General features: G+C 44.4%; 1 protein-coding gene across 1 annotated transcript; it reads right to left on the bottom strand.

The window, feature by feature from the left end:
* Window positions 1-28,077: 28,077 nt before the first annotated feature.
* Window positions 28,078-60,345, bottom strand: LOC137355746 (PDZ domain-containing protein GIPC1-like). Its single transcript, XM_068021226.1, has 6 exons — window positions 60,005-60,345; window positions 52,491-52,676; window positions 48,165-48,345; window positions 43,975-44,087; window positions 38,560-38,641; window positions 28,078-34,096 (listed from the first exon to the last, which is right to left on the bottom strand). Exons 1-6 carry the CDS (start codon window positions 60,266-60,268, stop codon window positions 33,948-33,950), a joined length of 975 nt encoding a protein of 324 aa, XP_067877327.1. The 5' UTR covers window positions 60,269-60,345; the 3' UTR covers window positions 28,078-33,947.
* Between the last annotated feature and the right edge of the window lie 603 nt (window positions 60,346-60,948).

Below are 60,948 nucleotides of genomic sequence, written 5' to 3' on the forward strand. Positions count from 1 at the left end.
CTGCCACTTGAATGCATAATCTTCTGCCTCAGAGACACAGCTGACATTAAGTGATATATCATTGTTGTAACTAAGCAACTGGTTAGACCCAAACTTTTAGGCATCAGTCAACAACAACAACTTGCATTTATGTAGCACCTTTACCATCCTAAGGCTCTTCACAGGAGCATAATCAGACACAATTTGGCACTGAACCAATTGAGATTCAGGACAGTTGACTAAAAACTTCATCAAAAAGGTAGGTTTTAAGAAGCGGCTTAAAGGAGGAAAGAGGTAGTGAGCTGGAGATGTTTGAGGAGGAAATTCCAGAGTTTAGGGCCAAGGCAGCTGAAGGCACAGCCGCCAATGGTGGAGCAAAGGAAATAGGAACATAGGAGCAGGAGTAGGCCATTGAGCCCATCGAGCCTGCTCCACCATTGAATTAGATCATGACTGATCATCTACCTCAACGCCACATTCCCGCGCTATCGATCAACCTATAGGATGGAGGCTTCCAAGTGACAGTGAGGTGCTGAATCCTGCTGTGTGTAAAGTTGTTTTTCCTTTATTCTTGAATGCAAAACTATTGGGAAGCCCTAAAATGATATAACTTAAGATTAGAGATCCAAGAAAGATTCAACTGAGAGAGAGGGCCGTTGGAAGTCTGGGTTATGAAGGAATTGCCGAACAGACAATAAGATATTTCTTGCACTTTTTTTCAAGGGTGTGAGAGAACATAGGAATGGGAGTAGAACATTCAGTCCCTTGAGCTTTTTCAGACTTGGACCCAGTAATCAAGTCTTGAATGGGCATGGAATGTACGGAGAGTGAAAGGCTGCTGAGGTGAGGGAGAAAGAACCGGAGTGGGAACAAAGTTACATGGAGGTGGCTTCATTCTCCAGATGTATTGATCTATTCAGAGTGTCCACTGCACCATATTTACAACACGCTGCCTCATTTCTGTGGACGGTTGATCTGCTCAGTTCCTGCTGTAGTCATGGATCTTTCTTCCCCCGTCGCTTGGGTTGCTACCTCCAGTTGAATGTATTCCTGGAGGTTTCATCACATGATTTCTGGACTCCCGTGCTCTCGCCTTTGGTTGCCCGACACGTCCATCCATGTGGAGCCCCGCCTTCCCACAGTGAACAGGGAATCAAGCAGAAACTTCATTGCCCAACTGAATGATTCTTAACTGTCAGTCAAACACCCCTTTCCTCCAAATTCCATATTTTTATATCTAAGAAATGATTTCTTTTTTAAAAACAACAATGTTTTTTAACACCCCCCTATAATTTCTTTCCTGGGTTTGCTCGTTTCAATTCCTGAAAACTTCCTGCATGATCTCTGGCAGTCCCAGGGAAGCAATTCTTTATAATCCCTTACGTAATCATTGTTAAAGTACAGAATCTGGATCCATTTCAGGGTCCAAACCCTGTAGCACAATCTAAGTGCATCCGCCCATAAATCCAGTATCCATCAGTTGGGCACAAGAGATAGATTTTTTTCTCTCTCCATTTTAAAAGGTTTTAATGCCACTGGTGAACTGTTGTGGTTCCCGCAGAACACAGACAACTAACAGGATGTATTGTTCTCTGACAGTCACTGGTCAGCATGTCCTAGCTTTCTATGAAAATGCCTCTGTTTCTTTTTGTTCTTCTGGTACATTGTATTCTCATTTATTTGCAGTGCAGTGTCAGCTGTGACATTTTTTGAATTATTGGTTTTAATCTCCTGCATCGCTATGCCCACGCAGAGTCTATGCAGGTAAGGGCAGGAAATGCACACTTTAGCAATTCACACTACAGACCCGATGGTCAAAGCACTGGCCATGGGGCTAACGAAGCAACAAAGACAGATGGGAAAAGCCACTGTGATCCTGTCCCACACAACTGGACATCACAACATACAGACTCCCTCAGCCAGTATGATCTCCTGGGAGGGATGACAAACCAGCTTAAAAATCCCAGACCCAATTTGGGGAACTTGATGTTTTCTTGGAAAGACCATTAAGCAATATTACCTCCAGGCAGGCCGACACACCAAAGCCCCAACGGGTTCAGCAGAAGCTGATTGCCTTGTCACCTACCCTCTGCCCTTGGAACATGTGGCCTCGGATGGGGATCAGCTCCACCGCTCCATTGCCAAGTGGCCGTTATTTATGTGAGTCTTGACGTCAAACGTCGCCATGTTATTCACCTGCAGAGCATCACAGTCGAAACTGAACCTCCACTCAACATACAACATGCAACCACTTCCAGCGGCCCCATAGTGTCTGGGAGACTGAACAGTACACAGTGTTATACAGCATTGTATCCCAGTGCATAGGGCATGCTTAGAGACACAATTGTGTTGTCACTCTATTGCATTCCATGGTTATAACAAGGCTAAATGAGAGAGGATTTAGAAAGCATAGGGACGGGACCCAGAATGGCTGTGGTGGCCCATGACAGGAAAGGCTGAGCAATACTCACTTGAAGAATGGTCACTTGAGCAAATTACCCGTGGGTGACCAAACCCTCACACGACAGTGCCTTCAGGACTAGACAGGAGGAAACAAAGAGAAAGAACCAACACAATTAGCATTGAGAGGTATTTTACAAATAAACAAGGATAAAGATCAAAGGGGCAATTGCCATCTCTGTCTTGCTTTCTTTAATGAACGTGGAGATGGCTCTGGAGCACAAAGTAATTCGTCATTTCAAAATGGAGGTAGTATGGTAGTGTAGTGTTATGACTAGTACTCCAGAGGCCTGGACTAATGATCCAGAGACATGAGTTCAAATCCCACCACAGCAGCTGGGGAATTTAAATCCAATTAATTAAATAAATCTGCAATAAAAAAACTAATCTCATTAAGGGGGACTGTGAAATTACCAGATTATCGTAAAAACCCATCTGGTTCACTCATGCCCTTTAGGGAAGGAAATCTGCTGTCCTTACCTGGTCTGGCCTACATGTAACTCCAGACCCACAGCAATGTGGTTGACTCTTAACTGCCCTCTGAAATGGCCGAGCAAACCACTCAGTTTTATTCAACAAGGTGACTCACCACCGCCTTCTCAAGGGCAATTAGGGGATGGGCAGTAAATGCTGGCTTTGCCAGTGATGCCCACATCCTGTGAATGAATGAATTAATTTTTTTAAAAGGTTGACAAGGCTGCAAAGAGCCATGGTATCAACAAACATCTTGGCAAATGTCAATTGAGGATGAATTAACTTCTCACAGTCTCCTCTGGAATCCAGGCTTGTTATAGGTTGAGTGAGACGGATGGACATCTCTGCATCTTCTCCACCGGCTGGCTGATTGAGACGTTGGCTGATGTTTCTCAGAGAGATTGAAATCCTATAATCAGTATCAGACGCCATGCTTACCACTGGACATCCCATAGGGTTCATGAGTGAGAAGGCTTTTCAGTCTGTTCCTCGAGCTACTGCATACTTGTGAATTGTTTCCCAGGTAGTCCTTTGACAGTCTGGCTGCACCAAGCCAGGATAAGCAGAGTGAAATCTAAATTAGGCTTCAGTAGCACTGGATCAGATTCTACATAGAATTTACAGCACAGAAACAGACCATTCAGGCCACCTGGTCTATGCCAGTGTATATACTCCACACAAGCCCACTCCAAACTTAATTCATCTCAGCCCATCAACAAACCTTTCTATTCCTTTCGCCCTCATGTGCTTATCTAGCTTCCCCTTCAATGCATCTATGCTATTCACTTTAACTAATCCTTGTGGTAACGGATTCTATATTCTCACCACTCTCTGCAAAAGAAGTTTCTCCTGACTTCCCTATTGAACTTATTAGTGACTCTCTTATATTTATAGCCCATAGTTTTGGTCTCCCCCCACAAGTGGAAATGCCCTCTCCTTCTTCTTTTGGGCCTCCTTATCTCGAGAGACAATGGATACGCGCTTGGAGGTGGTCAGTGATTTGTGAAGCAGCGCCTGGAGTGGCTATAAAGGCCAATTCTGGAGTGACAGACTCTTCCACAGGTGCTGCAGAGAAATTTGTTTGTCGGGGCGGTTGCACAGTTGGCTCTCCCCTTGCGCCTCTGTCTTTTTTCCTGCCAACTACTAAGTCTCTTCGACTCGCCACAATTTAGCCCTGTCTTTATGGCTGCCCGCCAGCTCTGGCGAATGCTGGCAACTGACTCCCACGACTTGTGATCAATGTCACACAATTTCATGTCGCGTTTGCAGACGTCTTTATAGCGGAGACATGGACGGCCGGTGGGTCTGATACCAGTGGCGAGCTCGCTGTACAATGTGTCTTTGGGGATCCTGCCATCTTCCATGCGGCTCACATGGACAAGCCATCTCAAGCGCCGCTGACTCAGTAGTGTGTATAAGCTGGGGGTGTTGGCCGCTTCAAGGACTTCTGTGTTGGAGATATAGTCCTGCCACCTGATGCCAAGTATTCTCCGAAGGCAGCGAAGATGGAATGAATTGAGACGTCGCTCTTGGCTGGCATACGTTGTCCAGGCCTCGCTGCCGTAGAGCAAGGTACTGAGGACACAGGCTTGATACACTCGGACTTTTGTGTTCCGTGTCAGTGCGCCATTTTCCCACACTCTCTTGGCCAGTCTGGACATAGCAGTGGAAGCCTTTCCCATGCGCTTGTTGATTTCTGCATCTAGAGACAGGTTACTGGTGATAGTTGAGCCTAGGTAGGTGAACTCTTGAACCACTTCCAGAGCGTGGTCGCCAATATTGATGGATGGAGCATTTCTGACGTCCTGCCCCATGATGTTCGTTTTCTTGAGGCTGATGGTTAGGCCAAATTCATTGCAGGCAGCTGCAAACCTGTCGATGAGACTCTGCAGGCGCTCTTCAGTGTGAGATGTTAAAGCAGCATCGTCAGCAAAGAGGAGTTCTCTGATGAGGACTTTCCGTACTTTGGACTTCGCTCTTAGACGGGCAAGGTTGAACAACCTGCCCCCTGATCTTGTGTGGAGGAAAATTCCTTCTTCAGAGGATTTCCACATCCACATCCACCCTAACCACGTATCAAACCCTTTCATACTTTTAAAGACCTCTATCAAGTCATCCTTCACCCTTCTCTTTTCCATAGAAAAGACGCCTAACGTGTTCAATCTTTCCTGACAGTTATAACCTCAGGATCTCCAGTTTATTTCCAGCCCTTCAGTTATTCAATCAGACCTGATACCTGTAAACCTCTCATTTCCACTTTCTTTAAATTGCATTGGCAAAGGGAAATATTCAAAATTGGTCGCAACAGTCTCCCAGACATAATCAAACAGCACAACAGCTGTAGAGGTTGCAAGTACCTCCTGTACAGACAATTTATGTTGCTTTAGCAGATAGTTGATGGCCGGCGTGTTCTGTGCTGTATAACTCTATAGCAACTGGACCCTATAAAATATAATGGTGTTCACTTTTACACAGCCACTGCTGGAACTGAATTATAGGAGCTTTACTGGAGGACCCCGACTTGTACATTTCTAGAGTTAGCAACTATCATATTAGGATTGCATGAAGCCACTTTTAAGCCATCTAAGTATTTCTGCCTGAAAGTTCGCAGGTTTGCCAAATGATGCATGACAATTGGAATAACTCCCCAAACAATGCCACTGACAGATTTACTGAGATTCGATTCTTCTGAAAAATGATCCTACATCATGAACAGCATTAATCCTTCCAGTTCAGTCTCTAAATCTTCAGCCTGTGCTCAAATGTTAGTCAATTTGTGTCAGACTCTGAACCAGCCATTGGAAACCAAGGGTGCTTAGAGCCATACGAACACCCTCTCATTTCTCGATCATCCTGTGGTGAGCAGAGTGTCAGTTGTGGCTGATTCAGTAGGTTGTGGCCCCAGCCCCACTTCAGAGACTTGAGCCCAAAAATCTAGGCAGACAATCCCAGCAGCTGTACTGAGGGAGTGCTGCACTGTCAAAGGAACTTGGAAGAAACTTTTTCCCTGAGCGGAGGGGTCAAGAACCAGGGGGCATAGATTTAGGGTAAGGTGTAGGAGGTTTAGGGGGGATTTGAGGAAAAAAATTTTCACTCAGAGGGTGGTTGGAATCTGGAACGCACTGCCTGAAGGGGTGGTAGAGGCAGGAACCCTCACAACATTTAAGAAGTATTTAGATGAGCACCTGAAACGCCATAAAATACAAGGCTACGGGCCAAGTGCAGGAATATGGCATTAGAATAGTTGGGTGCTGGATGGCCGGCACGGACAAGATGGGCAGAAGGGCCTGTTTCTGTGCTGTATAACTCTATGACTCTATGAACTGTCTTTTGGACGAGACACTCAATCAAGGCCCCATCAACCCTCTCAGATGGACATAAAAGATTCCATGGCCACTATTTCAAAGAAATGCAGGGAGAATCGGCCAATATTTTTCCCTAAACCAACATCAGATTATCTGGTCTTTATCACATTGCTGTTTGTGGGAGCTTGCTGTGTGCAAATTGGCTGCTGTGTTTCCTACATTACAACAGTGACTGCGTTTCAAAAGTACTTCATTGGTGTAAAGCGCTTTGGAATGTCCTGAGATGGTGAAAGATGCTATATAAATGCAAGTCTTTTGTGTACAGATTTCACCTTGTATTAACAGTAACTACCTTCCTGATACTGAACCACTTATTTCAGATATCACCACCACTCCTAGATTTATATTAAGAGAGAGTGAAAATATTTCACAAATTAGTTCTCTGGAGTTCCTCAATTATGTTCATTATGAGTTTATATTCTGAGTATTGGATGGCCCGAAAGTAACTGTGTCAATCTCATGTCTAAGCAAGTTCCCAAAACTATTTCAACACTTGCCTTTTTACAGACATTTATTTACTAAACATTTCAACAGCCTCATTAAATAATATCAGCCACATGAGAGTACAGGAGATTGTACAAGAGGGAAGCACAGTGGCATAAGAGTGGCGCAGTGGTTACCACCGCAGCCTCACAGCTCCAGCAACCCGGGTTCAGTTCTGGGTACTGCCTGTGCGGAGTTTGCAAGTTCTCCCTGTGACTGCATGGGTTTCCGCCGAGTGCTCTGGTTTCCTCCCACAGCCAAAGACTTGCAGGTTGATAGGTAAATTGCCCCTAGTATAGATAGGTGGTAGGAGAATTGTGGGGAAGTGGTAGGGAATATGGGATTAATGTAGGTATAAAATGGGTGTTGATGTCGGCACAGACTCGGTGGGCTGAAGGGCCTGTTTCAGTGCTGTATCTCTAAATTAAATGGGGGATTGAGTGCAGCACTGGGTAGCAGGACAAATCTCTCAAGTTACTGCCCTTAATTACAGCCTACTCTGTCATCATGGTTCATTCCCATTAACTTGTAGTCTTCTCAATGCTGATTGCAATGTGTTCAGCTTAGTTTTCTAAGGAAAGAAAAGACTGGCATTTATATTGTGCAATTTTGTGATCTCTAGATGTCTCAAAATGCCAATGGAGCTGATAGATTGGGATGAGGTAGTGTAGGCAGAGATTCTATGGAGCATAAACCACTGGTATAGACTAGTTAGGCCGCACAGCCTGTTTCTGTGCTGTAAAGGAAGTTTTGGAGTGTAGTCAATGCCTTCAAGATGGCATCTTGTAAAGTAGAAAATGAGGCAGTCAATTTGTGCATAGCAAGCTCCCACAAGCAGCAATCATAGAATCATAACAGTATAGAAGGAGGCTATTCAGCCTGTCATGTCCATGTCTTTGCAACCACATGTGACCAGATAATCTGTTTTGTGATGTTGATTGAAGAATAAATATTGGCAAGGACATCGGGGGAATCTCCCCTACTCTTCTTCAGAATAGTGGCATGAACTGTTTTATATCCACCCGAGAGAGCAGATGGAGCCTCCGGTTAACATCTCATCCAAAAGAGAGCACCTTCAACAGTGCAGTACTCCCTCAGTACTTGCACTGTAGTGTTAGCCTAGAGCCTGTGCTCAACTCATTGGAATGGCACATGAACCCACAGCCCTTCTAACTCAGATATGTGAGTGCTACCAAGGGAGCCATGACTGACAACAGCTGCACGCTTCTATATTTGAGCTAATCAGCTGATTGTGTGCGGCACAGTGGTGCAGTGGTTAGCACCACAGCCTCACAGCTCCAGTGACCTGGGCCCAGTTCTGGGTACTGCCTGTGCGGAGTTTGCAAGTTCTCCCTGTGACCGTGTGGGTTTCCACCGGGTGCTCTGGTTTCCTTCCACAGCCAAAGATTTGCAGGTTGATAGGTAAATTGGCCATTGTAAATTGCTCCCAGTGTAGGTAGGTGGTAGGAAAATTGAGGGAAGGTGGAGATGTGGTAGGGAATATGGGATTAATGTAGGATTAGTTTAAATGGGTGGTTGATGGTCAGCACAGACTCGGTGGGCCGAAGGGCCTCTTTCAGTGTTGTATCTCTAAATAAATAAATTCCAGCATTAGTAAAATGGATCTTTCACATTCTTGCTTTTTTTTTTAGAACATTACAGCGCAGTACAGGCCCTTCGGCCCTCGATGTTGCGCCGACCTGTGAAACCATCTGACCTACACTATTCCATTTTCATCCATATGTCTATCCAATGACCACTTAAATTCCCTTAAAGTTGGCGAGTCCACTACTGTTGCAGGCAGGGCGTTCCACGCCCCTACTACTCTCTGAGTAAAGAAACTACCTCTAACATCTGTCCTATATCTATCACCCCCTCAACTTAAAGCTATGTCCCCTCGTGTTTGCCATCACCATCCGAGGAAAAAGACTCTCACTATCCACCCTATCTAACCCTCTGATTATCTTATATGTCTCTATTAAGTCACCTCTCCTCCTCCTTCTCTCTAACGAAAACAACCTCAAGTCCCTCAGCCTTTCCTCGTAAGACCTTCCCTCCATACCAGGCAACATCCTAGTAAATCTCCTCTGCACCCTTTCCAAAGCTTCCACATCCTTCCTATAATGCGGTGACCAGAACTGCACGCAATACTCCAGGTGCGGTCTCACCAGAGTTTTGTACAGCTGCAGCATGACCTCGTGGCTCCGAAACTCGACCCCCCTACTAATAAAAGCTAACACACCATATGCCTTCTTAACAGCCCTATTAACCTGGGTAGCAACCTTCAGGGATTTATGTACCTGGACACCAAGATCTCTCTGTTCATCTACACTACCAAGAATCTTCCCATTAGCCCAGTACTCTGCATTCCTGTTACTCCTTCCAAAGTGAATCACCTCGCACTTTTCCGCATTAAACTCCATTTGCCATCTCTCAGCCCAGCTCTGCAGCCTATCTATGTCCCTCTGTACCCTACAACATCCTTCGGCACTATCCACAACTCCACTGACCTTAGTGTCATCCGCAAATTTACTAACCCACCCTTCTACACCCTCTTCCAGGTCATTTATAAAAATGACAAACAGCAGTGGCCCCAAAACAGATCCTTGCGGTACACCACTAGTAACTAAACTCCAGGATGAACATTTGCCATCAACCACCATCCTCTGTCTTCTTTCAGCTAGCCAATTTCTGATCCAAAGCTCTAAATCACCTTCAACCCCATACTTCCGTATTTTCTGCAATAGCCTACCGTGGGGAACCTTATCAAACGCCTTACTGAAATCCATATACACCACATCCACTGCTTTACCCTCATCCACCTGTTTGGTCACCTTCTCGAAAAACTCAATAAGGTTTGTGAGGCACGACCTACCCTTCACAAAACCGTGCTGACTATCGCTAATGAACTTATTCTTTTCAAGATGATTATAAATCCTGTCTCTTATAACCTTTTCCAACATTTTGCCCACAACCGAAGTAAGGCTCACAGCTCTATAATTACCAGGGCTGTCTCTACTCCCCTTCTTGAACAAGGGGACAACATTTGCTATCCTCCAGTCTTCCGGCACTATTCCTGTCGACAATGACGACATAAAGATCAAGGACAAAGGCTCTGCAATCTCCTCCCTAGCTTTTAACTGCACTGAGGTGTCCCAGCAAAGCGAGATTTGAGTGCAGTGCTGAAGGAGAGCTACATTGCTCGTGATACTGTTTCTCAGGTGGGATCTTAGACGGAGGCTTCACCTGCTGGTTCAAGTGAAGAGTCCATGATCATTCTTTAAAGAGTATTTTCCTCTTTACCTCACCAGGGCATGTCCTCATCCAAGACCTCCAAAGCAGATTAACTGGTCATCCATCTCATTGGTGCCTGTGCTTGCTTACAGAACAAGAGTCACTGCATTTGTCATTTGCAACCCCCCCCCCCCACCCCGAAGACATTGACTCTTGGCAGGCATACGGCACGTAGTACATTCATTAGACAGATCCTATCTCAACATACCCATTTCAGCTGCTATGTTTCAGGTCAGTGTTAAACAACATCCATTTCACTTTAAGAGATAAAACATTAGCTGTGAAATGTTTGGGGATGCCTGAAGGATGTGACAAGGTGCTACACAAATGCAAGTTCTTCCATTTATTTAAAGAGGTTGACTAAAACGTGGAGGAATCTGTTTATTTTACCATTCCCCGGGAACCATGGGGGTGAGCGTACTGCTCCATTTGAGTGGAAAAGAATACAATCACACAAATTGATAGTCTTGTTTGCTTTGTGTCACTTGCAATGTATGCAGTGATTTCAGTTGTAAATTCAAATTATACAAACAGTCTGTTTTCATTTAGGTCAGACTGCACAAAGCGCAGCCCTTACAGTCTAAGAGCATCGAGTCAACTTCTGGGTAGGCTGCAGTAACATTTATTTCTACCATCTATTGAATGCCAACCAGACAGCAGAACACCAGGGAAGACAGAAAAACATTGCTGTTTAAATAGTTATGTCGCTTCTGCTATTGGCTTAGTTGGTAAGAGCAGCATCTGGATTCCTGTTCCTTTGAAGGAAGGAGTGTGTCTAATAATGTCAGCTGTGACTCAGTAGCACGTTTGCCATGAGTCAGAAGGTTGTGGGTTCCAGAGACTTGAGCACAAAATCCACACTGCTGCTCCTTGTGCAGTACTGAGGGAGTGCTGCACTGCTGGAGGTACCGCCTTTCAGATGAAACATTAAACCCAGGGACCATCTACCCTCTTAGGTGGACATGAAAGATCCCACAGCTTCTATTTTAAAGAAGAGCAGGGGGGTTACTTTCAGTGTCTTGGCCAATATTTAGCCCTTAATCGACATCACTAAAACAAATTATCTCAGTTTTTTTTATTCGTTGGGGGGATGTGGGTGTCACTGGATAGGCTAGCATTTATTGCCCATCCCTAATTGCCCTTGAGAAGGTGGTAGTGAACTGCCCTCTTGAACCGCTGCAGTCCACGTGGGGTAGGTACACCCACAGTGCTGTTAGGAAGGGAGTTCCAGGATTTTGACCCAGCGACAGTGAAGGAACGGTGATATAGTTCCAAGTCAGGATGGTGTGTGGCTTGGAGGGAAACTTGCAGGTGGTGATGTTCCCGTGCATATGCTGCCCTCGGCCTTCTAGGTGGTAGAAATCGCAGGTTTGAAGGTGCTGTCGAAGGAGCCTTGATGAGTTGCTGCAGTGCATATTGTAGATGGTACACACTGTTGCCACTGTGCATCAGTGGTGAAGGGAGTGAATGTTTAAGGTGGTGGATGGTGTGCCAATCAAGTGGGCTGCTTTGTCCTGTATGGTGCCGAGCTTCTTAAGTGTTGTTGCAGCTGCACCCATCCAGGCAAGCGGAGAGTATTCCATCACACTCCTGACTTGTGCTTTGTAGATGGTGGACAGGCTTTGGGGAGATAGGTGAGTTAGTCGCTGCAGAATTTTGCTGATATTGTTGTTTGTGGGATCTTGCTGTGCACAAATTGGCTGCTGTGTTTCCTACATTACAACAGTGACTATACTTCAAAAGTACTTCGTTGGCTGTAAAGCACTTTGGGATGCCCTGAGTTCACGAAAGGCGCTATAGAAATGCAAATCTTTCCTTCATTTTAAGCATTTGGGAACACTGCGAGAGTTAACACCGTGGAAAGTAAATCAGAGGGTGGGCCAGGTGTGATGATGGGGGGGAGGAAGTGCCACTCAAGGTTAAGATAGATGGGCCAGATTGGCATTGAGTGACATCACTCTAAAAAACTGGTGTCCGGTTGAAAGGTCAGCAAAACTTTCCACAGTTAATTTTAAAGTACAGAACAGTTCAGAATGTCTCTCTTGCGTGCCTCACCCAGTTCAGAATAGCTTGCTAGTTTTTATTAGTTCTGACTGAAAAAAAGTGAACAGATGCATTTAAAATATTTTCACCATATGTTAGGGTGAAAGAGGGGTTTTGAATACACTTACATACCAACTGTTTTGATCTCACATCTCGGCAAGTTCCCAAAACTGTTTGGCTTAACACAGGAGAAGAGGTAGATACTTACATTTCTTCAAGCACTTATTTAGAGATTTCAGTAATATACTTCAGAATTATCAGGCACTTGGGAGTAGATTGGAATTGTGAAATGGAAGTGCGATTGAGTTTAGAACAGCAGATTAGATCTTTCAAATTGCTGCCCTTAATTGCAGTTCATTTCATCCCCACTGTTCATTGCAATCTTGATAGTACTTACGAGGATTGTAATGTTCTCTCCTCTCCCCTCAATCTCTGCATTATTTTCATTTGAGGGAGAAGGCATCGGTTTAAAAGGGTAGTTATTAGGGTTGTTCTTAATCCTGCTGCTGAGGACACTCAGCACCAACATTATTAAATCTTTGTCCTTATTTTAACTGGACCGAGGCACCCCAGGAACCAATCCCCAGGTGGGGTACGACCATTTGCTAAGTGTTGCTCATTGAATACTTTGGGTTTGTACGCCTTGCCTCAAACTGGTGTTTCGACTAATTCTTCGTCCATGTCACATTTGCAATGTGATTCAATGTGAATCTTTGGAATACTCTACCCCCGAGAGCTGTGGATACTCAGTCATTGAGCAATACACTTATCCATGAACTTGATCTCAGCATTTCTTCACCTATCCACCTTCCCCTTTGGCTGAAGACTGGGGCTGGAGTTGGAAATTTTACCTGGGTCCAGATCCTGGGAATTTTCAACTGCTGTTGCTCAGCATCAGCTGGATTTCATGGCACCACCAATTAGAACATAGAACATTACAGCGCAGTACAGGCCCTTCAGCCCTCGATGTTGCGCCGACCTGTGAAACCATCTGACCTACACTATTCCATTTTCATCCATATGTCTATCCAATGACCACTTAAATGCCCTTAAAGTTGGCGAGTCCACTACTGTTGCAGGCAGGGCGTTCCACGCCCCTACTACTCTCTGTGTAAAGAAACTACCTTTGACATCTGTCCTATATCTATCACCCCTCAACCTAAAGCTATGTCCCCTCGTGTTTGCCATCACCATCCGAGGAAAAAGGCTCTCACTATCCACCCTGTCCAACCCTCTGATTATCTTATATGTCTCTATTAAGTCACCTCTCCTCCTCCTTCTCTCTAACGAAAACAACCTCAAGTCCCTCAGCCTTTCCTCGTAAGACCTTCCCTCCATACCAGGCAACATCCTAGTAAATCTCCTCTGCACCTTTTCCAAAGCTTCCACATCCTTCCTATAATGCGGTGACCAGAACTGCACGCAATACTCCAGGTGCGGTCTCACCAGAGTTTTGTACAGCTGCAGCATGACCTCGTGGCTCCGAAACTCGATCCCCCTACTAATAAAAGCTAACACACCATATGCCTTCTTAACAGCTCTATTAACCTGGGTGGCAACTTTCAGGGATTTATGTACCTGGACACCAAGATCTCTCTGTTCATCTACACTACCAAGAATCTTCCCATTAGCCCAGTATTCTGCAATCCTGTTACTCCTTCCGAAGTGAATCACCTCACACTTTTCCGCATTAAACTCCATTTGCCATCTCTCAGCCCAGCTCTGCAGCCTATCTATGTCCCTCTGTAACCTACAACATCCTTCGGCAGTATCCACAACTCCACTGACCTTCGTGTCATCCGCAAATTTACTAACCCACCCTTCTACACCCTCTTCCAGGTCATTTATAAAAATGACAAACAGCAGTGGCCCCAAAACAGATCCTTGCGGTACACCACTAGAAACTATACTCCAGGATGAACATTTACCATCAACCACCACCCTCTGTCTTCTTTCAGCTAGCCAATTTCTGATCCAAAGCACTAATTCACCTTCAATCCCATACTTCTGTATTTTCTGCAATAGCCTACCATGGGAAACTTTATCAAACGCCTTACTGAAGTCCATATAGACCACATCCACGGCTTTACCCTCATCCACCTGTTTGGTCACCTTCTCGAAAAACTCTAAGGTTTGTGAGGCACGACCTACCCTTCACAAAACCGTGCTGACTATCTCTAATGAACTTATTCTTTTCAAGATGATTATAAATCCTATCTCTTATAACCTTTTCCAACATTTTGCCCACAACCGAAGTAAGGCTCACAGGTCTATAATTACCAGGGCTGTCTCTACTCCCCTTCTTGAACAAGGGGACAACATTTGCTATCCTCCAGTCTTCCAGCACTATTCCTGTCGACAATGACGACATAAAAATCAAGGACAAAGGTTCTGCAATCTCCTCCCTGGCTTCCCAGAGAATCCTAGGATAAATCCCATCTGGCCCAGGGGACTTATCTATTTTCACACTTTCCAAAATTGCTAACACCTCCTCCTTGTGAACCTCAATCCCATCTAGCCTAGTAGTCTGTATCTCAGTATTCTCCTCAACAACATTTTCTTTCTCCACTGTAAATACTGACGAAAAATATTCATTTAACACTTCCCCTATCTCCTCCGATTCCACACACAACTTCCCACTACTATCCTTGATTGGCCCTAACCTATCTCTAGTCATTCTTTTATTCCTGATATACCTATAGAAAGCCTTAGGGTTTTCCTTGATCCTATCCGCCAATGACTTCTCGTGTCCTCTCCTTGCTCTTATCTCTCCCTTTAGATCCTTCCTGGCTAGCTTGTAACTCTCAAGCGCCCTAACTGAGCCTTCACGTCTCATCCTAACATAAGCCTTCTTCTTGCTCTTGACAAGCTCTTCCACTTCTTTAGTAAACCACGGCTCCCTCGCTCGACAACTTCCTCCCTGCCTGACAGGTACATACTTATCAAGGACACGCAGTAGCTGCTCCTTGAATAAGCTCCACATTTCGATTGTGCCCATCCCCTGCAGTTTCCTTCCCCATCCTACGCATCCTAAATCTTGCCTAATCGCATCATAATTTCCTTTCCCCCAGCTATAATTCTTGCCCTGCTGTATATGCCTGTCCCTGCCCATTGCTAAGGTAAACCTAACCGAATTGTGATCACTATCACCAAAGTGCTCACCAACTTCTAAATCTAACACCTGGCCGGGTTCATTACCCAGTACCAAATCCAATGTGGCATCGCCCCTGGTTGGCCTGTCTACATACTGTGTCAGAAAACCCTCCTGCACACACTGGACAAAAACAGACCCATCTAAAGTACTCGAACTATAGTATTTCCAGTCAATATTTGGAAAGTTCAAGTCCCCCATAACCACTACCCTGTTACTCTCACTCCTGTTAAGAATCATCTTTGCTATCCTTTCCTCTACATCTCTGGAACTATTTGGAGGTCTATAGAAAACTCCCAACAGGGTGACCTCTCCTCTCCTGTTTCTAACCTCGGCCCAGACTACCTCAGTAGACGAGTCCTCAAACGTCCTTTCTGTCGCTGTAATACTTTCCTTGATTAACAATGCCACACCCCCCCCCTCTTTTACCATCTTCTCTGTTCTTAGTGAAACATCTAAATCCCGGAACCCGCAACATCCATTCCTGTCCCTGCTCTACCCATGTCTCTGAAATGGCCACAACATCGAGATCCCAGGTACCAACCCATGCTGCAAGCTCACCCACCTTATTCCGGATGCTCCTGGCGTTGAAGTAGACACATTTTAAACCAAGCTCTTGCTTGCCAGTGCCCTCTTGTGTCCTTATAACCTTATCCCTGACCTCACTACTCTCAACATCCTGCACACTGGAACTACAATTTAGGTTCCCATCCCCCTGCTGAATTAGTTTAAACCCCCCCGAAGAGCACTGGCAAATCTCTCCCCCAGGATATTGGTACCCCTCTGGTTCAGGTGAAGACCATCCTGTTTGTAGAGGTCCCACCTACCCCAGAAAGAGCCCCAATTATCCAGGAAACCAAAACCCTCCCTCCTACACCATCCCTGCAGCCACGTGTTCAACTCCTCTCTCTCCCTATTCCTCACTTCGCTAGCACGTGGCACGGGCAACAACCCAGGGATAACAACTCTGTTTGTTCTCGCTCTAAGCTTCCACCCTAGCTCCCTGAATTTCTGCCTTAAATCCCCATCTGTCTTCCTACCTATGTCGTTGGTGCCTATGTGTACCACGACTTGGGGCTGCTCCCCGTCCCCCTTGAGGATCCCAAAAACACGATCCGAGACATCACGTACCCTGGCACCTGGGAGGCAACACACCAACCGTGAGTCTCTCTCGTTCCCACAAAACCTCCTATCTGTTCCCCTAACTATGGAGTCCCCAATGACTAATGCTCTGCTCCTCTTACCCTTTCCCTTCTGAGCAACAGGGAAAGACTCTGCGCCAGAGACCTGTATCCCATTGCCTACCCCTGGTAAGTCGTCTCCCCCAATTCTGGCCAGAGTGGAGGTGAGTGGTAATTCTCCCTTCAATCACATCTGATCCCCGGACTGTTGTAAGTGACTGGGATTGGCTTGACACACATCATTTGTATTGTGTAACTATCCTCCCCCTCACTGTATTTAGTTGGAGAAATCAACCAGCTCTTATCAGGAGAAATTGCTGTAGTTTCAGTCACGCGTTCTGTTTGCTGTAGTTCATAGAGACTCTGTTTAAATAGACTCTGCACCATGATAGCCCGTGTCACATGTCAAACAGGTGGCCAAATGCCAGGAGATAATAGCTCCTGTGTATCAGAGACAGTGTCAGTGGTCACCCTGCTCTTGTGGATTTACAATATCCTGAGTGTATTGTGATGCCAAGTTAGAATATTTCCACATAACCATGTCCTTACCCAACAATGTCAGTCTTGAAAATTCCAACTGTCCCCCAGTATCCACGGGCCTTCTGTGCAAAGACCTCCAGATTTCTGCTACCTTGCTTTCGAAATCAAAAGAAACCTGGTGAAATTTTAAGTGTTGACATAGCAAGAGCCGGTTTCCTTAACAACCATCTCTTCTGAGATTGAATTGTTGCATCAAGAAACCAAACAGAGGAAAATGAAAGCAGATGGTCCTTATTTATACTTCATCTGCTCCGAGTTTCAGAATTCAATTTATCTGCATGGAGGTGGTGACACGTGAATGAGACAATCAACATGCAGAGGGCTCAGGGCTGATTAAATGGAAGAGCTGAAGATTTCCAAATTGATCTTCGCTTGGGTAAAATGTGAGCTAATATTGATACAGGAAACAATGAACATTATATAGACAGTGACATGGTGTCTCAGTTTCGTGGTGGAAAATAATCTGGACTGTTTAATTACTAAAATGTGAGCCCTTTGATTTTCGAGTTAAACCCAATGGGAACATAGGCGCAGGAGGCGGCCATTCAGCCCATCGAGCATGGTCTACCAATTAGATCATGGCTGATCATCTACCCCAATGCCACTTTCCTGCCCTATCCCCATATCCCTTCATGTCATTAGTCTCCAGATACCTATCGATAGTTGTCTCCAAAAGATGGATTTCAACAGTGGAGTCAAGCCAGACCAAATCCAGACGATTCAGCCTCCTTACGGGGCCTAGTACAGGCCACTCCCGTGCTCTGGAGCCCACTTCCAGGCCACTCCGGTGCTCCTGTTGAGGCCCAGTTACACAACAGTAAAATAAAAATGTTTTCCTACTTTTGCAGGTGTAGAACATCTGAATGTAGCAGGAATTAAAAGGGCAATATAGTAAACTGAAACAGATTTATTGTAAAACATACCTAATGTAGCTAAGTATTCCCACAGTTTTTAAAAAGGTCAACGCAAAATACCACAAGCCAAATGAATACTACATTCATTAATAGTTTACACAACTTCCATACAAATGAGTAATGAAAGAGAATGAAGCAAAGCAGCACACCGCACAGGGTGGGGGCGAATTAAAACACAACAACTAGTGAGGATTTACAATAACTGGCAAGAGAACCAATGAGGAGATACGGAGACTTTTTTTTGACGCAGCAAGTTGTTGCAGCTTGGAATGCACTGTGCTAGCAGATTCAATAATAACTCACAAAAGGGGATGGAATAAATACTTGAAAGGGAGTAGGATTTACCGGTTGTGAGGAAAGAGCAGGGCAAGTGATTATGAAACTTGGAAGTATTGTGAACTGTGAGGAGGATAGTGTAGAACTTTAAAAGGACATAGACAAGTTGGTGGAATGGGCAAACAGGTGGCAGATGAAGTTCAATACAGAGAAATGTGAGGTGATTCATTTTGGTAGGAAGAGCATGGAGAGACAATATAGAATAAAGGGTACAATTCTAAAGAGGGTGCAGGAGCAGAGGGACCTAGGTGTATATATGAACGTCACTAAATGTGGCAGGACAGGTTGAGAGAACGATTAATAAAGCATACAGTATCCTGGGCTTTATTAATAGGGGCATAGAGTACAAGAGCAAGGAAGTTATGTTGAACTTGTATAAGACACTAGTTCGGCCTCAGCTGGAGTATTGCGTCCAATTCTGGGAGCTGCACTTGAGGAAAGACATGAGGGCCTTGAAGAAAGTACAGAAAAGATTCACGAGAATGGCTCCAAGGATGAAGAACTTCAATTATGAACATAGATTGGAGAAGTTAGGACTGTTTTCCTGGGAGAAGAGAAGGCCGAGAGGTGATTTGATAGAGGTATTCAAAATCATGAGGGGTCTGGACAGAGTAGATAGAGAGAAACTGTTCCCACTCATGAAAGGATCAAGAACGAGAGGGCACAGATTTAAAGTATTTGGTAAGAGAAGTAAAAGTGACATGAGGAAAAAACTTTTCACGTAGTGAGTGGTTAAGGTCTGGAATGCGCTGCCTGAGAACGTGGTGGAGGCAGGTTCAATTGAAGCATTCGAAAGGGAATTAGACAGTTATATGAAAAGGAAGAATGTGCAGGATTACGGGGAGAAGGCAGGGGAATGGGACTGAGGGAATTGCTCTTTCAGAGAGTCGGTGCGGACACGATGGGCCAAATGGCCTCCTTATGCACTAAGATTTTACAACTCTGATTCAATGAAAAATAAGCTTTGTAAGCAGGGCTGTGCACTATCTCCATAGAATTACACAGAATTTACACCACAGAAATAGACCATTCAGCCCAACTGGTCCATGCTAGTGTTTATGCTCCACACGAGCCTCCTTCCACCTGATCAGCATGTCCTTCTATTTCTTTCTCTCGCGTGTGCTTATTCAGCTTCCGCTTAAATGCATCTATGTTGTTGTAAGTCAAGAATGAGGGGGATGCAAGGCCTTCAAGGTAAATTCAGACTGAGTTATAGCTTTTAGAATCTAGAGGTCAAGCAGTTCACTGGGAACTTTCTTCACAGTTGTATCTCAACTGGGAGATCAAAGCAGATCTAAAATACAACAAAGCAGGGGGCTGACTGCACTGTTAATGATTTCACAGTATAGCCAAACCTTCACATCAGAACACCCAGATTGTTACATGCTAGACCCTGAGTACTGGACGGACCATGAATTTATATTGGTCTGCACTAAAATTACAGGAATTACATTGAATTTACAGCACAGAAACAGGCTATTTTAATGCAACTGGTCCATGCCAATGTCTATCCTCCACATGAGCCTCCTCCAATCCTGCTTGGTCTCACCCTATCAGCATATCCTTCTATTCCTTCCTCCTTCATGTGTTTATCCAGCTTCCCCTTAAATGCATCTACTCAGAGTTGACACAATACTAAGATATTAAACTGCAGAAATAGGAGGGGTTATAGTTTTTTTGTGGGGGGGGGGGGGGGGGGTGAGAATGGATTTGGGGACAAGAGGCACAACAATACAGCTCAGCATGTGGTAATAAACTCTAAGATTATTAGGTTACTAAAAAGTTACTAACCAGAATACTAATTGTTAAAATCTAGCTATCATAAACTAACAACTGACTTATTATCATAAATTAGCATTATCTTTATTAGAACCCTTTTTTGTAATATGGTTAAAGTGGAAAAACTTAGGAAATAGGCCACAGCATGAACAAGATGTCAAGGTAGAGGGATTCTGGGAGATTATGTTAAGTTTTAAAATGCTTACTTGCAGTAAAACGATGAGACCTTGAGAGCAGACAGTGAAAACAGCTTCTGTGCGAACAGAATGTAGATTTGTCTCGCAATGAGATGAGGGACCACAGAATGTAAAAGCATTGAGATAAAGTAGTCAACACAAAGGAGTATTACCTATGTAAATCCGAAAGGTTAGCAACCATCACAAAATGATCCTTGGTGGGTTAAGAAAGGCATCCTTTAATACAAGACTAATCACTGATTGGGAGAAGGGAAGGTTAATTGGAAATCTGTCAGAATAAAAGAAGTCTTGTCTTTGATACTGTATAGCTGAGAAAATCTTCGAACAAGAGAAACTACGAGAGAGATGCAGACAGACAGACAACAAAAAAACTTGAGGACCCCAAAGCTGCAAAAGAAACTAGTTGTGCACTTTACCATTCAGTTTCTGATACGGGTAGTATCATCTGTGTTTAGACTGTTAATCACTGCCTGAGTTCGTGACAATGGTTTAACTGGAAGCTTAATAAACTTGTCCTTACTTTTACTTCAATAAAGTCAATTCACAACAAACTTTGTGCTGCCATATTTGTTCCCACCTTAGAAGAGGGCATAGACTGCCCCATCATATCAAATCTTACAACTCCATGCCTGAAAGGTGAGGTTTCTTGATAGAGGAGATGGGGAGAAACTGTTTCCAGTGGCAGTAGGGTCAGAAACCACAGGACACAGAATTAAGGTAATTGGCAAAAGAACCAGAGGGGAGATGAGATTTGCTCTTTTTTCACAGTGAGTTGTTAGGATCTGGAATGAAGCAGGTTCAATAGTAACTTTCAAAGGGGAACTGGATAAATACTTTAGTGGGGTGAATGTGCAGAGCTATGGGAGCAGAGCAGGAGAATGGGATAGCTCTTTTAAAAGAGCGGGCTCAGGTACGATAGGCAATGTAGGATTCTATGAAGGGGGTGCAAGGGAGAGAGTGATGAGGTAAAGAGGTCGTTATAATGTTCAAGCTCTCCCCACACAGAACAGCAGCAATTCACAACAGCTGTAAAAGTCCGCAGACCCAGATGTTTGTGGATCCTGTCATGTGAACCCAGGGTTGGTAGAAAGTGAACTAGATTTACCCTGGTTGTCTTTCATCCAGTAATCCCTTTATTAAGGAGGGATTCAATGTACGAAGTGAAGAGGTCACAGGGTTAAGGAGAGGAGGCACAAAACACTCGTTTTTAATGGGATCAAAGGTTGGGGACACAATTTATTCACTCAAGACTAAATTGGTTTATAAAAAAAAGGATTTTTTTTCTTAGTATTCTTATTTCTGTTTATAACAAGAACAAGAGATTATAAAACATTCAACAGATTCTGGCAGCCTGCACTTTTCTTTCTCTCATCTATTTTCCCCCTGGTCAGTGTATTGTGTTGAGCTGATACAGCCTCTCCCTACACTCTCGCTTCTCCCACTCTCTACCAAAAAAGGAAATAGTGTAGTGTGGATCACAAGATATTCCATTAGCTAAAACAGCTCATTTTAAAACAGATAGCAACATCCTAGCCTTTCACAGTCTGTAACTAAGCCTTTGAAAAATGTCCCATCTAATTGAGATGTTTAAGATGATTGAGGAATTTGATAGGGTAGATCAAGGGAAACTATTTCCTCTGGCGGGGGGAGACCAGAACAAGGGGGCAGAACCTTAAAATCAGAGCTAGGTCATTCAGGGGGTGATGTCTGGAAGCACGTCTTCACACAAAGGGTAGTGGAAATCTGCAACTCTCCCCCCAAAAAAAGACATTGAGGCTGGGGGTCAATTGAAATTTCAAAACTGCGATGAGTAGTGTTATGAGAGTCCTTTTTTTTACTAAAACTTGGAATCTGTGTTTTTAAAAAACAAAAAAAATTTCATGGACATTGTAACATCTGGAGATAGCTGAACTTTATGGATGCTTTTTTAAAAAAAAGCAGGATCAACAAGAGGTTCTTGGTTTTGACCAGTAAAGAAATACTGAAAACCAGGTGGTTTCAAGGAGACCACAGGGGGTTTTGACCCAAGAGCTACCCTTTGTTGTGACAAGAGAGAATTTTAAGACTTAGCATAAGACTTGTTTGGAAAAATAGTTTCACTTTGAACTGTTAAAAGATGCTGGTTTTTGGACTAAAAGCAGGCAGTTGGAATCTGCATATGGACCTGCCAGATCAGAAGAAAAACCAGATAACTGTTACCTGCATTTTTGAAGAATCCTGCTCTGGGAAAACAAAAGCATGTATGAAGTGGTATTGTTGCCTCCTGTAATTTTGAGGACATCCTGAATGCTTGCAGAAACCTTGCATCTTTAAAAATAAAAGGACTTTTGCATCACGTGCGTGAGAACTGACACCTCTGCTGCTGCACACCTGACGGAAGACCTATGTGAAGCCTCTGCAGTTGAATTTCTTTGAATGCGTACCCAAAAACAGACTGTTCATCAACTTTGCCTGGAATGACTCTGAGTGGCATCCAAATATTCGACTTTGGGATACCTCGCCAAAGCAAAGGACTTCCTTCAATATCATTGCAGTCCAGGATTTTTTTTTATTCCTTTGAAACAGCTGCAAACAAAAATACCTTTTTTCCCGGTTAACCAGTTTTTGGGTATATGTGCGTGTGCATGAGGGCTAGGATATAAAAAAATTACAGGGCTTTAATATTTCAATTTGCGTATATTGACTTCATTATTAGAGACTTGGTTTAATAATAAACGGATAATTTTGTTTGTTAAAGAAACTTGGTTAGTGTACTTTATTCTGGGGACAAATAGAGTATCTAATTCTTTTGGTAAGTGGTAACATTTATTGATATATTGTGACCTGTGGTGACGTGGAACTGAATTAGCAGTGCACTCCTCCTGCCTCGGTCGTAACACTAGATTTTTGTTAGGAATGGGTATTAAGGGATATGGAACCAAGACAGTGAAATGGAATTTAAGTATTATTTCCAGCCATCATCTAATCCATTGGTTGGGACTGGGGAAAATTGCAGCCAGATCTTTTGATCTTTCAGGAGTGAAGTTAAGAAACACTTTTACATGCAAAGGCTGATTTAAGTTTGGAACTCTCTTCCACAATCTGCTGGGTCATTTGTTAATTTTAAACCTGAAATTGATAGATTTTTTTTGTTAGCCAAAGGTATTAAGGGATAGAGGCAAAGGCAGGATATGGAGTTGGAACACAGATCAGCCATGATCTCACTGAATGGCAGAACAGACTCAAGGAGCTGAATTGCTTCCTCTCATTCCTATGTTTTGGGAGAATATTTTGGACCAACTGAAATCACAAGCATTAAAGGCCAGACTTTAAACAACCAGAACAGGTCGAGGATCAATGGCTTCATCAATCTAGCTCTAAGATGTGTATGCAGTCTGTTCACAGGTCCCGGTAAATATCCTGCCTATTGTGATGGACATGTAACATTAAAGTAAAAAAGCTGCAGAGAAGTGGAGTGAAATTTATAATGTATTCAATGACCTGCTCCCAGTGATTGGTTAATTACTTTGTTAAACTGGTCCTCTGCTTACCATTGCTTTCCTAGGAGATTGACTTCATTCTCAACCCAATGTAATAGTAGGTATATCATTTATATCCTGGGGCAAGAATGCAGCCATATATACAATGCTTCCAGAGACTAAGATTGCCATAATCCAGGAATTGAAGATTCCAAACAGAAAAATCCATCAGGGGATATTACAAAAAGAGTTCTTTATAAATCTTTTTTTTTTATAACTCTCAATAGAAATATTGGAGATGGGACAAAGGCTGAGAGTCAAGATTCATCCAATTTCCAATTGGCCATGGGAAGGCAGAGTAGCTAGAGAATGGACCAATAGCGGGAGTGTGGAGGTGGAGGTCATGTGATGAAACCTCCAGGAATACACCCAGAGATGATAACCCTACCGCAGACACAAATTGATTTTGCTATTTGAAAGCAAAATAGCACCGGCAGGTGTCGGAGCAGTCATTATTTTCTGGTCCATGCACACCGGCAATTGGACAGAGAGCACCAATGCCTACAGTTGCCCCGTCTCTCCTGCTCTCTATGGTCAAACCACTCAACACAAGTCATCAGTTTCACTTTGGCTTCACTTAACAAATTAAGCCCCCATTTGCAACTCAAGTCTGCTGCAGAAGATAGCCATAATAAAATTACAGTTATACAATAAACCAGCTTCCCAGCCTCCTTCCTCATTCTGTTTCAATATGGAATCACATTTAGTGGGTTCCTCAATGCAGCAGTCAGCCAAATAAAAAGCTCCATAGCAAACAGTGCATTGGAGAGTAGTTACAACAATAACACCATTTATATAGCGTCTTTAACATAGCAAAACATCCCAAGGTGCATCACAGGGAGTGATCATACAGAAAATTGACACTGAACCACATAAGCAGACATTAGGACAGGTGACCAAAAGCTTAGCAAGAGTGATCGGTTTTAAGGAGCATCGTGAAGCAGGAGTGGGGAGGGTTTAGGGAGGAAATTCCAGAACTTAGGGCTCAGGCAGCTGAAGGCACCGCCTCCACTGATGGGGCAAAGGAAATTGGGGATGTTCAAGAGACCAGAATCGGAGGAGTGCAAAAGAGCTCGGAAGGTCATGGGCTGGAGATGCTTGTTTTTTTTTTAAAGAGATACAGCACTGAAACAGGCCCTTCGGCCCACCGAGTCTGTGCCGACCATCAACCACCCATTTATACTAATCCTACATGAATCCCATATTCCCTACCACATCCCCACCTTCCCTCAATTCCCCTACCACCTACCTATACTAGGGGCAAATTACAATAGCCAATTTACCCATCAACCTGCAAGTCTTTGGCTGTGGGAGGAAACCGGAGCACCCGGAGGAAACCCACGCGGTCACAGGGAGAACTTGCAAACTCCGCACAGGCAGTACCCAGAATTGAACCCGGGTACCTGGAGCTGTGATGCTAACCACTGCACGGTTATGCAGACAAGGAGTGCCGAATATGAGGCGGTGCTCAGTGAACCCTGGGACTCAGCCCTGGTCAGTAACAGACACTGTAGCATCCAGGTAAAACCAGCCAGTGATCCTAGCTCTTCTGGAAGGTTCACTTATAAGGACACTAGTGAATCAAATGGCCCTGCCATGATGTCCAAGAACACACTGTCCAGTTCACACAGGAAAGACCATTTGGGTGAACAGCCAACAGTCTGGCTGCGGAACTCAGATACAAGTCCCTGATTTAGGAGGAGATAACTGAAAGTTTATGTCTTTTTAATGCAACAATTTGTAGACATGCTGACTTCAGTAAACAAGAGTTGAGTGGCTTTGCTCGAAGTGCATCTGTGGGATACTTCTGTACTCGTAAAACTTTACAATCTTTTAACAAAATGAAATGCCTTTGAAACAAGGATTTGTCTCCTTCACATGAAGGCTGATTCCTACAAAACGGTTACATTGAAGCGCCCCTCGCTCTCGGTAAAGAATAAGGAGAGCACTTCAAACTTCAGCTGAACAATTAATGTAAAGTTACTGCTTTGGAAATGCCAGGACATTTATTTTAGGGAGCAATACTCCTCCCAGCACTAACAAGTCACGGAAGAACATATCCTAGTGCATAAACAAAACAGGAGGTCAGGCCACAGTACGAATTCCATCTGTTTAAAACTTATTTAAATTGCATTCATATTTTACTGGACACTAAGGAAATCAAGGGATGTGGGGATTGGGAGGGAAAGTGGAGTTGAAGTAGATCAGAAATCATCTTATTGAATGGTGGAACAGGCTCGAAGGGGTGTATGGCCTATTCCTGCTCCTATTTCCTATGTTAGCAATGCAAGTTATAGTTCGAGACCCTGCCTACTCAGAACCAGTGCTCTGCATTGCTCCTTGCTCAAGCAATCAAATTTTAATGCTAAATGAATGGTGAAGAAGTTGAGTGTAAATTTTTGTTTAAATCAGCAGAAGCAAGGAATAAAATAACATGTAAAGCAAGTAACCTTATATTCACCAGCTAGTCACCAGGTAATTACCCCACCATAATGAATAGTCAGCTAATTCACCATTCTGGAATAATGGGGTTTGTTACTCAACTGGTTTGACAATCCAGCAATTTAATTGAACTCCGCTTCACATTCCTCTGATTTTAGCAGTTTATGTTCTCAAGTGTATGGGAGGGTACTAAGGCAGCAACATAGATGTAGAAATACTTTGTACTATGTAACCAATCTCTGCAATGCTGGGAGCAGATTATGTTGATTGCTTGGCAATAAATTAATCGTAGGGTTCACATGAAGTCAAAGTGTGAGAAAATTAAGCTGCCACCATAAATTAGGTTATAAGCTTTGGAAGCGTTTAATCACCATCGTGAGGTTGTTGTTTTGGACAACACAAGCAGCCCATCAGCACCACCTCAAAAACTGATGCATGCCACGCAAGCAATTCAACAACTACAGCATCGTCACTACAGTATCAGAAACAGGAAAGGTCCAGCAAGCAATTCCGCATCTGCATAAAGAAAGCCAGGATAAAGTTTTGGGATGGCAATCTTCCTTAGCAGAGCATCCTACCAGCTGCATTAACCTTCTTTCTTGGAAAGGGCCTGTGTTTCCAATGTTTTGCTGATTTTACTCATGCAAACTGTGATAAAACAGGATTCCAGAGAAATGGGGAACCTAGTTAATGGATGGGAGCAGCCACAGTTGGAACCATAGAGGTGGCAGCTGGACAATGGGTAGAAAACTAATTTTACCCACCCACCCTCTTACAAAGCTGGACAGGTTAGGCAAATATTTAACATGAAGGCATTGTTTGTTATTGTAATTAACATAAAATAGCTCCACTGAGTAAGAATGGACACACACAGGGCTGCTGGCAGAGTTAAGAAAGACCATCAATCCGTCAATCCGTTGCATATCTAGGGTGGGTCTGGTTTCCTATGTCAATACAACCGGAACATAAACACAGCTTGCCAGACACAAAGACAACAATCACCTTTAATGTAGTAAAACATCCCAAAGCATTGCAAAGGAGTATAACCAAAGATTTGACACTGAGTCACATGTGGAGATATTAGGACAGATGACCAAAAGCTTGGTCAAAAAAGATAGGTTTTAAGGAGCATCTTAGAGGAGAGGAGTGGAGGGGGAAAAGAAAGAGGTATACGGAGGGAATTCCAGAGCTCAGGGCCATTTCAGTCAAAGGCACATTTGCCAATGGTGGGGTGAAGGCTACATCACTCAGCTTTTAGAAGGTAGGTAAAGCAGGTTAATATTTTGTTCTGATGAAGTATCACATCTAAAACATGAACTTACCTTTTCCTCCTTAGACACTAAAGGGCTGGATGTCTATTTCCATGATTTGCAACTTCTTTTCCTTTATCTATTACCACCGTTTAAATAAAGTTATTACCAGAAAATTTTATGCTGGCTGGGTCTTAAGCTTTATCATTAATGCAATTGCACTGGACAGCTCTCGCAGACTGCATCTGTACGAGTTCTTTGAAAGAGCTGTCTAATTAATCCCACTCCCCGAGCTTTTTCTCCACAACCCTGCAAATATCCTCGAGTCTGTCCCCATGTATTTAATAAGTTAGGGATATGCGTGCAGTTGCTGCACCTTTATTCAAAGCATCAGACTGAGAAATCATTATGTTGTTTACCACATAGCAAGTTGGTTTGTTGAGGATTACAGCATCACACCAGAAGATAACGAACTCCCAGACCCCTGAAAACAGTCTCAACTCTATCCGGGGTGGGGAGATGTGCACGGTGGGAGATGAAGAGGGGGAAAGGATAAAAAGCAACACCCACCTCACAAAGAATATCAAACTGTAAGCGCTTTAACATTTGAGGTAACAATAGCTGCTGGGTTCTGCAGAGGAAGAAAAAATTATTAAAGAAAAACAAATATAATTGTTACAGGAAATGGTTTATTTAATCGAGCAAACTCGAAACAGTCCAATCAGAACACACAAATTTAGAAAACCTGCCTACCCAATTGGTCCCAAACCAGAAATGATCCCCGACACCCCCCAACCTACCAGAGTCTTCCAACTTCTGTCCCCTATTATACTGTTAACTACCATTAGTGCATTTTAAAATCTGCCATTACTAACTGCACATTCAACCAAGACAAAGGATAACTTAGCAATATTTTGGCATGAGGAAGCCAGGAGTTTTACATTGAAGGGCCTTGAAAAGTAGAAAGAATGGGTACAAGTTGTCACATCGCAAGACAGCCCTGCATCTAATGCACAGATGGCAACAGAAGGAGTTATAAAGTGCTGAGATGGTCCTTTAGTCATATCAGGTGCCTCTAGCTGCCATTTGTAACTGTCTGAATAAATATAGCAGAAATATACAGGTCAGTCAAAATCTGTAAAAGAAAGTTGCAGCACTTTATGATACATTATTTGTGGATTTCCTTAACTTTTACAAATACATGAACTAGTAGCAGCATATTAGTAGTGTGAGCTTTCTTACAATTAAGGTTAGACTATCAGCCATGATAATTGAGAGGCAAAACAGGCTGCAGAGGCTGAATGTTGCTACTATTAAGCAAGTGTCAGCTTGGCTCAACAGTACCCTCAGTCAAAAGGAATCATGTGTTTCATCAAGTCGACTCCAGGGCTTCAGCAAACAACAAACACTATACTGAGGGAGTCCTGCTTTGCCAGAGATGTTGCATGGGACATTAAAATGCAGTCCTATCTATTGGCTTAGGTGGGTTCAAAGAGATTCCATAACAGTACATGAAGAGCAGTGAGCTCTCCCAGTATCCTGTTCAACATTTAACCTTCTGCCAACATCAAAACACATTAACCTATCGCTTAGCTCATTCACTGTTTCCAAGAACTCTCTGTGTGCAAATTGGTTGCCACATTTGCCAGCGCTACACAGTGGTTGTACTGCCAGTACCACTCGAGGATGTGAAAGGCTATAGAGATGCAAGCTTGGATTTTTCCTCCTGGAAAAACAATTTTCTAGAGTTGCCTGGATAGAGAAGAGACCTCAAATATCTGGAAAAATGCACAAAATTCTCAATCCCGAGAACTATACCTTCCCCAGTCTCCAGGCAATGAGGTATGCAGATTTAAAGGATATTAGAACAGGATAAATTGCACCTTCCCACTTTGAAGCAGCTGACAGAAAACAGGACAGTTCAATGGTCAGAAAAAATATTTATAACAAACCAGTGGGATGACTGAGTAACAAACTATGCGTTTGTACCACAGCATAGGGATTAGGAACTTCAACAGATCTGCAATGCTGAAAGAGTCAAACGCAGCCACAATCTGCACCTTTACAATACCTGCTCAGCCCTAAATGACGAGTATAAGTGCTTCCTAAGTACCATGGATAGTTAGCAGAGTTTACAATGAAGAAAAGAAATAGTACTAGTGCACCTACTGTGTCATTGCTCATGGCTAGCCAAAGGGTATGGTCACAGTTCGAGAATGGGGGTGATGAGAGGGTGGAGAGGTAGTGTTTTATTGACTGGCCATGGATCATTAAATGTGGCAGATTACGATTGCCACAGACATTTATAAAGTGTGACATACATTACAATCAAATTAATATAGGAAAAAAACCTACCTTCAGTTTTGACAATAGTAACCATTAGCTTTGTGCAAATTGCTTTAATTGTGCATACATCTCTGATCGCAGCGCTGTGAGGCGAGGGGGTTAACAGAAGGGGGTCAACAGAAGGGGGGGGGGGTCAACTGTTTGATGAAATTCTACCCCATTGAACAAAAAAGGAACTAATTCGATAAACTGAACTATTCTCATGCTTGAATTTGGGAAATAAACTTATCAGTAACAAGGAAAAGTTATATTGAAGTTTAGAAATGTACAAGGGGGCATTGCTTTAGGGTTTCCAAACTGCAGCCGAATTGCTGGCAATCCAGCCCTACAAGTCCAGACAACTTGATCCTATTTGTGCTCATCTTTCCTAATCCACTGACTTGTCCTGCTTTAATCTTGTTGGTCCAGAACTCTAAAGGGATGGAGGGACTTCAGTTATGTGGAGAGACAAGAGAAACTGGGATTGTTCTCTTTATAGCAAGCAAGGTTAAGGGGAGATTTAATAAAGGCATTCAAAACTATGAGGGGTTTTGATAGGGTAAAGAGAAACGGTTTCCACTGACAGGAGGCTCTTTAATCGGAGGACACAGGTTTAAAATAATTGGTAAAAGAACCACAGGAAAGACGAGTAGTTTTTAAACATTGCGATCTGGATTATGCTGCCTGAAAGGTCAGTGGAAGCAGATTCAATAATAAGTTTCAAAAGGGGATTTGGAGGTATACTTGAATAAGAAAACAATGCACGGCTATGGGGGAAAAAAGAGTTGGGGAGTGGGACTAATTGGATAGCTCTTTCAAAGAGCCAGCACAGGGACAATGGGCCAAATGGCCTCCGTCTGTGCTGTATGATTCTATGATGGTTTGGCAAAGGGCTGTTCTTAGCCCTGTTGTCTTTTCGGGGAATAAACCTCAATCCAAACAAGATCTGCTATTAGCAACAAAAAAAAATGATATATACACATTGATGGGAACACCAACTCACCCTTTCATTGTACCTCCCAAGGCTACACAGTAAACACAACTCACATAGGCAAAAAGCTTGGACATTCTGACATCACTCCTTGATTTGCAAAAGCATGTAAAGATGTAACATTGTAAATTTACTCTTTACTTCAAACATGCTGTTTAACTATGCAAGTGTGCACCAATATACAGATTGCCTATTAGTCAGTGTTTTGACTTAGTTTCATAAAAATTAAGTAAAATTAAATCAGCTTGCAATGCAAGGTCAGAAGTGCTACAAAATAGAACTGTAAGAGTTTAATTCATCCACAGTTATAAATTAACAATATTCCCTTTTAAAGTCTCATTCCCCAGTAGGTTAGTGTTAAATTCAAGGACCAGGAAAAGTAAAAGTTCCAACCAGTTCTGCAATGTAGGAGGAGGCTTGAGTAGAACATAACCATAAGCATGGACCTGTTGGATAGAATAGCTCATGTCGGTGCTGTAAAATTCTACATAGCTACATGCCATGGGAACACCACCACCTGCAAGTTCCCCTCCAAGTCACACATCATCCTGACTTGGAAATATATCGTTGCTCCTTCACAGTCACTGGGTCAAAATCTTGGAACTGCCTTCTTAACAGCACTGTGGGTGTACCTACCCCACATGGACTGTTCAAGGCGGCTCACCACCACCTTCTCAAGGGCAATTAGGGATGGGCAAAAAAATGCTGGCCTGGCCTGCAACGCCCACATCCCATGAATGAATAAAGAAAATGCTAACTTCGTCACAGTGAACTGTTCAGATCTAGTAGTGCTAGGCAGAGTCTAGTTTGAAGAAATTGGTTCGTGCCTATTGAACAGGCAATGAGTTGGTATAAAGAAAACACCAAAGGTACCAAACATTTCTTTATACAACCACCTGCTAAGACTAATTTTTTGTCTAATAGTGGCTGTAGAGCTGGTAACCAGAGGACACAGTTAAGGTAATTGGCAAAACAGCCAGAGTGAAAGAGAATTCTTTTACGCTGTGAGTTATGATGATCTGGAATATCTGAAAGGGTGTTGGAAGGAGATTTAATAGTAAATTTCAAGCAGACTGAATAAATACTTAAATAGGAAAAGTTTACAGAGCTTTGGGGAAAGAGCAGGGGGAATGGGACTAATTTGATAGCTCTTTCAAAGAGCCGACACAGGACAAAAAGCCTCCTTTTGTGCTGTATGATATTCTATGGTTCCATTTGCCCCAGATACTCTGACAGTGATGCACAGTCAAACTTCCTATTTCTCACTAAAAAATGCTCACATTATAAAAATTTTAAACTACATGGGAGGAAAATTTTTTATTTACAAAGCACTGCACTGATCAGATAATTCAGCCGCAGATAAGAACTTTAAAGCAGATAAACTACAAGTGGGTGGGAAAGAACTGAATTACCAGTTCCTTTTTATTGGATTAAATCACATGGTAAGCCATCGTTCTTTACGGACAAGGAAAGTGCATGGAGTAGTTTTCATTACAAAATTATAGCCTTACATTAACAAAAGACTGTGCTATTAACCTATTGAAGAGGCTTTTTTTTTTGTAGGGTTAGCTGCTTTGCTCCAACCCACTCTACATAATATATTCTTTTTCCCTGGACATTCTAAAGGCAAGGACATACAGTGTACCGTATTATTGTTATAAATAAGATTCATTAGCGTGCATTTGATACTTAATAAAATGTAGGGGATTTTTTTTTAATGTAATGCTCTTAATATATGTCAGAGCAACACTGACAGACCTCCACCATAGATTTATACAGCTAGTATCCAACTCCAGGAGACTTCAGCACAAAATCCAGGCCAACATTCTATGAGTACTAAGGAAATGCTGCACTGTCCAAGCAGCGGTCTTTTGGACGAGGCATTAAACCAAGGCCTCCTCTGCCCTCTCCAATGGACACCATAAAGATCACACGTCACCGGTTTGAAGAGGAGCAGGGGAATTCGCGCCTGTGTCCGGGGCAATATTCATCAGTCAAACAACATCACTAAAACAGGTGAACAGATCATCATCACGTTGCTGTTCTTGGGAGCTTGCTGTGCGCAAATTGGCTGCCACTTTTCCTACATTACAACAGTGACTGCAGTTCAAAAAAAAAAAGAAGTCCTTAATTGGCAGTAAAGTGCTTTGGGATGTCCTGAGGTTGTGAAGGGTGCTATAGAAGCCTAAATCTTTCATTTTACAACACTTCACTAAGATATGCCCGAGGTTGGAGGATTGCAATAGCTAGAATGTTTTGCTGGGTGCTTTTTTTCCCCCAATTTGATCATCACACACCCAGCATTATATTTCACCAAAATCCTAGTGACAGCATCTTTAAATGGTGATTACATGTGCCTCTCATCGGTGTAAAGTGCACAGAGTGATCACCAGTACTTAACAGCTTGACACTGTCGCATGATTAAACCAGTGTTGGACAGTTTAAACAGTGTTAGCTCATGCACTGTACACATAATTATATTGTAAACAATGAGAGGAATTTCATATAACTTGCATTTATATACTGCAAGGTGAAGCATTTTGAGATGCTGGTGAGGCACGATAAGCCTCATAAATGCAAGTCTCTTATTCTTTTAAAAAGTATTTTCATTCCTAAAAGCACTGCTTCCCACTTTGTTGCCCGAACAAATAATGCTTGGTATCTGAAACTAGAAAATCAGTACAAATAAAAACTAATAAAAAGCGCCAGTTAAGGCCATATTTTAAAAGTGTTCCAGTGGTGTGGAGGACCCCCAGTATATTGCCATACTGGGGAGTGCACCCAATTCTTTTAAAAACTGCAACCTACAAAACATAGACTGAATTCACATCTTCAAAAAAGGATTTTTTTTACTCCCCATCCCACCCCAAAACTTAAAATTCCCATAAACACATCTGCAAAAATATATTAAAAATAACTTTTGTATAATTTTGTCACAGGAAAACTCTCTCAAAATTGTGGTACTCATGTATGCAGACACCATCAGCACAACACAATATGGCACCTAAAAAGGTACTTAAGTATGTGCCAACAAAAAACAGACAGAGTCTACAAACAAGCAATTATTGGTCAATCCAACTGTATGAAATCATCCAGAAATATTTCTGTAAAGTATCCCAGCACCCGGAGTCCTAAAATTATTAGCATATCTTCTAGGTGTGTATATCTTTTTAAAAAATGACCCTTCCAATGAACTTGTACAATCTTAATGATGGCATCCGGTGATTATCGTCCAGCCTTCGCATCGCCGATGGCACCCCAGACATCGAAGACAAACTCGTCAGGGAATGCAAAGTCACCAAGCTCCTCGTCAATTGCCTGTGCAAACTCATCTGGATTCTTCTTGTTTTTGCCAAGGTCCACCATGGTAGTAGCTGTGAGATAGAGAATCAGAGAGTAAAGTCAGCAGGAGGCTCAGACTCCAACAGACCCTTGTCACATTGCCAACATCTCTCAACTGTAAAAGGTGACTAGTTTGTAGCTTTTTGCCGAACAAATGGGAGGAGAATTATATAGCACCTTTAAAAGGTTCCAAGGCAAATCACAAGAGGGCTAGCAAACAAAATTTGACACTTACCTATATGAGATTATGACCCAGATTTTGTGGTAGTAACAACAGTGAAACTGTCAGCATTTGCCATCATTATGTCACTGAAACCGACAGTAACTTCTGGAGTCTGCACATGCGCAGAACAACACGGATATCCAGAAGTTGTTGTCGGTGATTCTACGCTTCTCCAGACGATGTGCTGTTGAGGCAACCACTGCCTCCAAACCCCACCCCACCCAGACTGCAATCATGGAATCAACGGAATAGACTCATACAGTCAGCCTTGCTGTAAAAGTTAAACTTTGTTGAATGAGGTGTAAGTGGGGTTTTAATGGCATACTCAGTCATAGTTACTGATAAACACCCTCACTGGCCCTGAAAAGCTAATTCTAGATTTATGGAATGTCAAATTTCTGTATAATTATAAAATATTCCACATATTCTATAAAAAAATTTACAAGTTTGTTTATCTTTGTTTTAGTTTCTATCTTAATCCAATCATAATCATTTATTTCAGTATCCGAAAATTTATAATAAAAGTGAAGAATACTGAGTACTTTTAACTTCCTAATTTGTTGTGTGTGAATAAATCAACATGATTGGTTGCTCGATTTAAACTACTGGCAGGAAAAGGAGAGAGCCACACCAGAGATTGCTAGATCTTTATGGCCAGCTTTCTTCAGCCAGCACTGTTGCTTCACCACTGACTGCAAAATCCAGGCCATGAGGACAAATAACTAAAAGCTTGGTCAAAGAGCTAGATTTTCGGGAGTGCCTTAAAAGGAGGAGAGTGAGGCGGAGAGGGTTTAGGAGTGATTTCCAGAGTTTAGGGTCCAGGCAGCTGAAGGCACGCCGTCAAATGCAATAGGTCATAATTTTAGGAGTGCAAAGATCTTGCAGGGTTGTAGGGCTGGAGGATGTTATAGAGATAGGGAAGCGCGAGGTCATGGAGGGATCTGAAAACAAGGATGAGAATTTTAAGGTCGAGCTGTTGACTGACTGGGAGCCAATTTACGTCGGCGAGTGTCTGGAGCGAGGGGAGGGAATGTAAAACCTTTTACAAATCACTGTCATGACCTGTCTGTATTAACGTGCTAAGCTTCTGAGGCAGGTCAATTCAGAAAAGGAAATAAAATTCCAGTCTAAAAGGGAGTCGATCTTACGGATTACCTATTACCGTGAAATGACCAAGGAGGAAGAGAGATATCTGCATGCCAGAAATGATAAAATCATATCTTGTTTTATGATCCTTCCTTGAAACAATATCCCCAGGGCTCTTCTGGGCAATTTTGTAACAGAAAACAATCTCACCCACTTTGAGGATCACAAGTTTTGTTTCTTGACAGACATTCTAAGGAAGACAGCTCAACTCTCCTCCTCATTCCCAAAAATATTTTCTGCCTTGTACAACATCACTTCTTTCCTCTTCATCACAAAAAGCAAACGAGGCATTGCCCCTCAAGCATCGTTTGATGCCACCCAGTAATCAGTTGCTAAGATGCACGAGTATGCATTCCAGCGAAGACTTGTGCTCGTTTTTTGTCTCCCTGGCCAGATCCTTCACCTCGCGCAAACACACCAGATCACCATTCAATGACTTGTCTCAAAGATACATGTTTAGGGAAGTCCGAGGACAGAATAGGACTTCAGCTCGGAGGCTTTCCCTTCACCTTGGTTGAATTGCCTTGCCAACACCCACTGCCTGGGCTTGGGTACAAGAAAGGGTAGCATTGGCAAGGTGCCAAAAAGATGCTGGCACCCACAAAAGCCATACCATGAGAGCACCTTTGAGAAGTAGCAGGGAGGGAGGGGAAGAGGCAGAAGAGAGGAACATACAAATTATACATCTAGCCCCACATCATTATACTTAAACTCTGAATTTTCTATTCAAAGTCCCAAAACCAAAGGGACTACTGTGCAATCTGTACTATTGGTTTGCAAATCAAAACTACAGTCCTACTGCTATCTTTTTGTGAGTCAATGCAGGTGGCAAACCACAAACTTGGCTTGGAAACTATTGGGGAACCAGCCAGTTTCCAAGGAAACTAACCAAATTTACAAGTTTTCTCACGATTTAATCCAATCTGCGAGTTTTCTGGACCCAATAATGGAAAATCTTTGTTTACGAGCAACTGAATGTCGACAAAGGATAGTGATCAGGGATCGCAGCATATTTTCCAATCCTATCAGATTGGCTCGATTGGTAACACTCTTGCCCAAGTCAGAATGCCCAATGCACCAACTCAGCACTGGAACACATAATGCATGGTAATGCTCCAAAGTGGTATCCTTGGAATGAGACATTACATTTTCATGTTCCTGTGGTTCAGTTAAGCATTAATTATCCCTAGCATGATTAAACCATGAGCTGGCAGTTCTTCCTGTGTCTTGGCTAGTATTGCCCTCACAACAACTGGGAGAAGCTGCTGTTTTTTTGGAGCTTGCTATGCACAGGTTGGCTGCTGCTGAATAGCTAATACACTTCGAAGTAATTCTCCGAGTGGGATGTTTTTGGATGCTGATAAGACACTATAGTAATGCAACATTTCTTTAACACAGACGCCGAAACTAATAAGCTTATTTTTACACGAAAAAACTAGTTATCTCCACACTGGGACAGATATGTTGGAACTGCAATAAAAGTAGCTCATCTCTCCTTTAACCCTTAGTGATAAACAAAACATTTAACAGCCACTCCAAAAGAAAATCTAATACAACTGTACTGATTTAGGAAAGCTTTTATTTTAAACTAAAAACCAATTAACAATGAGCTTTCATTCCTGCAGCACTATTTTTAGAATACTGGTAAACATTTTAATGCAGATGAATAAAGATTACAAACTCCTTTTGATGTAGATGACTGGGGCAGCAGGGGATAGAAAGAAATCCAACAGCAATAATTGTGAAACTAGGTGTTAATCTCTTGTGGCATTTATAAAGAAATATACAGACAGATTTGCGCTCTGAGAAATTTGTTTCTCTGTACATTCCTGAAAAAGCGAGGGAAATGCAATTAATAAAACACTGAATATCTTACCCGTGCTTTCTCCCTAGTACCTTTAGTTTCAAAACAATGAACTTGCAAAGTTAATGAATCTACCTGTGACAGGAAGCTGAATAATTATCAACACAACGGTATCACAGATATCAACCAATCTTACACATCGAACAGGCTGCATACGCTTTCAGTGGATTCATTACCATTGTGGGAAGAGAATAATATGGGGGGCATTTAAGGTGAAATAATTAATCAATCATGTACTACTAATAAACTAACCTCAGAGCTGCAGAGACAGCTTATCAGAAATGACTTCATAGCTTCAGGGCTGCACAGACAGCTTATCAGTAGGAGTAGACTAACAAGTAAAAATTCACAGGACAACTGTAAGCTGCTTCATAATAGCTTATTGTACCACAATCAGCCTAACATTCCAAGGAGATAGGGGGATGAGAAACTGCTAGAGGAAGGAGGTGCAACAAATTGACAAGGCAGTACCCCAATCAGGCCATGACACCAAGAAACTGCAGAGTTTGTAAACCAATTGGGAACATAAAGGGGGTGTCACTGATTTGTAAGAAGAACTATAAGAAAGGCTTGATTTCCCTGCTCAGGCAGGAGAGAAGAGCCCAGGTGTTGTTGTTGTTTGCTTTGCTGACGATGTAACCAAGAAGTACTGCAATAAAGTTTCTTAAAGCTACAGTCGGACTTCGTCTCTCTTTATGTAACTAATGGGATCCAACAACTTGGCGTAGTTGGCAGGATCGCTGGAGGATTAAGACCGAAGCCACAGACATCGGACCTATCAGCGCCCCAGATTGTAAGGACTCCTCTTTATGTTAAAAGTCCTTAGTCGTTGTCTAAATTTCGGTTCCCTGCCACGCGATCCCGAACTTGACGGTATTTGACGGAAATACCCTTTCTTGTGCGGCTCGAGACCCCCTTTCTAGACGTCTAACTTGGTAGTATTTGACGAAATACCTATTTGGCAAAAAGCCTGACGGCTCGAGACTTACTTCCCTACCCGAATGGATAAGATGACAGAAGGCGGCAACCGACAGTTACCAACTACCGTCAAAAGGTGGGCGGGCCCCACCTGATGTTCCTGAAGATGAAAGCGCCATCTTTAGTCCTGGCAGCTGCTACAGTCGCAAGCTGTGACGTTTTAGTGGCACATGCTGTATCTGCGCATGTGCCAAAACAGCGCCACCTACCGATAGCGTTGTCAACAAATGCAGTCTTAATATTTAGATGTGCTAAGGTGTTAAACGCAAGTATATTTTACTCACCCAGTTCAGTATCTCTGATCCCCATGTAACTTTCCAAAAGATCATCCACCTTCTCAATGGCCTTCTCTTCAAACACTGATGGCTAAGATCAAACACAGCGTGCAGTTCAGAGCAAGACATTAAACAAGAGCAAAATATGGATCCAAGTCAAATGTACTTACAATTCAGTGAATGAAAAGGCACTGGTATGATGCTACCAATGCTGCAATCACTGGCCTAGTAAATTTAAAGTTACCAATTTTATCCTCATCCATTATTCCTCAGGAGGAGTGGAATAAGCACTAAAGGCAAGGACAAGCCACAACTCCATATGAAAACCAACCCCCACCCCCCCCCCACCACCACCATACCGCACAAGATAACACTGGGTGAGGATAGCCACTTGACACATGTTAATTTATCCAGTGCTGCAGTCAGGAACAGGATGAGACATTAAACTGAGACCCTGTCTGTCCTCTCAGGTGGATATAAAAAGATGCCATGGCACTATTCAAAGAACAATAGGGGAATTCTCCTGGTGTCCTGGCCAATATTTATCCCTCAAACAACATCACAAACAAGTTAAAATAAAAGCAAAATACTGCGGATGCTGGAAATCTGAAATAAAAACAAGAAATGCTGGAACCACTCAACAGGTCTGGCAGCATCTGTGGAAAGAGAAGCAGAGTTAACGTTTCGGGTCAGTGACCCTGAAACGTTAACTCTGCTTCTCTTTCCACAGATGCTGCCAGACCTGCTGAGTGGTTCCAGCATTTCTTGTTTTTATTTTTATCACAAACAGGTTATCACATTCCTGTTTGTAGGACTTGTGCGTAAATTGGCTGCTGCATCACAACAGTAACCACACGTCAAAAGTATCTAATTGGCTGTAAAGCGCTTTGGGATGTCCTGAGGTTATGAAAAACCATTGTATAAATGCAAGTCTTTTTTCCTCTCTCTCTTCTCCTCCCACTCCACAAAATGTTCATATTGCTCCAAAACTGCAAAGTAGGAGATGTAAGACCAGGCCGCCTAACCTCACTAAATGCTGCAAAAGCAAATTTTTTTTTTTAAAAACAGTAAAAATTCACAAGCAGACACTTAGCAGGTCCTCATGCTATATCTGAAGGAAGGTCACGCTCAAAGCATTAATCCAGATGTCTCTTTCAGAAGCTGAATGCCTGGCTGTATATTTCCACCATTTGGGTCTTTGATGCAACAGGTCAACAGGAACAGATCCAAGCTCAGAAATTGGACGCTGTCAGAGACTGTTTTAGCAAACAAGCCTCAAGAGCCCAACAAGGAGCAGAGATTTTGCAAGCAGAATTAGTCCAACAAGAATCAAGGGAATACAGACTACGTCCATGAGCTGCACAAAATGTTAAACTAAAAACCATTACTTAATAGAGAAGAAAACATCAAGTTAAGATGTACGAGTGAGAGGAGAGAATAGAGGGACATGCACGTAGACAGAGACATGGTAGTTAAGACTTGGAGGAGGCTTCTGTGAAGCATAAACACTGGCTTAGACCAGGCGGGCCAAACGTGCTGTAGATTATATGTAATTCTACATAGTGTGGGGTTAAGCACATTCATTAAACCAATGCCCGTTAGCAAGTACAATGCAAGTTAACCTGTTAATCAGAATCAATGCATGTACTGACCTTTCAGGGCTGCCTGCCCAGTTTAAAGGAAATAATTTGCTCAACAAAGCAGACTCCCACAGAGGTTAGACTGTGCTGCACTGGTTACCTTACTGAGCCCTTTGCATTAGTTAAAAAGCCAAGGCTGGCAGACCGGGCTGTCTAACTGCCCGGTGTTCTCTACGGACTCGTGATAGGGTGCAGCTCATAAATCCAGCGGGGTCGCTCCTCTCTCATCCCTCTAGAGCCTGCCCAGATGCAGAGGCCCTTGGTTTTGTCATCGCGTCACCAGCCTTCATTTTAATTGGTGTCAGCAATTCAAAAAAACTAGGCCCTGGTGCCTATGCACACACAGGGAATGGTCACATTGCAGTAACTATTTAACTGTGGAGGGCATTATAGCTGAGCCTGACCATAACCTCATATCACAAGCACTTTCCAGCAGGGAACAAAGGAACAGGAGGAGGCCATTCAGCCCCCTTGAACTGGTCCTGCTATCCTATTCGATGATGGATGACCTGTATCTTAACTCAATCTACCAGCCTTGGTCCCTTAACCCTTAATACACTCTGTCGAACAAAAAAAAAAAACTAGCAATTTGAATTTTGAAATTTTCATTTAAACCTCAGCCTTGACAGTTTTGTTTTGGGGGGGTGAAAAGAAAGAGGGGGAAGAAAAAACACAGTTCCAGATTTCCACTGCCCTTTGTGTGAAGGCGTGCTTCCTGACATCGCCCCTGAACAGCCTGGCTCTAATTCTGAGGTTATATCCCCTTGGACTTTTTCCACCCACTCCCGCACCCCCCCCACCCACAAACCAATTACTTCGAGGTTAGCCAATTGGAACTCGGGACGGTAAACCGTTTACTCCATTAACTTTTAAAATTCCGAGCACTGCAGTTGAGTCTGGCACAAGGGGCAATTCGGCAATGAAGGGCAGTGCCCAGGACAGGGCAGTCAAATCTGGACTTTGACTCCCCCACCTCCCCTTCCAACACTTGAGCCCAAGTTTCCCCTCTCCATTCCCTTGTAAACTATGACCATATACAGCTGAGCTATAGCTGGAAGCCCACTCCATGCTGTCTTGGTTCTTCAGGATCCCTACCCTGCCAGTAGAAAGTGTAATCTTGTTCTCTTAGAGATCCGCTCGCAGGGAGGCGTGTCTCCTGAAGTGCTGCAATGTCCACATTGAGTCTATAAGAACAAGGGTGACCGCGGTGACTGAAACAACTAACGTGGAATCTCCCTGCTCAGCATAGTGGGGAAAGTCTTTGCTCGAGTCATTTTAAACGGACTCCAGAAGCTGGCTGAGCATGTCTACCCTGAGGCATAGTGCGACTTTCGAGCAGAGAGATCGACCATTGACATGCTGTTCTACCTTCACCAGCTACAGCAGAAATGCCGCGAGCAACAGATGCCCCTCTACGTTGCTTTCATTGATCTCACCAAAGCTTTAGACCGCGTCAGCAGATGTGGTCTCTTCAGACTACTAGAAAAGATCGGATGTCCACCAAAGCTACTAAGTATCATCACCTCATTCCACGACAATACGAAAGGCACAATTCAGCATAGTGGTGCCTCATCCGACACCTTTCCTATTCTGAGTGGTGTGAAACAGGGCTGTGTTCTCGCACCTACACTGTTCGGGATCTTCTTCTCACTGCTGCTCTCACATGCGTTCAAGTCTTCAGAAGAAGACTAAGAGCAAAGACCAAAGTACGGAAAGTCCTCATCAGGGAACTCCTCTTTGCCGACGATGCTGCATTAACATCCCACATAGAAGAGTGTCTGCAGAGACTCATCAACAGGATTGCAGCTGCCTGCAACGAATTTGGCCTAACCATCAGCCTCAAGAAAACGAACATCATGGGACAGGACGTCAGAAATGCTCCATCCATCAATATCAGCGACCACGCTCTGGAAGTGGTTCAAGAGTTCACCTACCTAGGCTCAACTGTCACCAGCAACCTGTTTCTCGATGCAGAAATCAACAAGCACATGGGAAAAGCGTCCGCTGCTATGTCCAGACTGGCCAAGAGGGTGTGGGAAAATGGAGCACTGACACGGAACACAAAAGTCCGAGCGTTTCAAGCCTGTGTCCTCAGTACCTTGCTCTACGGCAGCGAGGCCTGGATAACGTATGTCAGCCAAGAGCGACGTCTCAATTCATTCCATCTTCGCTGCCTCCGGTGAACCCTTGACATCAGGTGGCAGGACCATGTCTCCAACGCAGAAGTCCTCGAGGCGGCCAACATCCCCAGCTTATACACCCTACTGAGCCAGCAGCGCTTGAGATGGCTTGGCCATGTGAGCCACATGGAAGATGGCAGGACCCCCAAGAACGCATTGTACAGCGAGCTCATCACTGGTATCAGATCCACCGGCTGTCCATGTCTCCGCTTTAAAGACGTCTGCAAACTCGACATGAAGTCCTGTGACATTGACCACAAGTCGTGGGAGTCATTTGCCAGTGATCGCCAGAGCTGGCGGACAGCCATAAAGGCGGGACTAAAGAGTGGCGAGTCGAAGAAACTTACCAGTTTATTTATTTATTTCGAGATACAGCACTGAAACAGGCCCTTCGGCCCACCGAGTCTGTGCCAACCAACAACCACCCATTTATACTAACCCTACAGTAATCCCATATTCCCTACCACCTACCTGCACTAGGGGCAATTTACAACGGCCAATTTACCTATCACCTGCAAGTCTTTGGCAGTGGGAGAAAACCGGAGCACCCAGTGAAAACCCACGCCGCACAGGCAGTACCCAGAATCGAACCCAGGTCTCTGGAGCTGTGAGGCTGCGGTGCTAACCACTGCGCCGGCAGAAAAAAAGACAGAAGTGCAAGCAGAGTGCCAACTGTGTAACAGCCCCGACAACCAATGTTATCTGCAGCGCCTGTGGAAGAGTCTGTCACTCTAGAATTGGCCTTTATAGCCACTTCAGGCACTGCTGCACAAACCACTGACCACCTCTAGGCGCTTACCCGTTGTCTCTCGAGACAAGGAGGCCAAAGAAAAAGAAATAGCTGGACTATATAGCAAATTGTCACCAAGGAGGCATTTAATCCAAATTTCTCTGCAGAAACAAACAATTGGCTCAGACATTCTCTTCCCAGTAGAACAATAAAAGCCCAGGCTTCTGCAAAATTTATATTCCACAGATAAATATTTACTTGCGGCTATGACTGTTGCAAGGGGAATGTGTGTGTTCCTATTCTTCACCCTTTACTTTCCTCATTCTACTTATGCAGCCCCCCCACTCAAAATATCCACCCAGAAACAAACTGCTCAGTTATTCTGCTACCAGCCAATCTGTGTCAGCCCCATTCGCTGATGCAATCAAGTGTTCAGCTACCTGCAACAATCTTCAAACCCACTCGCTTCCACCTTCAGTCCCTTTTCATAAAGGGCAACTAAGGGTGCAACATGGTGCCACAGTTGAATTAACCCACTGACACGTTGCCTCTGGGAACTGGGTTTAAATCTTATGCCAATGGACTAGGACCAAAGTCTCTGTCTCTTGGCTGTAGAAGTGCATAGTGTGGAATGAGATCAGGTAACGCAAACCCAGATCCTGGCAAACACAGTCCGGTGGCAAAATCCCCAATCACACAGTAACTGGTCACCTCCACCAGAGTGGCAGTGTGGTGGTGAGAAATATGGCAATTTATGTTACATGGTAAATAATCCCCTCTAGTATCCAAGCTTGCATTTATAACAGTGCCTTTAGTGTAGCAAAATGCCCAATAAAAAGTGCCTCGAGACACTGAATATAAACTAACAGCCTACCACTTCCTCCACGGTGGCAGTCCCTTTTGCCCGTAGTCGCAGTGTTCCTTTGCCAGTGCCCAGCTGCCCACCAGATGCCGATTTGCCCCCTCTGGAGCGCTGGCCTATCATGTCTGCAAGAGAAACGTGAAAGGAGGTCAGTATCAGGCATCCAATTGAATGTAGATTGTCAGCTGGGGACCATGCAGGGGAGACTCACTGTCTACAAAGCCCAGTTAGCTTCAGGCCAAAACACTTTCAAACTTCAAGGTTCAGTTCTCAAGCACCATCAGTTAAGGGTAGCTGGCAAAAACTGGAGCAATTTTTCTTTGAAATTCATTCATGGGATGAGAGTGTCACTGGCAGGCACTACATTTATTGCCCATCCCTAATTGCCCTTGAGAAAGTGGTGGTGAGCCGCCTTCTTGAACCACTGGATCTACGTGGTGTAGATACACCTACAGTGCTATTAGGGAGGGAGTTACAGGATTCTGATCCAGTGATAAAGAAGGAAGAGAGATATATTTGCAAGTTAGGATGGTATGTGACTTTGAGGGGAACTTGGAGGCTATGGTGTTTCCTGTGCACTTGCTGCCCTTGCCCTTCCAGAGGACATGTGTTTAGAAGTTGTCAAAGAAGCCTTGGTGAGTTGCTGCAGTGCATTGCGTAGGTGGTACACACTGCAGCCACATTGCGCCAGTTTGGAGGGAGTGAATATTTGAGGTGCTGGATGGGGTGCCACTCAAGCGGGCTGCTTTGTCCTGGGCCCCTGCTTGTAACACAATGGTGTTGGCCATTCGCAGAACAGAAACTGCAGTGAAATGTAACTGAGAAAAGTAAGTTTGGGGAGTGGGGTAGAATGATGCTGGGTCGCTATGGGATGCAACAGTTGGTTTGTGAAAGGGGAACGCTGCCAAGAAAGATTCTTGCACTTTACTTACATTAATTAAAAACTGTCCTAACATGCTTCAAAAACATCAAATAAAATTTGACACAGTCACATTACATGATATTAGGACAGGTGAGATGTAGGTTTCAGAGAGTGCCTTAAAAGGTGGAGAGGTGCAGTGAGGGAATTCCAGAGCTTAGGGCTCAGGCAGCTGAAGGATCAGCCACTAATGGTGGAGTGATGATAACTGGGAATGCAAAAGAGGAATTGGAGGAGGGCAGAGATCTCAAAGGGCTTTCGGGCAGTAGGATGTACAGAGATAGGGGTCATGGAGAGATTCAACAAAGATGAGAATTTTAAAATCGAGGCGCTGCAGGACTGGGAGTCAATGTAGTTCAGCAAGCAGAAGGATGATGGGCAAGTTTGGACATGATTCAAACCTATTTTTTGCAGATTGTAGGAGAGTCACTGCAATTTTCAATAACTTGCTCAAGTCTGAGATTCAGTTGTGATAATTAGGTCATATCTAACAGCAGAACACACTAGACAAATGTCCCCACTCTAAAGCAAGACCAACTGTAACTCTGATGACACAATGTTAGGCAAGTGTCAGCTGACTGGTTTGCATGGGTTAATTGAAATTTTCTCTACATTACAACAATCACGAACTACAAAAAAGTACTTAATTGGCTGGGAAGCACTCTGGGACATCCCACAGTTGTGAAAGGCACTACAGAAATGAAAATTCTTTCTTTATGGGTTTAACTACATATGAAGTTTACCAAACTGAGCCACTGGCAAGTGTAGAGGTTCTGTTGTCAGTCATCAAAATGCTTTACTCTTCCTCTTCATCCCACTGGTATGCAGTGATTCTCACTAAATAGTGCACACGAGTGGGCCTTGGGCAAAGATACCATCTACAGTCAAACAGCCTGCCCTCTGTTTCACGTGCTCGAACAAAGACTTAGCAAAGACCTGAAACATGCTGTGTGGGGAATGACGAATGGCAAGTGAGAACACGACACTCCCCTACCCATAGCTCAGCTATTATTAGGGACGTAATGGGTGCATACGGATCAGAGGGACAGAGCACAGTCTCTCCAGTTAATGACTCCATACATTGATACTTCAGCGTGTGCTCTCACCATGTTTCAGAGCCTCTGCACTCTTCCAATTCCAGCCACTTGCACATCTCCAATTTTAACTGTTCCATCACTGGCACCCATGCCTTCAGATACCGGGACCCTAAGTTCTGGAATTCCCTCCCTAAACCTCTCTGCATCTCGACCTCTCTCTCCTCCTTGGATACAGTCCTTAAAACCTACCTCTTTGACCAAGCTTTTGGTTGACTGTCCTAATATCTTATGTAGCTTGGAGTCAAATTTGGTATGATCATCGCTCCAGTGAAGTGCATTGGAATGTTTTACCTGATTAAAGATGCTATGTAAATATAAGTTGTTGTTACTGAAACAAGAGAAATCTTGAAAGCCTGATTATAAGCCAATGAAACCTTAATCACTTTTGCTTAATGAAGGAGGCAGTTTTTCCTCCCAGAGAGCTGTTGTCTGCTCTACTTGTACAGTGCTGACACCTACTGGTCAGTCTGTAGTAATGCTACACAGAATTGGCTTCAGAAATAAAGAAGCACATTTTCTAGAACCAAGTACATGGGAATTTGCAGATTTTCCTGTCATATTGGACTTCCAGAGGTAAATATAAACATTTTTGGATCCAGGAGCAAATCACACTTACAACTTACAGTCTGCCATCTCCTGCTGTTCACCTCAACTCCTCATTGTGGTAAAGAGTTCCACATGCTCACCAGTCTCTGGGTAAAGAATAAAGCTCCACTTTGGGAAGTATATGATTGAACGCTCCATCCATTATAAAACAGCTCATCGTCCCTCTGGTCCTGGGTGGTGCCACAGAATTTCACTAGTGTGATAGAAGTGAGAAGCTCTTTAGCAGATGGGATGGTGTTCTATGTCAAACTTCGAGTTTGCAGAAACAACCAGAGCTTTCCTCAGTGGAGTTTTTTCCCAGGAAAGGAAGACTGGCTTCCATTTCTGTAGTGCCGTTCATGATCCCAGAACATCCCAAAGTGCTTTACAATCAATGAAGTACTTTTGAAGTGTAGTCACTGTTGTATTGCAAGAAGCACAACAGTCAACATTTCAGGAAAGCTAGATACACGCGAGGAAGAGCAGAAGGTTATGTTGATTGGGGTGGGGTGGGGTGGGGGGGGAAAAGAGATGAAGGAGGATGGGAGGAGGCTCTTGTGGAGCATAAATACCAGCATTGACCAGCTGGGCCGAATGGCCTATTCTGAAATCTCGGAACTTAGGATGATGAACAGAAGTCAGAACTGTTTCACACAAAAGGTAATGGAGCTGTGGAATTAAATGTTGCGAAAAGATGTTGACGTGGACGCTGGGTTCAAGATAATTAGACATGTTTCTAAACATATATGGGACCTGATTGAGGTATACAAAATTATGAGGGGCATTGATAGGATAGATAGGAAGAAACTTTTTCCCTTAGCGGAGGTGTCAATAATTAGGGGGGCATAGATTTAAGGTAATGGGCAGAAGGTTTAGAGGAGAGTTGAGGTGGAACTTTTTCACCCAGAAGGTGGCTGGAATCTGGAACACACTGCCTGAAGGGGTGATAGAGGCAGGAACACTCACGACATTCAAGAAGTAGTTGGATGAGCACCTGAAACGCCATAGCAAACAAGGCTACGGGTCAAGTGTGGGGAAATGGGATTAGTTAGGACGGGTGCTTGATGGTCGGCGTAGGTGCGTTGGGCCTGTTTCTGTGCTGTAAAACTCTGACTATAAAAAGAGAGAAAGGGGTTTGATGAGAAAGTGAACAGATGTACGGAAGGGGAATGGATGGTTGGACCAAAGAGTGTTTTGCAGTTACTAAAAATTCTTACCATTTTATCGAATTGACATTAAATGGATGTTTATGGGGCTCAGGGTTAGAAGAAAATCCTAGACAAGACAGACAGAGAGGCAGCCCCCAAGATTTGTCATAAGAACATCAGAACTAGGAGCGGGTGTAGGCCATTTGGCCCCTCAAGCCTGTCCCACCACTCAATAAGATCATGGCTGATCTGCCCCAGGCCTCAACCCCTCTCTCGTGCCAGCTCCTCATAGCCCTCAACTCCCCGATATTTCAAAAATCTATCTACCTCCTCTTTAAATACTTTCAGTGATTTAGCCTCCAGTTCAGAAAGGTATCTGGGTTTAACACAGGGAAACAGGGTAAGCCACTAATCCAGCACCGTTCTAACTACACAACAGGGTCACTCACTCACCGAAAGCCTTCAGGGGCTCCACGAGGCGAAGTGTGAACAGCTGTCCCTTCACCAACCCTTTCAGCAGCTTGGCAACCTCGAAATGGCGAAAACTGATGACACTCTGGCCATTGATCGACTCAATCAGATCCCCAACCTTGATCATCTGGATTTGGTCAATGAGGCTGCCTTCCTTGATTCTCTGGTAATTAAATCACAGTATTTAAAGGAGGATCCGGTTGGGGGGCAGGGTCAGGTGGAGGATGTCTTCTTGCCTCCTTTGTGCGAAGTTCAAGACTTCTTACCAGCAGCAAAATGATGGAGGAAAGGGGAGATTGAAAAAAAAAAGGACAGTCTTATGCATGTCTCGATAGCCGCTCTAGGTACAAGTGATATACATAGATCCACTACAGAGATGAACAGAAGTTCAAAGAAAAGTAGGGAGTAAAGATACAGGTCTGTCACTGTATAACACTGGGGTACCGTACTGGTGGGTACAGGTCTGTCACTGTACAACACTGGGGTACAGTACTGGTGGGTACAGGTCTGTCACTGTACAACACTGGGGTACAGTACTGGTGGGTACAGGTCTGTCACTGTACAACACTGGGGTACAGTACTGGTGGGTACAGGTCTGTCACTGTACAACACTGGGGTACAGTACTGGTGGGTACAGGTCTGTCACTGTATCGCACTGGGGTACAGTACTAGTGGATACAAGTCTGTCACTGTATAGCACTGGGGTACAGTACTAGTGGGTACAGGTCTGTCACTGTATAACACTGGGGTACAATACCAGTGGGTACAGGTCTGTCACTGTATAACACTGGGGTACAGTACTAGTGGGTACAGGTCTGTCACTGTATAACACTGGGGTACAATACCAGTGGGTACAGGTCTGTCACTGTATAACACTGGGGTACAATACTGGTGGATACAAGTCTGTCACTGTATAACACTGGGGTACAACACTGGTGGATACAAGTCTGTCACTGTATAACACTGGGGTACAACACTGGTGGATACAAGTCTGTCACTGCATAACACTGGGGAACAGTACTGGTGGGTACAGGTCTGTCACTGTATAACACTGGGGTACAATACCAGTGGGTACAGGTCTGTCACTGTATAACACTGGGGTACAATACTGGTGGATACAAGTCTGTCACTGTATAACACTGGGGTACAATACCGGTGGGTACAGGTCTGTCACTGTGTAACACTGGGGTACAATACCAGTGGGTACAGGTCTGTCACTGTATAACACTGGGGTACAGTACTAGTGGGTACAGGTCTGTCACTGTATAACACTGGGGTACAATACCAGTGGGTACAGGTCTGTCACTGTATAACACTGGGGTACAATACTGGTGGATACAAGTCTGTCACTGTATAACACTGGGGTACAACACTGGTGGATACAAGTCTGTCACTGTATAACACTGGGGTACAACACTGGTGGATACAAGTCTGTCACTGTATAACACTGGGGTACAGTACTAGTGGATACAAGTCTGTCTGTATAACACTGGGGTACAATACTGGTGGATACAAGTCTGTCACTGCATAACACTGGGGAACAGTACTGGTGGGTACAGGTCTGTCACTGTATAACACTGGGGTACAATACCAGTGGGTACAGGTCTGTCACTGTATAACACTGGGGTACAATACTGGTGGATACAAGTCTGTCACTGTATAACACTGGGGTACAATACCGGTGGGTACAGGTCTGTCACTGTGTAACAGTGGGGTACAATACTGGTGGATACAGGTCTGTCACTGTGTAACAGTGGGGTACAATACTGGTGGATACAGGTCTGTCACTGTATAACACTGAAGTACAGTACTGGTGGGTACAGGTCTGTCACTGTGTAACAGTGGGGTATGGTACAGGTCTAGCACCCTCTAACACTATGGTGAAGTATGTGTTCTCTGCAGCTCTAACACTGGTGGTGGCATCAACCCAACCTCTTGTAATAATCTTGTTTCATATATAACACCTCCATCTAGTGCCAGAGTGCAGTATCACTGCACAATTTACAAACAGCCTGAAACAGCTGAGATTTGAACTATCCTGTTCAACTCTACGTCTACATAATGATCCACTGTCATTTCCCACCAATTTGGGCAATCGACTCCCTAGCCCAGTTAAGTCCGATCCTTGTTACTTGTTCTTGCAATCCCCCCTTACCACAAGCTGCATTACCTCAGCAATTCCACTCCGGGGGAAAGTGAGCTGAGGCCAGGTGAGTTTCTGCAGACAGAAAAGAGCTATGTGAATCAGGGATAGTCACTCTGGCACAACTCAAAGCTGGTGAAGGGGACGGGGATTACAATGCAGGAGAGCATCAAAGTAGGAAAGAATAGGAGATAAATTAAGTTGCGGCAAGGCAATGGGTTTTAAAAAGCTTGTGGATTGTACTTGGAAGGGAAGAGGGGTGGTGAGGCAGGTGCACAGTTCTCCAATTTTAAGCAGAGGACGAATGATTCAGCATGGAAGATAGTGCACTGGACCCCCTTCTTTAAAACTCAGAGGATACGGGTGGTAGAAGAGCACATTGAGACAAACATTGAGACAAACAAACATTGAGACAAAGATTTTGAGGCAGTTCCAAACTTACTCCCCCAAAAGGTTGTGGATGCTGAGGGTCAACTGAAATTTAAGACAGAGATTATAGATTTTCTTTGTTGGGTAAGGGTATCAAAGGATAAATGGGGTTAAGATAGGGGTCAGCCATTATCTAATTGAATAGCGGAACAGGCTCGAGCGGCTGAATGGCCTTTTACAGTTCCTAAATTCAACGCAGCAATGGCTGAGGTTTGGGAGAAGCAAATGTACTGGCCCAGGAACAGGCATTGTTATTCTAAACAGATCTTGGCTGCCATAATTTAGACTAAACTCGTAGGTGAGCCTTAACTCCTGTATACTCTTAAGTGTGGCCTAAGATAGCAAACAGAGAAGGATTCTTTGGCTGCTGGACCTACTCTGTGCCTCCCTGTGCTCAGAAGCAGAAGAGAAGCAGAACTCATGACAGCCCCAACAACCAAGGCTACGTATCTGTGATTACTGAAGGAGCTAACTAGTTTGACTGAAGCTCTACACAGCTCTGAAACAAAACTGTTGGAACAGCTGACTGACAGCTATCGAGATTTATGAATTTGGATAACTGCCAGCTACATTCAGAAGAAGCTAACTAGCCACATACACGGCTGAACAAATCCCATGGTATATTTTTGTTTTAAATATGTGGCTTGACTCCTCTCTCAATGCAACAGCCTTAGTGACTAGTAGTGCTTGTGACATAGCATTGAGTTAGGCTGGTGATGATTAACTTGCATTTCATAGAATATAAACACTGAAAAGGCCATTTGTCCCTGGTCTGGCTCTTTGAAAGAGCCATCCAATTAGTCCCACTCCCCTGCTCTTTCCTCATAGCCCTGCAAATGTTTTCTTTTCAAGTATCTATCCTATGCCCTTTTGAAAGTTACTATTGAATCTACTTCCACTACCCTTTCAGGGAGCACATTCCAGATCACAACAACTCACTGCATTAAAAAAAAACTCATCTTCCTTCACTCCGTTGCCAATTATCTTAAATCTGTGTCCTCTCAATTGTGACTGAAGAAGGAAGAAGCCTTCCTTGGCTTTCGGGATCGGATGGGAGGTAGCAAATCCACTTCAGACATATTAACAGCCCCTCGGGACAGGTTAGAGAAGAGTTACTGTTTCCGGTGTTATTTTTTTTTTAAATCTAAAAGGCTGCTTCACCCTTCCTAACCCTGCCCCAGAAATATCAGTACCAGTTAGGCCTGTGAAACCTGCATGACTGCTCCCTCTAACTCTGGGTGGGTTCCCATGATCAATGTTAGTGCTGGGGAATTCACTCCTGCTGTCAGTTGTGGCTCAGCTGGTAGCACTCTCGCCCGAAGTCAGAAGGTTGTGGGTTCAAGCCCCACTTCAGAGACGGGCACAAGATCCAGGCCGACACTTCCAGCCCTGTACTGAGGGAGTACTGCACTGTCGAAGATGCCACCTTTCAGATGAGACAACAAACACAGCTGCACCTCAGCAGCAAAATACTACTACAAAGGAGCGCGACACCAACTTACTTGAATAACAGGAGACCCACAGGTGGGTATAAACTAGTTATCCACCCCAATTAATGCTGTACAATGAGGACATTTGCATACACTAGAAGCTAAATGCCCAAGCTCATAGTCCATGGGTTTCATACACATAGCTAATTTGATCACTCTGGGTTGCGTTCCAATGTGAGACTTAAACTGACAAGAGGACAGTGCACTAACTCCACTACTTCACTCAAAGACGCCTCCAAGACCTACCTTGATAAAAGCATAGCCTGCGCCATTATCAGTGATGGTCAGTCCCAAAGCATCTTCCGATTTGTAGATCTCCACTTCTTTCCTCTGCCCTTTGATGTGAGCAAAGATGAAATCTTCGAGGCCAATCTGCCCACCCAGCAGTTTGTCCATGTCCACTTTGTGGGTGTTCAGAGTGCAGAACATGATCTGTGGAGTAACATGGGAAGACATGCACGGTTAGGCTGGATCATAGCGACCAAATGCTTGTGCAGGATATTGTCTTGGGGGGAGGGGGGCACACTTCTCCACAACTGGGGGAGAAAATTAAATCAATCAACAAAAAAAGGAGATTAATATGAGACGCTACAGGCCAGGGCAGGACTCCTTCTATCCTGGGGTTACATCAGGCCGGCTGAGGTTTTGGTTAAATTGTACTCCATACGAGCAAAACGAATTTACAGACCAGAAACAGGCCATTCAGCCCAACAGGTCCATGCTGGTCTTTATGCTCCACACGAATCTCCTCTCACCTTACTTCGTCTCACCCTATCAGCATATTCCTCTATTGCTTTCTCCATCGTGTTTATCTGCTTCCCCTTAAATGCATCTGTATTATTCACCTTAAGTACTCCCTGTGGTAGCAAGTTACATATTCCAAATCACTCTCGGGGTGAAGAAGCTTCTCCTGAATTCGTTATTGGATTTGTTAGTGACTATCTTATCTTTATGGCCCCTAGTTCTGGTCTCTCCCCACAAATGAAAGCATCTCTATGTTTACCCTATCGAACCCTTGCATAATTTTAAAGAGTACATGAACTGATTTGCTCACTTTTACTACAAGCTTTTAATGAACCACATACTTTATCTAGCTTTCCAGAATTGTTTCCCCACTCAACGCCCCCTTAGTAAGTTTAGTACAAAGGATAAAGGAAAGGATAAAGCTCCCACACCAGGCTGCAACACTGAAGTCAACGCTGGGATGAAAAGCAAAGTAAGAATGGGTAATTATACAGCACCTTTAAAACCATCAGCATGGCCCAAAGCCCCTCTCAGCCACTGAAGTATTACTGGAAGTTACTCAATTTGGCCTAGGCAAATGCAACATCCAATTTTGTACTGGCTGAGGGATACACAGACCGAAACAAGGGGAGAACGCCCCTGCTCCAGGAGGGCAGGCAGGGCTTCAGTTTAACATCACCTGCAAAATGGTTCACTGCTCTCTAGTTCAGCTGAGACGATGTGCTTAAATTCAGGAGTGGGGATCGAGCCAAACTTACAGCCACAGAAGACGACCCAAGGTCAACATTAGGCCAGCCATCTGAATGTGGGAGACATGAACTGACAACTTTGCGGTTTGAGGCAATCAAACAACATTAATTTGTTTCATTCCGTCGCCAAGGCTCCCAGGGATTATAAGGCTGCTTCTATACTGTTCTTTTCAGTTGGATTCCAGTGTATTTGATGAAGGGAGTCCAGAACAAGTCGCTATAATCTCAAAATTAGAGCCAGGCCATTCAGCGGTGATGTCAGGAAGCATTTCTTCACACAAATGGTATTGGAAATCTGGACCTCACCCCTGCAAAAAGCTGTTGAGGCTGGGGGTCAATAGAAAATTTCAAAACTGAGATTGATAGATTTCTAGGCAATGTTCTGAAGGGATATGGAACCAAGGTGGGGAGATGGAGTTAAAATAAATACTGCGTTTGCTGACAACACAACCACTAGGTGGCACAGTACTAGCACATATGCAAATGCAGCCTCATGCACTGAAGCGTCACTGTCTGCGACGACTCAGGCAGCTGCCAGGAGTAAAGATGGCGCTGCTCAATTTATCACAAAATCAAATGACGCTCAAATCCCCAGTTATGCGAATGCCGCCTCCATCCCACCCCCCAACCATACCCTGCTCCCGGGCTTCTCTTCGCCGCTGCCTCCTGCGCCCATCTGCTCACCACTCGCTCCCCACCCCCACCTTGCCACTTCTCCACCCCCCCTCCCCCCAGCCACTCGCCACTTCCCCACCCACTCGCCTCGCTGCTTCCTCCCCCTCTGCTCAGCTCCCTACTCCCTTCTGCTTGCAGTCTCCCTCCCTTCCCTATCCTGTCTCTCTCTCTCTCCCTCCATGCGGGGAAGAGAGATGGCAACCGCGGGAGGGAGCGGGGAGCAGAGGCAGAGCAGGGGGAGAAGTGGCGAAGCGGGGAGCAAGTGGCCAACAGGTCAGTGGGGGGGGGGGGGGGTGGGGGTTGAAGTGGGGAGCGAGTGGCTGAGGGGGGACAAGTGGCTAGGATAGGAGGGGTGGTGAGCAGGCGTTGCAGGACGGGATGACTTTTTCGCGCGCATGCGCAAATTAGTCCTACGAGTCAGGTGCTGATGTAGGCTGCGCATGCACAGCATCATACGGATGGCAAGAGTCCAATCTGCACATGTGCGAAGCTGGGAGTGCTCTGATGAACGTCAGCGCTGGGCTGTGCTGTCAGGAGTCACTTTGTAAAATAAAGGATCAGCCAAGATCTAATTGAATGGCGGAACAGGCTCAAGGGGTTGAATGGTCTCCTAGTCCTAGTATTGTGAACCTGGCAGATTTTCATATTAAATACAGGGCTGAGCACATCTGAGTTAAGAGTCTGCCAGAACAAAACAAGTTTAGCAGCAGCAGAGGTGGGAGTGGTCACACCCACAGTAAGCTTCAGGAATCCAAAGTAAATGATGATATAAACGTTTAAAATGTCTTGATGCTGATCCTCTGGGATGGAGCACAAAGAACACATGGTCCCTGACCCACAACTGCACGAGGTGGAGCAGGATTCCTATTCCAAAAGGAATCTTCAAAACACTAACTGCTGAAAGTCTGTTGAGAGTGCTGGTGTCACCAAAATAACCACCTCACCCCTCCCCATAACACAGCACCATCTTTGGTGCATTTCTTGTCCAGAAACCAACTCTCCCTCCTCAAGCAAATAGTTATCCACTGAACTAAACTCAACGAGATCTTACTCCAAAGTAAACGTTACTGGGGTTTATTCAGTAGCACAAAACTCTCAATTTACCCACGTTGCACAAATCTTTCCTCAAACAGTTTTTATTTTGGCTTTTGTTTTGGCTCCACAACCCCCCGCCCCCCCACCAACCCCTTTCCAAAAAATAAATGATCAGGACCAACAAAACTCCAGGCATATTTGCCTCTAACTGCACTGCAGAAGTTATTCACCCGCTGGGAAGTGTTTCAAGAGGCCCTGAGGACATGAAAGGAGCTACATAAATGCACGTTCTTACAGATTGTGCTCACCAAGAGTCAATCCTCTCATTTTTCTTTCGTTCCTTTTCCTCATCATTTTCCCCTTCCCACCTGAAGATATTTTTGGGAAATGGTTCCAGAGCACCGGGACAATCTCTGGTACTTGCCCAACTAGTCCATGTGCAAACCTCAACCTGCCCGCAAGTTATTTGGCGGTAGCATCATTGTAGTAGACTCCTTGTTGCTCGAGTATGTTCAAGCTGTAAATAATTTCGCCTTCTGTGGATCCTCTACTGTAGTATACAACCAGGACAAACTTAAAAGCCTATCTTTGTCTTGACAATTTTAACCAACCCAGGGCATCCACAGCTTTTTGACAGAGTGTGTTCCAGATTTCCACTACCCTTTGTGTGAAGAAATGCTTCCTGATTCCACTCCTGAGCAGCTTAGCTCTAATCTTAAGGTCTGCCCCCTTGTTCTGGATTACTCCCACCAGAGAAAATAGTTTCCCTCTATTAACTCTACATGAACAAATTCAATTATCATGTAAAACAACTCAATTAGATTACCCCTCAACCTTTGAGACTCCCAAGGAATACAAGCCACGTTAATCAACACATCCCCATTCAACCTGAGTTCCTATTCAGCATGGGATCCCCACACCATTTGCCCCTGTCTAGTCCAGGAACTGAGACCATTGTAGCAGCCCCAGCAATGTCACTGCCGAAATTCACAACCCCCGGATAAACCAAGGATACAAGCAATTGTTCTGTTGATCAGTATCTAATCTGCGGACCAACTCCACTGTTGTTTGTGTGTTTCTTACCAGCTTTCCCTTAGGATTTTAATCTCCTCTGCCGCATCTCTGAAAAGACACTCAGTGCCACAGTACAGCAGCTGCACTCCAGAATAAGCAGCAGCCTTGCAAACTGCCTCACTGAATAAACACACTGTGCGAGCTCAGCCAACAACCAGAAATAAATGTATAAAGAGTGTCATTGGCCAATATCAGCTTCAGTGGAAAAATAGATCAGATCAGTAAGTCAGATCTGACATATAGTAAACGATAGAAAAAAGTAAAAGAATGAACAGGATTCCAAGAAAACTTCATAGCTAGATGATACAGATCGCAACATCCTACAACCAAAATCCCTGCGCTCCTCCAATTCTCTCACACATCCCTGATTGTCATCACTTCATCATTGACAGCCTTGCCTTCAGTTGCTAAGACCCTGAACTCTGATATCCCTCCCTAACCTTCTCTCACACTCTCTCCCCTCCTCCCTTCATATGCTCCATAAAACCTACCTATTTGACCAAATTGTCCTAATTCCTCATATGCCTCAGTGCCAATCTTTATTTGATGATCACTCCTGTGAAGCACCCTGGGATATTTTACTACACAAAAGGTGCTGTATAAGTACAAGTTGTTGTTGTGAAGGCAGCAAGATGGAGCACTACATGCTACGCTGCAGCAAGATCCAGTAAGACTGTTCCTAATAACGGATCTATTTTCAGTGTATAGATTACAGCTACTTGTTCAAACAGGCAAAAAACCCAAATAATTCAAACTAGCACTCAATCCACTGGAAGTCTGGCACAGCAGGTTGTCACCCACTTTACATCCCAGGTTGGTGCAATGTTTTTTGGGAGATGCGGTTGTTGTTCCTCTTGCTCTCTTGGGATAGTCAAATCTAAAGGTTTGCTCTCTCACTTGTTGCGAAAAAGATCAACACAGCTCACTTGCACCTGAGGCAGTTTTGATCTGCAGCCCTTTCACTCAACAGGCACAAGGCATGTTCTCCAATCCGATTCTGGAAGTTCAGAATTATTTTTTCATCTTTCCTCATAATTTTGGAAGTCATGTTGCATTTGTCGTGAAGAGTGAGCATGTCTCCACACTCAGTTTTTGCAGGGCCAGGATATCCAAACCAACATTCCCACAAGAATGTCCCATTTAAAAATGTTGCTTTGGCAGGCTGGTTTGAGGCTGAATTCCACTGATATCCAAACAGCAACCCTTCCATTTACATTGATGATGCTGTGACATCATTCTTCTGGACAAGCCCTTCTCCCTTGCAGGATTGATGCTGAGAGGCAGTTTCCCCTGGATGGCGAGCCTAGAACCAGGAACATTATCTCAGGATAAGGGGTCGGCCCCTTAGGACTGAGATGAGGAGCAATTTCTTCACTCAAAGTGTTGTGAATCTTCAGAATTCTCTTACCCCAGAACAGTCATTTTTATAAATGACCTGGAAGAGGGTGTAGAAGGGTGGGTTAGCAAATTTGCAGATGACACTAAGGTCGGTGGAGTTGTGGATAGTGCCGAAGGATGTTGTAGGGTACAGAGGGACATAGATAGGCTGCAGAGCTGGGCTGAGAGATGGCAAATGGAGTTTAATGCGGAAAAGTGCGAGGTGATTCACTTTGGAAGGAGTAACAGGAATGCAGAGTACTGGGCTAATGGGAAGATTCTTGGTAGTGTAGATAAACAGAGAGATCTTGGTGTCCAGGTGCATAAATCCCTGAAGGTTGCTACCCAGGTTAATAGGGCTGTTAAGAAGGCATATGGTGTGTTAGCTTTTATTAGTAGGGGGATCGAGTTTCGGAGCCACGATGTCATGCTGCAGCTGTACAAAACTCTGGTGAGACCGCACCTGGAGTATTGCGTGCAGTGCTGGTCACCGCATTATAGGAAGGACGTGGAAGCTATGGAAAGGGTGCAGAGGAGATTTACTAGGATGTTGCCTGGTATGGAGGGAAGGTCTTACGAGGAAAGGCTGAGGGACTTGAGGTTGTTTTCGTTGGAGAGAAGGAGGAGGAGAGGTGACTTAATAGAGACATATAAGATAATCAGAGGGTTGGACAGGGTGGATAGTGAGAGTCTTTTTCCTCGGATGGTGATGGCAAACACGAGGGGACATAGCTTTAAGTTGAGGGGTGATAGATATAGGACAGATGTGAGAGGTAGTTTCTTTACACAGAGTAGTAGGGGCGTGGAACGCCCTGCCTGCAACAGTAGTAGACTCGTCAACTTTAAGGGCATTTAAGTGGTCATTGGATAGACATATGGATGAAAATGGAATAATGTAGGTCAGATGGTTTCACAGGTCGGCGCAACATCGAGGGCCGAAGGGCCTGTACTGCGCTGTAATGTTCTAATTCTAATAAAAAAGTAGAGGATGCTCTGTCATTGAGCATATTTAAGACCAAGATTGACAGACTTTTGTACACGAGGGGAATCGAGAGTAGGGTGGTAGATGATCAGCCACGAACCTTATAAATAGCTCAAAGAAGCATATGGCCTACTCCTGCTCCTATTTCTTAAGTTACCCCAAGCTCCAGATACATCATCTGAGAAACTCTTCCTTTTCCTCCTGCCATCCTCACTGCTTTTGAAATAGAGGCTCATTTATACTGTCTCGTGGAGTAACTCCTTCTTTCCCTGGGACTTTTAAGATGTGTGTGTGTTAAAACCCTGAGCTCTCTCGGTCTTCCTACAATTTGAAAACCCAACACCACAAATCATTTCTTCAGAACTGATCGGGTCCATGTGCCTCGATCTGGCACTATATGGGCTTTATCACGTCACCTAGATTTCTGAATGGAAACTTTTTTTTAAATGTAGTTATTAAGATGCAGCAGCTGTAGTACATTGTCAAGGCAGCAATACAGACTTTAAATAAACACAGCACCAAAACAAGCCATTCGCCCAACTAGTCCATACTAGTGTTTCTGCTTCACACGAGCCTCATCCACTCTATTTCATCTCACCCCATCAGTATACCCTCCGTCCAGGTACCACACGCCCCTTCTCAGGGCACCATCTTTGCTCCTCCTGCAGGGTGCCCCACCGCCCCATTGCTACCCTTGCCCCCCCAGGTGCCAACCTCACCCCTCCAAGGTGCCACCTTCCCTCAAGCGTGCACCCCCATGCCCTTGCATCTCGGGTGCCCTTCCCCCACAGTACAACCTCACACCACATCCCCCCTTTGTTCAACCCTCAAGTTGCCCCCCCCCCCAGAGTGCCCCCTTCTCATTCCCCTAGGGTGCCCCCTTACCCCTCCCCCAGAGTGCCCTCCCCCTTGCCCATCCCCCAGTGTGTCATTCCTCCCCCAGCCCTTCCACCTTACATACCACCAGGGTGATGCCCCTTGCCCTCCCAGGTGCCCCTCACCCAGAGTGCCACCTTGGCCCTTCCACCTCGAATGCCCTCCTCCCATAGTGCAACACTGTACCTGCTGCTCCCTCGCCCCGCCCCCCTCCACACCTCCCACCCTGCCTGCCCCCCAACTCTAACCTCTGACGGGTGTAGGCCGAACGCCTCCCCGAGCTTGGCGTACAGCTCCCGGACGTTGCAGAATCCCTCCACGCGGCCGGTGGCGCTGCCGTGCGCCAGCTGCGTGTGGAAGACGAGGCGCGGCCGAATCACGGGGCGGGTGGTGACGGGCCCGGACCCCGGCTCGCCGGCCGCCTCCCGCTCCAGCCAGCGCTCCCTGGACGCCGCATCCGCCTCATCGTTCTCCACCAGCGGAGCGGCCTTCTTCCAGCGGCCCAGCGGCATCGACCCGGCTCGGCGGCAGCTCAATAGCCGGCTCCCCGGGCTTCGGCTCAGGGGAACGTCCCCTCTCGGGGGCGGGATCATTGCCAGGGCGTGATGGACAGCATCGACAGCCAATCGAGAGTCAGCATCAAGGGCCTACTTAATAATTATTCTACCAATAATAAATCCGGCTTTCTCAACCAATCAAAACGGGGTATGCAAATTGTCTGAATCTTAATACGGCCAATAAACGTGCAATTCAATATTAATGACAGGTTTCACCAATCGGAAGAAGAAATTCAAATTATATGAATATATAATTAATTTTAAGATTCACGTGTGTGACTCAGTTGGTTGCATGCGCCTTCTGAGTCAGGAGGTTGTGGGTTCGCGCCCCGCAATGTAGATTGATATCCCCAATGCAGTACTGAGAGAGTGCTGCACTGGCAGAGGTGCTGGCTTTTTAAAAATTCATTCATGGGATGTGGGCGTCGCTGGCCAGGCCAGCATTTATTTCCCATCCCTAATTGCCCTTGAGAAGGTGGTGGTGAGCTGCCTTCTTGAACCGCTGCAGCCCATGTGAGGTAGGTACACCCACAGTGCTGTTAGGAAGGGAGTTCCAGGATTTTGACCCAGCAACAGTGAAGGAATGGCGATTATAGTTCCAAGTCAGGATGGTGTGTGACTTGGAGGGGAACTTG

The sequence above is a fragment of the Heterodontus francisci genome, chromosome 43, assembly GCF_036365525.1.
Source record: "Heterodontus francisci isolate sHetFra1 chromosome 43, sHetFra1.hap1, whole genome shotgun sequence".
Classification (NCBI taxonomy): domain Eukaryota; kingdom Metazoa; phylum Chordata; class Chondrichthyes; order Heterodontiformes; family Heterodontidae; genus Heterodontus; species Heterodontus francisci.

Excerpts from the sequence above, each read along its gene's own strand:
- LOC137355746 (XM_068021226.1), bottom strand. The coding sequence starts at position 60,268 with ATGCCGCTGGGCCGCTGGAAGAAGGCCGCTCCGCTGGTGGAGAACGAT. Across the intron at positions 48,346-52,490 it reads CAGGCTATGCTTTTATCAAG|AGAATCAAGGAAGGCAGCCT; the intron begins GTAGGTCTTGGA and ends TTTAATTACCAG. Across the intron at positions 44,088-48,164 it reads GGAGCCCCTGAAGGCTTTCG|ACATGATAGGCCAGCGCTCC; the intron begins GTGAGTGAGTGA and ends TTTCTCTTGCAG.